This window comes from Ranitomeya imitator, chromosome 5 (genome assembly GCF_032444005.1).
Source record: "Ranitomeya imitator isolate aRanImi1 chromosome 5, aRanImi1.pri, whole genome shotgun sequence".
NCBI lineage: Eukaryota > Metazoa > Chordata > Amphibia > Anura > Dendrobatidae > Ranitomeya > Ranitomeya imitator.
The window spans coordinates 468,527,184-468,599,272 of record NC_091286.1 but is presented as its reverse complement, the minus strand read 5'-3'; positions in this window follow the sequence as shown (position 1 = coordinate 468,599,272).

The window sequence follows — 72,089 nt, the reverse complement described above, 5'->3', positions numbered from 1 at the left end:
CACTGCTGGGCAATAAGAACATAAAGGCTTGTCTCTGTATTGCCAGAAAACATCTTTAACCCCTTAGCGACCGCCGATACGCCTTTTAACAGCGGCCGCTAAGGGTACTTAAACCACAACGCCGTTAATTAATGGCGCTGTGGAAAAAGTCAATAGCGCCCCCCAGAGGCCGATTTTCTCCGGGGTCTCGGCTGCCGAGGGTAGCCGAGACCCCAGAGAACATGATTCGGGGGGTTTTTAACCCACCCCGCATTTGCGATCGCCGGTAATTAACCGTTTACCGGCGAGATCGCAAAAAAAAAAAAAAAAAAAGCGATCTCTTTTTAATTTCTCTGTCCTCCGATGTGATCGCACATCGGAGGACAGAGAAAAGGGGTCCCAGGTGGCCCCCAATACTCACCTAGCTCCCCCGATGCTCCTCGTGTCTCCCGGTGGGCGCCACCATCTTCAAAATGGCGGGCGCATGCGCAGTGCGCCCGCCGGCCGGCACCGGGAGAATCTTTGGGGTCTCGGCTGCCGGGGGTAGCCGAGACCCCAAAGAGCATGATCGGGGTCGGTATTACCGACCCCTGTTTTGCGATCGCCGGTAATTAACCCCTTTCTGCCATTAGACGTACTATTGCGTCTATGTGGGGTGGGCTTTACTTCCCAAGGACGCAATAGTACGTCATATGCGATCGGCAGCGCTCACGGGGGAAGCGCCACCGATCGCGGCCGGGTGTCAGCTGTTTATCACAGCTGACATCCGGCACTGTGTGCCAGGAGCGGTCACGGACCGCCCCGGCACATTAACCCCCGGCACACCGCGATCAAAGATGATCGTGATGTGCCGGCAGTGCAGGGAAGCACCGCGCAGGGAGGGGGCTCCCTGCGGACTTCCCTGAGACCCCTGGAGCAACGCGATGTGATCGCGTTGCTGCGAGGGTCTCACCTCCCTCCCTGCTCCCTCCAGCTCCGGATCCAAGATGGCCGCGGAATCGGGTCCTGCAGGGCGGGAGGTGGCTTCACAGAGCCTGCTCAGAGCAGGCACTGTGAAGGCTGCAGCGCTGCATGTCAGATCAGTGATCTGACAGAGTGCTGTGCAAACTGTCAGATCACTGATCTGTGATGTCCCCCCCTGGGACAAAGTAAAAAAGTAAAAAAAAAAAATTTCAAATGTGTAAAAAAAAATAAAAAAAAATATTCCAAAATAATGAAAAAAAAAATAAAAATATTATTCCCATAAATACATTTCTTTATCTAAATAAAAAAAAAAAAACAATAAAAGTACACATATTTAGTATCGCCGCGTCCGTAACGGCCCGACCTATAAAACTGGCCCACTAGTTAACCCCTTCAGTAAACACCGTAAGAAAAAAAAAAAAAAAACGAGGCAAAAAACAACGCTTTATTATCATACCGCCGAACAAAAAGTGGAATAACACGCGATCAAAAAGACAGATATAACTAACCATGGTATCGCTGAAAATGTCATCTTGCCCCGCAAAAAACGAGCCGCCATACAGCATCATCAGCAAAAAAATAAAAAAGTTATAGTCCTGAGAATAAAGCGATGCAAAAATAATTATTTTTTCTATAAAATAGTTTTTATCGTATAAAAGCGCCAAAACATAAAAAAAGATATAAATGAGGTGTCGCTGTAATCGTACTGACCCGAAGAATAAAACTGTTTCATCAATTTTACCAAACGCGGAACGGTATAAACGCCTCCCCCAAAAGAAATTCATGAATAGCTGGTTTTTGGTCATTCTGCCTCACAAAAATCGGAATAAAAAGCGATCAAAAAATGTCACGTGCCCGAAAATGTTACCAATAAAAACATCAACTCGTCCCGCAAAAAACAAGACCTCACATGACTCTGTGGACCAAAATATAGAAAAATTATAGCTCTCAAAATGTGGTAACGCAAAAAATATTTTTTGCAATAAAAAGCGTCTTTCAGTGTGTGACGGCTGCCAATCATAAAAATCCGCTAAAAACCCGCTATAAAAGTAAATCAAACCCCCCTTCATCACCCCCTTAGTTAGGGAAAAATTAAAAAAATGTATTTATTTCCATTTTCCCATTAGGGCTAGGGTTAGAGTTAGGGCTAGGGTTAGGGCTAGGGTTAGGGCTAGGGTTAGGGTTAGGGTTAGGGCTAGGGTTAGGGCTAGGGTTAGGGTTAGGGTTAGGGCTAGGGTTAGGGCTAGGGTTAGGGCTAGGGTTAGGGCTAGGGCTAGGGCTAGGGTTAGGGCTAGGGTTAGGATTAGGGTTAGGGCTAGGGTTAGGGCTAGGGCTACAGTTTGGGTTGGGGCTAAAGTTACAATTAGGGTTTAGATTACATTTACGGTTGGGAATAGGGTTGGGATTAGGGTTAGGGGTGTGTCAGGGTTAGAGGTGTGGTTAGGGTTACTGTTGGGATTAGGGTTAGGGATGTGTTTGGATTAGGGTTTCAGTTATAATTGGGGGGTTTCCACTGTTTAGGCACATCAGGGGCTCTCCAAACGCGACATGGCGTCCGATCTCAATTCCAGCCAATTCTGCGTTGAAAAAGTAAAACAGTGCTTCTTCCCTTCCGAGCTCTCCCGTGTGCCCAAACAGGGGTTTACCCCAACATATGGGGTATCAGCGTACTCAGGACAAATAGGACAACAACTTTTGGGGTCCAATTTCTCCTGCTACCTTTGGGAAAATACAAAACTCGGGGCTAAAACATATTTTTTGTGGGAAAAAAAAGGATTTTTTATTTTCACGGCTCTCCGTTATAAACTGTAGTGAAACACTTGGGGGTTCAAAGTTCTCACAACACATCTAGATTAGTTCCCTGGGGGGTCTAGTTTCCAATATGGGGTCACTTGTGGGGGGTTTCTACTGTTTAGGTACATTAGGGGTTCTGCAAACGCAATGTGACATCTGCAGACCATTCAATCTAAGTCTGCATTCCAAATGGCGCTCCTTCCCTTCCGAGCTCTGCCATGCGCTCAAACATTGGTTTCCCCCAACATACGGGGTATCAGCGTACTCAGGACAAATTGGACAACAACTTTTGGGGTCGAATTTCTCCTCTTACCCTCGGGAAAATACAAAACTGGGGGCTAAAAAATAATTTTGGGAGGAAAGATTTTTTTTTTTAATTTTCACGGCTCTGCGTTACAAACTGTAGTGAAACACTTGGGGATTCAAAGCTATCACAACACATCTAGATGAGTTCCTTAGGGGGTCTAGTTTCCAAAATGGTGTCACTTGTGGGAGGTTTCTACTGTTTAGGTACATTAGGGGCTCTGCAAATGCAATGTGACACCTGCAGACCATTCCATCTAAGTCCTCATTCCAAATGGAGCTCCTTCCCTTCCGAGCCCTCCCATGCGCCCAAACAGTGGTTCCCCCCCACATATGGGGTATCAGCGCACTCAGGACAAATTGGACAACAAATTGTGGGGTCGAATTTCTCCTGTTACCCTCGGGAAAATACAAAACTGGGGGCTAAAAAATAATTTTTGTGGGAAAAAATTTTTGTTTTATTTTTACGGCTCTCCATTATAAACTTCTGTGAAGCCCTTGGTGGGTCAAAGCGCTCAGCACACATCTAGATAAGTTCCTAAGGGGGTCTACTTTCCAAAATGGTGTCACTTGTGGGGGGTTTCTACTGTTTAGGTACATTAGGGGCTCTGCAAACGCAATGTGACACCTGCAGACCATTCCATCTAAGTCTGCATTCAAATGGCACTCCTTCCCTTCTGAGCCCTCCCATGTGCCCAAACAGTGGTTCCCCCCACATATGGTGTATCATCGCACTCAGGACAAATTGGGCAACAAATTTTGGGGTCCAATTTCTCCTGTTACCCTCAGGAAAATACAAAACTGGGGGCTAAAAAAATAATTTTTGTGGGAAAAAAATGTTGTTTTATTTTTACGGCTCTGCATAATAAACTTCTGTGAAGCACTTGGTGGGTCAAAGTGCTCACCACACCTCTAGATAAGTTCCTTAGGGGGTCTACTTTCCAAAATGGTGTCACTTGTGGGGGGTTTCAATGTTTAGGCACATCAGTGGCTCTTCAAACGCAACATGGCGTCCCATCTCAATTCCTGTCAATTTTGCTTTGAAAAGTCAAACGGCGCTCCTTCCCTTCCGAGCTCTCCCATCCACCCAAACAGTGGTTTACCCCCACATATGGGGTATGAGCGTACTCAGGACAAATTGTACAACAACTTTTGGGGTCCAATTTCTTCTCTTACCCTTGGGAAAATAAAAAATTGGGGGCAAAAAGATAATTTTTGTGAAAAAATATGATTTTTTATTTTTACGGTTCTACATTATAAACTTCTGTGAAGCACTTGGTGGGTCAAAGTGCTCACCACACCTCTAGATAAGTTCCTTAGGGGGTCTACTTTCCAAAATGGTGTCACTTGTTGGGGGTTTCAATGTTTAGCCACATCAGGGGCTCTCCAAACGAAACATGGCGTCCCATCTCAATTCCAGTCAATTTTGCATTGAAAAGTCAAATGGCACTCCTTCGCTTCCGAGCTCTGCCATGCGCCCAAACAGTGGTTTACCCCCACATGTGGGGTATTGGCATACTCAGGACAAATTGTACAACAATGTTTGGGGTCCATTTTCTCCTGTTACCCTTGGTAAAATAAAACAAATTGGAGCTGAATTAAATTTTTTGTGAAAAAAAGTTAAATGTTCATTTTTATTTAAACATTCAAAAAATTCCTGTGAAGCACCAGAAGGGTTAATAAACTTCTTGAATATGGTTTTGAGCACCTTGAGGGGTGTAGTTTTTAGAATGGTGTCACACTTGGGTATTTTCTATCATATAGACCCCTCAAAATGACTTCAAATGAGATGTGGTCCCTAAAATAAAATGGTGTTGTAGAAATGAGAAATTGCTGGTCAACTTTTAACCCTTATAACTCCCTAACAAAAAAAAATTTTGGTTCCAAAATTGTGCTGATGTAAAGTAGACATGTGGGAAATGTTACTTATTAAGTATTTTGTGTGACATATCTCTGTGATTTAATTGCATAAAAATTCAAAGTTGGAAAATTGCGAAATTTTCATAATTTTCGCCAAATTTCCGTTTTTTTCACAAATAAACGCAGGTACTATCAAATAATTTTTACCATTGTCATGAAGTACAATATGTCATGAGAAAACAATGTCAGAATCACCAGGATCCATTGAAGCGTTCCAGAGTTATAACCTCATAAAGGGACAGTGGTCAGAATTGTAAAAATTGGCCCGGTCATTAACGTGCAAACCACCGTTGGGGGTAAAGGGGTTAACTGCTTACCGGCGACCGCAAAAAAAAAAAAAAAAAAAAGGAAAGTGTAATTCTCTGTCCTCTGATGTGATCGCACATCAGAGGACAGAGAAATAGGGGGATTCGGGGACCCTCGCATGCTCACCTAGGTCCCTGGATCCTCTTGCTGCTCCTCCTGGCCGCCGGCAAAAGAACATGGCGGACGCATGCCCAGTGCGCCCGCCATCTGTCTCCATCTGCCGGCCGGCAGGAGAACAGCAGTTAGGGGTAGGGTTAGGGTTAGGGGTAGGGTTAGGGGTAGGGTTAGGGGTAGGGTTAGGGTTACGGGTAGGGTTTGGGTTAGGGTTAAAGGTAGGGTTAGTGTTAGGGGTAGGGTTAGGGGTAGGGTTAGGGTTAGGGGTAGGGGTAGGGTTAGGAATAGGGTTAGGGGTAGGGTTAGGGGTAGGGTTAGGGGTAGGGCTAGGGTTAGGGGTAGGGTTAGGGGTAGGGTTAGGGCTAGGGTTAGGGTTAGGGTTAGGGCTAGGGTTGGGGCTAAATTTAGGGTTAGGGCTTGGGCTAAATTTAGGGTTAGGGTTGGGGCTAAATTTAGGGTTAGGCTTCTTTCACACTTACGTCGGTACGGGGCCGTCGCAATGCGTCGGCCTGACATACCGACGCACGTTGTGAAAATTGTGCACAACGTGGGCAGCAGCTGTAGTTTTTCAACGCATCCGCTGCCAAATCTATGTCCTGGGGAGGAGGGGGCGGAGTTACGGCCACGCATGCGCGGTCAGAAATGGCGGATGCGACGTACAAAAAAACGTTTCATTGAACTTTTTTTGTGCCGACGCTCCGCCAAAACACAACTGATCCAGTGCACGACGGACGCGACGTGTGGCCATCCGTCACGATCCATCGGCAATACAAGTCTATGGGCAAAAAACGCATCCTGCGGGCACATTTGCAGGATCCGTTTCTTGTCCAAAACGACGGATTGTGACGGAATGCCAAACGACGCAAGTGTGAAAGTAGCCTTAGGGCTAGGGTTAGGGTTGGGGCTAAAGTTAGGGCTAGGGTTGGGGCTAAAGTTAGGGTTAGAGCTGGGATTAGGGTTAGGGTTTGGATTAGGATTGGTATTAGGGTTAGGGTTGGCATTAGGGTTACGCTTGGGATTAGGGTTAGGTTTGGGATTAGGGTTAAGGTTAGGTTTGTGATTAGGGGTGTATTGGGATTAGGATTAGGTTTGAGGTTAGGGTTGAGATTAGGATTAGGGGTGTGTTGGATTTAGGGTTTTGATTAGGGTTATGGTTAGGGTTGACATTAGGGTTGTTTTGGGGTAAGGGTTGTGATTATGGTTAGGGTTAGTGATTAGGATTATGGATCAGGTTGGGATTAGGGTTAGGGGTGTGTTGGGGTTAGGGTTGGAGCTAGAATTGGGGGGTTTCCACTGTTTAGGTACATCAGGGGGTCTTCAAACACGACAGCCAATTTTGCGCTCAAAAAGTCAAATGGTGCTCCCTCCCTTCTGAGCTCTGCCGTGCGCCCAAACAGTGGGTTACCCCCACATATGGGGCATCAGCGTACTCGGGATAAATTGAACAACAACTTCTGGGGTCCAATTTCTCTTGTTACCCTTGTGAAAATAAAAACTTGGGGGCTACAAAATCTTGTGGGGGGTTACTACAGTTTAGGTATATCAGGGGCTCTGCAATCGCAACGTAATGCCCACAGACCATTCTATCAAAGTCTGCATTCCAAAAAGGCGCTCCTTCCCTTCCGAGCTCTGCCGTGCGCCCAAACAGTGGTTTACCCCCACATATGGCGCATCAGCGTACTCGGGATAAATTGGACAACAACTATTGCAGTCCAATTTCTCCTGTTACCCTTGTGAAAATAAAAACTTGGGGGCTACAATATCTTTTTTGTGGAAAAAATAATATTTTTTATTTTCACGACTCTGCATTCTAAACTTCTGTGAAGCACTTGGGCATTCAAAGTTCTCACCACACATCTATATAAGTTCCTTGGGGGTCTAGTTTCCAAAATGGGGTCACTTGAGGGGGGTTACTACAGTTTAGGTATATCAGGGGCTCTGCAATCGCAACATAATGCCCACAGACCATTCTATCAAAGTCTGCATTCCAAAAAGGCACTCCTTCCCTTCCGAGCTCTGCCGTGCGCCCAAACAGTGGTTTACCCCCACATATGGCGCATCAGCGTACTCGGGATAAATTGACAACAACTATTGCAGTCCAATTTCTCCTGTTACCCTTGTGAAAATAAAAACTTGGGGGCTACAATATCTTTTTTGTGGAAAAAAAAATATTTTTTATTTTCATGACTCTGCATTCTAAACTTCTGTGAAGCACTTGGGCATTCAAAGTTCTCACCACACATCTAGATAAGTTCCTTGGGGGGTCTAGTTTCCAAAATGGGGTCACTTGTGGAGGGTTTCTACTGGTTAGGTACATCAGGGGCTCTGCAAACGCAACATAATACCCGCAGACCATTCTATCAAAGTCTGCATTCCAAAACGGCGCTCCTTCCTTCCGAGCTCTGCCGTGCGCCCAAACAGTGGTTTACCCCCACATATGGGGTACCAGAATACTCAGGACAAATTGGACAACAACTTTTGGGGTCCAATTTCTCTTGTTACCCTTGTGAAAATAAAAACTTGGGGGCTAAAAAATCTTTTTTGTGGAAAAAAAAATATTTTTTATTTTCACGGCTCTGCATTATAAACTTCTGTGAAGCACTTGGGCATTCAAGGTTCTCACCACACATCTAGATAAGTTCCATGGGGGGTCTAGTTTCCAAAATGGGGTCACTTGTGGGGGATTTCTACTGTTTAGGCACATCAGGGGCTCTCCAAACGCGACATGGCGTCCGATCTCAATTCCAGCCAATTCTACATTGAAAAAGTAAAACGGCACTCTTTCTCTTCCAAGCTCTGCGGTGCGCCCAACCAGTGGTTTACCCCCACATATTGGGTATCGACGTACTCAGGAGAAATTGCACAACAACTTTAGTGGTCTAATTTCTCCTGTTACCCTTGTGAAAATAAAAATTTGTGGGCAAAAAGATCATTTTTGTAGAAAAAATGCAATTTTTTTTTTCACGGCTCTTCGTTATAAACTTCTGTGAAGCACATGGGGGTTCAAAGTGCTCGCCACACATCTAGATAAGTTCCTTAAGGGGTCTAGTTTCCAAAATGGTGTCACTTGTGGGAGGTTTCCACTGTTTAGGCACATCAGGGGCTCTCCAAACGCAACACGGCGTCCAATCTCAATTCCAGCCAATTCTACATTGAAAGAGAAAAACGTCGCTCCTTCACTTCCAAGCTCTGCGGTGCGCCCAAACAGTGGTTTACCCTCACATATGGGGTATCGACGTATTCAGGAGAAATCGCACAACAACTTTTGTGGTCTAATTTCTCCTGTTACCCTTGTGAAAATAAGAATTTGTGGGCGAAAAGATCATTTTTGTGTAAACAAAAGCGATTTTTTATTTTCACGGCTCTACGTTATAAACTTCTGTGAAGCACTTGGGGGTTCAAAGTGCTCACCACACATCTAGATAAGTTCCTTAACGGGTCTAGTTTCCAAAATGGTGTCACTTGTGGGGAGTTTCCACTGTTTAGGCACATCAGGGGCTCTCTAAACGTGACATGGCGTCCGATCTCAATTCCAGCCAATTCTGCATTGAAAAAGTCAAACGGCGCTCCTTCACTTCTAAGTTCTGCGGTGCGTCCTAACAGTGGTTTACCCCCACATATGGGGTATTGGCGTATTCAGGAGAAATTGCATAACAAAATTTATGGTTACATTTCTGTTTTTACACTTGTGAAAATAAAAAAAATGGTTCTGAATTAAGATGTTTGCAAAAAAAAGTTAAATGTTCATTTTTTCCTTCCACATTGTTTCAGTTCCTGTGAAGCACGTAAAGGGTTAATAAACTTCGTGAATGTGGTTTTGAGAACCTTGAGGGGTGTAGTTTTTAGAATCGTGTCACACTTCATTATTTTCTATCATATAGACCCCTCAAAATGACTTCAAATGTGATGTGGTCCCTAAAAAAAATGGTGTTGTAAAAATGAGAAATTGCTGGTCAACTTTTAACCCTTATAACTCCCTAACAAAAAAAAATTTTGTTTCCAAAATTGTGCTGATGTAAAGTAGACATGTGGGAAATGTTATTTATTAACTATTTTTCGTGACATATCTCTCTAATTTAAGGGCATAAAAATACAAAGTTTGAATATTGCAAAATTTTAAAAATTTTCGCCATATTTCCGTTTTTTTCATAAATAATCGCAAGTAATATCGAAGAAATGTTACCACTAACATGAAGTACAATATGTCTTGGAAAAACAATCTCAGAATCAGCGGGATCCGTTGAAGCGTTCCAGAGTTATAACCTCATAAATAGTGTTGAGCATTCCGATACCGCAAGTATCGGGTATCGGCCGATACTTGCGGTATCGGAATTCCGATACCGAGATCCGATATTTTTGTGATATCGGGTATCGGTATCGGAAGTGTAAAATAAAGAATTAAAATAAAAAATATTGTTATATTCACCTCTCCGGCGGCCCCTGGACATCAGCGGGAGGATCCGGCGTCCGGCACGGCTTCTTTCTTCAAAATGCGCGCCTTCAGGACCTGTGGAATGACGTCCCGGCTTCTGATTGGTCGCGTGCCGCCCATGTGACCGCCACGCGACCAATCAGAAGCCGCGACGTCATTCCTCAGCTAAAGTCCTAGAATGAGCGCCTTCTAGGACCTGAGGAATGACGTCGCGGCTTCTGATTGGTCGCGTGGCGGTCACATGGGCGGCACGCGACCAATCAGAAGCCGGGACGTCATTCCACAGGTCCTGAAGGCGCGCATTTTGAAGAAAGAAGCCGTGCCGGACGCCGGATCCTCCCGCTGATGTCCAGGGGCCGCCGGAGAGGTGAATATAACAATATTTTTTATTTTAATTCTTTATTTTACACTTTAATATGGATCCCAGGGCCTGAAGGAGAGTTTCCTCTCCTTCAGACCCTGGGATCCATGAGGATACATTCCGATACTTGATGTCCCATTGACTTGTATTGGTATCGGATATCGGTATCGGCGATATCCGATATTTTTCGGGTATCGGCCGATACTATCCGATACCGATACTTTCAAGTATCGGACGGTATCGCTCAACACTACTCATAAAGTGACAGTGGTCAGAATTGCAAAAATTGGCCTGGTCATTAAGTACCAAATTGACTCTGTCACTAAGGGGTTAATGATCCCCAAATGTTTGGAAGAATACACTGTAAACTAATGAGAAAAAAGTTTAACTTTTTGGAAGATGTATGTCCCATTACATCTGGTGTAGAAGTAAAACAACATTTAAGAAAAGGAACATCATGCCAACAATAAATTATGGTGGTGGTGGTACTGTATAATGGTCTAGAGCTGTTTGCTACTTCAGTACCTGAAAGACTTGCTGTGATAAATTAAACCATAAATTCTGTTGTTTTCTAAAAAATACTGAAAGAGAATGTCTGGTCATCTGTTCATGGCCTCAAGCTGAAGCACATTTGGGTTATGCAGCGGGACAATGATCCAAAACACACCAGCATGTCCACCTCTAAATGGCTTAAGAAAAATAAAGTTAAGACTAAGTCCTGACATTAATCTGATTGACGAGCTCTAGAATGACCTTAAAATGGCTGTTCATGCTCGGAAATGCTTCAATAAGGCTGAATTAAAACAATTCTGGAAAGATGAGTTGGCCAAAATTTCTCCACCAAAATTAGTAACATAGTAACATAGTTAGTAAGGCCGAAAAAAGACATTTGTCCATCCAGTTCAGCCTATAATTCCTATAAATTCCTCCAGAGTATTGTAAAAGATTCATTTGCAGTTATCGCAAATGCTTGATTGCGGTTGTTGCTGCTAATGGTAGCCCCACCAGTTATTATTGACAACCGCTTTTTTACACAGGGCTAGGTTTGGATTATTTTTCCCTTAATAATAAACATCTTCATTTAAAAATAGCATTTTATGTTTACTTGTGTTATCTTTTTTGTATTATTTAAATTTGTTTAAGTGTGACAAACATGCAAACCAAGAGGAAATCAGGAAGAAGGCAAACACTTTTTCACACAACTATATATCAAACTGATCAGCATTGGCTTCTCTTTATCATCCCGCCTGCAGATCAGATACCATTTTTATCATGACAGATTCCCTTTAGACCATTCTTCAGTGTCAGAGGAGAGCAGTGCTCTGCCAAGCATGTTTGCTCTATTGTTTTACCTATTATGAAGGTCTTATCGCCTAACCTCTTAATGCTTAAAATTCTTACTTGTCTCTATGACATGAATTTTTTTTTAAATGGCAGCTATAATTTCAGTGTATAACTGTTATTACCATATTTTCTGTATTTCTTTAAAAAATACTTGCATTTTCAGGAAAGTCAGCTAATCATTTTGCTTTGATAGATGTGGGGTTACTGACATACTGCCTCTGAGTACTTTACATTGGAATCAAAGTTAAATCTGCAAACACCATTTATGCTGTTGAAGGCTCGCACCAACTCTTCATCTTGTACTGTTACACTGTCTTGAATACTGTAATAAAGATATACCTTCTTAGACTTGAAAGTAACAGTATTTCTGGATATTGCATATATTGAATCGGATCCATCCAAAGCTGATTGGGTATGCCCAGCAAATATAATATTCTCTATTTTACTTGCAATGTGGACTGTTAAATCTAGTAGTTTTATGTTTTCCGTTCATAAATCCATTATAGTTTGTGTCTGTGAGTGCAATATTCATTGTAAACTGAAATAATAGGAAACATTGTAGAACCAGGTACATACCCACATAGGCTGTTCAAGGTACAGTGATAAAAAATAGTATATAGTCAGCGACCAATTGTGCAAGTTCTCCCACTTAAAAAGATGAGAGAGGCCTGTAATTGACATCATAAGTAGACCCCAACTATGAGAGTCAAATTGAGAAAACAAATCCAGAAAATCACCTTGTCTGATTTGGCAAGATTTATTTTGTAAATTATGGAAGAAAATAAGTATTTTGTCAGTAACAAAAGTTCATCTCAATATTTTGCTATATAGCCTTTGTTGGCAATGACAGTGCTCAAACGTTTTCTGTAAGTCTTCACAAGGTTGGCACACACTATTGGTGGTATGTTGGCTCATTCCTCCATGCAGATCTCCTCTAGAGCAGTGATGTTTTGGGCTTGTCGCTGGGCAACACAGACTTTCAACTATCTCCAAAGGTTTTCTATGGGGTTGAGATCTGAAGATGGGCTAGGCCACTCTGGGACCTTCATATACTTCTTAAAAGCCAATACTTCATTGGCCTCATGGTGTACTTGGGATCATTATCATGCTGAAAGACCCAAATTTCATCTTCAATGCCCTTGCTGATGGAAGGAGGTTTGCACTCAAAATCTCATGATACATGGCCCCATTCATTCTTTCATATAGACTGATCAGTTGTCCTGGTCTTTTTGCAGAGAAACAGCCCCAAAGCATGATGTTGAAACCCCCATGCTTCGCAGTAGGTATGGTGTTCTTTGGATGCAACTCAGCCTTCTGTCTCCTCCAAACACAACGAGTTTTGTTTCTACCAAACAGTTGTACTTTGGTTTCATCAGTCAATACGACTATCTCCCAATACTCTTCTGGATAATCCAAATGTTCTCTAGCAAACTTCAGATGGGCCTGGATATGTGCTGGCTAAAGCAGGGGGACACGTCTGGCACTGCAGGATTGGAGTCCCTGGCTGTGTTGTGTATTACTGATGGTAGCATTTGTTATGGTGGTCACATCTCTATGCAGGTCATTCACTAGGTCCCCCGTATGGATCTGGGATTTTTGCTCACCATTCTTGTGATCATTTTGAACCCACGAAGTGAGATCTTGGGTGGAGCCTCAGATCGAGGGAGATTATCAATGGTCTTGTATGTCTTCCATTTTCTTATTATTGCTCCCACAGTTGATTTCATCACACCAAGCTGTATGCCTATTGCAGATTCAGTCTTCCCAGCCTAATGCAGGCCTACAATTTTGTTTCTGTTGTCCTTCAACAGCTTTTTGGTCTTTACCATAGTGGAGTTTGGAGTGTGACTATTTGAGGTTGTGGACAGGTGTCTTTTATAATGATAATAAGTTCAAACAGGTACTGAATGGAGGACAGAGGAGCCTCTTAAAGAGAAGTTACAGGTCTGTGAGAGCCAGAAATATTCCATGTTTTTAGGAGACCAAATACTTATTTTCCTCCATAATTTGCAAAATAAATCTTGCCAAATCAGACAAGGTGATTTACTGAATTTGTTTTTTCATTTTGACTCTCATAGTTGTGGTCTACCTATGATGTCAATTACAGGCCTCTCTCATCTTTTTATGTTTGAGAACTTGCACAAATGGTCGCTGACTAAATACTTTTTTCCCAACTGTACAGTGGCTGTTGTGAATTCTGCTCTTGGGTTCCCTCCGGTGGTTATGAGTGGTAGTGCTGCGGTAGTTGGATCGCAGCATTTATCAGGTGTATCCATGTTTTGCAATTTGGGCTGGGCTATTTAAGTCCTGCTTTATCCTTTAGTCAGTGCCAGTTGTCCATTGTTTTTGGAGGATTCACATCCATACCTGGTCTCTCCTAGTCTGCTGTTCATTTCTTCAAAGATAAGTTCTGGCCTTGTTTTTGCTGTCCACCTGCTGTGGACCTTATAGTCTGTGCATTTTCTTGTTTTGTTTTGTCCAGCTTTGTCTGTGAAGGATTTTTTGCAGCCTTCCTGTGTCTGGGGAGATGCAGATATACCCTCCATGTCTTTAGTCAGATGTGGTGTTTTGTATTTTCTGTGGTGGATATTTTCCAGTGTTTTAATACTGACCGCATAGTACTCTGTCCTATTCTTCCTTTTTAGCTAGTATGGCCTCCTATGCTAAATCCTGATTTCATGTCTGAGTATGTTATTTCCCTCTCCTTTCACAGTCAATATTTGTGGGGGGCTGTCTATCCTTTGGGGATTTTCTCTGAGGCAAGATAGTTTTCCTGTTTCTGTCTTTAGGGGTAGTTAGTTCTTAGGCTGTGTCGAGGGGTCTAGGGAGTGTTAGGTACCCCCCACGGCTACTTCTAGTTGCGCTGCTAGTTCAGGGTTTGCGGTCAGTAAAGGTACCACCTTCTCCAGAGTATGTCTCATGCTGCTCCTAGGCCACCAGATCATAACAAGTGGCATATCCAGGGGGCAGCCGGGGCATGTGCCTGGGCACAGCCAACAGGGGGGCACCAGCGGGCCGCCTGAAGATGCGGTGGTCCAAGGAGGCTCCTCGGCGGCGGCATTCTGCCACCCCCAAACTGAGATAGTCCCGTTCTCTGATCCGGCTGTCAAATTGACAGCCGGCTCAGAGAAAGTGCTGCGCGTCGAAATTCAAGTGTCAGCGGCGTAACTACCATGGTCGCAGAGGACGCAGCTGCAATGGGGCCCAGAGTGCTTAGGGGCTGGCCCAGTCCAGCAGAGGCTGGGCGGACCCATAAGCACTCTGAGCTACAAAATGGGCCGACTGCCCTTTAAATCTTCTGTACACGCCCTGGTGCGCGTGCACTTTCTCAGTGCGTGCGCGATCACGGGTGGGACTGCACTTGTCCCACAGCAGAGCCCCTCCACCGCAGAGAGCTGCACTCCACAGCTATTGCTGCCGCTGCTCTGTGCACACAGGACCTGCGATGAGGTCACAGGAGGGGAGGAGTCAGGAGTCACATGATCAAGGACCTCCGTGTAGTGCAGGACTCTGCTGGTTGTCATGGTGCTGGACGAGGGTAAGCTTTTGTGTGGGGTCAGGAGTGGTTTGTGTGGAAGTAGCAGAGCCGGGTGTGTACGCGATGCAGAGCGCGTAAGCCGTGTGTGAAAGGTGTATGGAGCGGAGCTGGGTGTGTACGGAGTGGAGCCATGTGTGTACGAGGTGTACAGAGCGGAACTGGGTGTGTGCAAGGTGTATGGAGCTGAGCCGTGTGTGTACGAAGTGTACAGAGCGGAGCCGTGTGCGTACGAGGTGTACAGAGCGGAGCTGTGTGTGTACGAGGTGTACAGAGCAGAGCCATGTGTGTATGAGGTGTACGGAGCGGAGCTGGGTGTGTACAAGGTGTAAGAAGTAGAGCCGTGTGTGCAAGGTGTATGGAGCGGAATCGTGTGTGTCTATGAGGTGTATGAAGCGGAGCCACGTGTGTACAAAGTGTATGAAGCAGAGCTGCATGTGTACGAGGGGTACAGAGCAGAGCCACGTGTGTACGAGGTGTGCGGAGCGGAAGCCGTGTGTGCAAGGTGTATGGAGCGGAGCTGGGTGTGTACGGAGCGGAGGCATGTGTGCACGAGGTGTACAGAGCGGAGCCGTGTGTGTATGAGGTGTACGGAGCAGAGCTGGGTTTGTACGAGGTGTAAGGAGTAGAGCCGTGTGTGCAAGGTGTATGGAGCAGAGTCGTGTGTGTCTATGAGGTGTATGAAGCGGAGCCGCATGTGTATGAAGTGTATGAAGTGGAGCCGCGTGTGTACGAGGGTTACAGAGCAGAGCCACGTGTGTATGAGGTGTACGGAGCAGAGCTGTGTGTGTACAAGCTGTACGGAGCAGAGCCGCGTGAGTACAAGGTGTATGGAGTGGAGCCACGTGTGTACGAGGTGTATGGAGAGGAGCCGTGTGTAGGAGTAACTAGGTGTGGCCATTATATTGTACGCAATATGTGTGTGTGTTTGTGCGTGCATGCGTAGCGCTGCGGGTGAATGTGCAGAGACGTAAATGGTTTTGTGTGTGTGTGTACAGGGAGGAGAGGTGAGGGCAATGATGGGGCTGACAGGGAGAGGGCAATAATTGGGATGGAGGGGGAGGAGGAAATGATGGAGGTGGTGGAATAAATAAATAAATAAAATAAATAAATGGGCAATGATGGGGGTGGGGGGAGGCAATGATGGAGGTGGAAATTGGAATGGGCAAAGATGGTGGGGAGAGAATGCAATGATGGTAGGGAGGAGGAAATCATGGAGGTGGTGGAAAGGACAGTAATGAGGGGGAGAAGAAATGATGGAGGTGGTAGAATGGACAAGGATGGTGGTGGTGGAAAGCACACTGATAATATTGGAGGGGAGAAAATGATGGAGGTGGTGGAATGGGCAAATATGGTGATGGAGGCGGAAAGGACAATGATGGTGGTGGAGAGGGCAATAATGGGGATGGTGGAAGAAGAGAAAATGATGGATATGGTGGAAAAGGCAAAGGAGGAAATGATGGAGGTTGTGGAATGGGAAATTATGGTGTGGTGGGGGAGAAAGCAATTATAGTGGTGGTGGAGAAGGCAAAGATGGAGGTGGTGAAGAGAGCAATGATGGGGTAAGGGTAGAGGAAAATAATGGGCATATATGAGGATATGAGGAAACAGTACAGGAGAAGCATATCTGAGGAAACAGTATGGGGGATGGGTGCAGACAGTATGAGGATCGAACGGGGGAATGTATGTGGATACAGTATGAGTAGCGATGTGAAAAATGTATGTGGATAGAGTATGGGGAGTGAGGGTGATGGGATTTATGCAGACACAATGGGAAGTCAGGTGAGCAGGCAGTATAGAAAGTGAGAGGGTAAATATATATGAGGAGACAGTATGGTGAACAGGAGGGATGTGAGAGGAGACAGTATGAGGAGGGAGGGGAATAGTGTGAGGAGACAGTATGTGGGGAGAAAAGTGAGTGGGCACAGAATAGAAACTGAGTAGTGGGGGCGTAGCATGGAGGGACAGTGTAAGGGCACAGCAGGAGGGGACAGTATACCAAGGAGGGGGAGTGTGATGAGAGAGTACAGTATAAATACTGGGCCCTATGGGGGGACACAGTATGAGAGGACAGTGTGAAGAGGGGACCGGTATGGAAAGGAGAGGTCAGAATGAAGAGCATGTACCATAAGAGGGACAGTGTGAGGGTCATGTTTTGTGCAGACAATATAGTGAGGTGCAATATTTTATTCAGGACCATTATAATGACACTTGTATCTTTAAGGGCATCATGTGGAGATTTTCTGCAAAACAGCGGAGAAGGGGGAAGTCCACAGAGACGGCTGTGGATGAGAAAACTCATCATGGGGTCTGGACAAGATGAAGAAAAGGAGAATGACTCCAGAGACGACGTTATCTATAAGGTACCTGGATGTAAATGTTATTTGTAATAATGACTAATTCTCATGTTTTATTTATGTTAGGAGAATTAACCCCTCAGCGACCGCCGATACGCCTTTTAACGGCGGCCGCTAAGGGTACTTAAACCACAGCGCCGTTAATTAACGGCGCTGTGGAAAAAGTAAATAGCGCCCCCCAGAGTCGGATTTTCTCCGGGGTCTCGGCTGTCGGGGGTAGCCGAGAACCCAGAGAACATGATTCGGGGTTTTTTTTACCGACCCCGCATTTGCGATCGTCGGTAATTAACCGTTTACCGGCGATCGCAAAAAAAAAACCGCGATTTCTTTTTAATTTCTCTGTCCTCCGATGTGATCACACATCAGAGGACAGAGAAAAGGGGTCCCCAATCGCCCCCCGATACTCACCTGTCTCCCCCGGAGCTCCTCGTGGCTCCCGATGGGCGCCGCCATCTTCAAAATGGCGGGCGCATTCGCAGTGCGCCCGCCGGCCGGCCCCGGGAGAATCTTTGGGGTCTCGGCTGCTGAGGGTAGCCGAGACCCCAAAGAGCATGATCGGGGGTCAGTTTTACCGACCCCTGTTTTGCGATCGCCGGTAATTAACTGTTTACTGGCGACAGCAAAAAAAAAAAAAAGCAAAGTGTAATTCTCTGTCCTCTGATGTGATCGCACATCAGAGGACAGAGAAATAGGGGGATTCGGGGACCCTATTATACTCACCGGTGTCCCTGGGTCCTCCTGCTGCTCCTCCTGGCCGCCGGGAAAAAGAAAATGGCGGGCGCATGCGCAGTGCGCCCGCCATCTGTCTCCATCTGCCGGCCGGCAGGAGAAGAGCAGTTGGGGCTAAAATTAGGGTTAGGGTTAGGGTTAGGGCTCGGGTTAGGGCTAGGGTTAGGGTTAGGATTAGGGCTAGGGTTAGGGCTAGGGTTAGGGCTAGGGTTAGGGCTAGGGTTAGGGTTAGGGTTAGGGCTAGGGTTAGGGTTAGGGCTAGGGTTAGGGTTAGGGCTAGGGTTAGGGCTAGGATTAGGGTTAGGGCTAGGATTAGGGTTAGGGCTAAATTTAGGTTTAGGGTTGGGGCTAAATTTTGGGTTAGGGTTGGGGCTAAATTTAGGGTTAGGGTTGGCGCTAAATTTAGGGTTAGGCTTCTTTCACACTTACGTCGGTACGGGGCCGTCGCAATGCATCGACCCGACATACCGACGCACGTTGTGAAAATTGTGCACAACGTGGGCAGCGGATGTAGTTTTTCAATGCATCCGCTGCCCAATCTATGTCCTGGGGAGGAGGGGGCGGAGTTATGGCCACGCATGCGCGGTCAGAAATGGCGGATGCGACGTACAAAAAAACATTACATTGAACGTTTTTTGTGCTGATGGTCCGCCAAAACACTGATCCAGTGCACGACGGACACGACGTGTGGCCATCCGTCACGATCCGTCGGCAATACAAGTCTATGGACAAAAAACGCATCCTGCAGGTATATTTGCAGGATCCGATTCTTGTCCAAAACGACAGATTGCGACGGATGCCAAACGACGCAAGTGTGAAAGTAGCCTTAGGGCTAGGGTTAGGGTTGGGGCTAAAGTTAGGGCTAGGGTTGGGGCTAAAGTTAGGGTTAGAGTTGGGATTAGGGTTAGGGTTTGGATAAGGGTTAGAATTGGCATTAGGGTTACGCTTGGGATTAGGGTTAGGTTTGGGATTAGGGTTAAGGTTAGGGTTGTGATTAGGGGTGTATTGGGATTAGGGTTAGGTTTGAGGTTAGGGTTGAGATTAGGATTAGGGGTGTGTTGGATTTAGGGTTTTGATTAGGGTTATGTTTAGGGTTGACATTAGGTTTGTTTTGGGGTAAGGGTTGTGATTATCGTTATGGTTAGTGATTAGGATTATGGATTGGGTTGGGATTAGGGTTAGGGGTGTGTTGAGGTTAGGGTTGGAGCTAGAATTGGGGGTTTCCACTGTTTAGGTACATCAGGGGGTCTCCAAACACGACAGCCAATTTTGCACTCAAAAAGTCAAATGGTGCTCCCTCCCTTCTGAGCTCTGCTGTGCGCCCAAACAGTGGGTTACCCCCACATATGGGGCATCAGCGTACTCGGGATAAATTGGACAACAACTTCTGGGGTCCAATTTCTCCTGTTACCCTTGTGAAAATAAAAACTTGGGGGCTACAAAATCTTTTTTGTGGAAAAAAAAATATTTTTTATATTTATGACTCTGCATTATAAACTTCTGTGAAGTACTTGGGCATTCAAAGTTCTCACCACACATCTATACAAGTTCCTTTGGGGGTCTAGTTTCTAAAACGGGGTCACTTGTGGGGGGTTACTACTGTTTAGGCACATCAGGGGCTCTGCAAACGCAACATAACGCCCACAGGCCATTCTATCTAAGTCTGCATTCCAAAACGGCGCTCCTTCCCTTCCGAGCTCTGCCGTGCGCCCAAACAGTGGTTTACCCCCACATATAGGGTACCAGCATACTCAGGACAAATTGGTCAACAACTTTTGGGGTCCAATTTCTCTTGTTACCCTTGTGAAAATAAAAACTTGGGGGCTACAATATCTTTTTTGTGGAAAAAAAAATATTATTTATTTTCACGACTCTGCATTCTAAACTTCTGTGAAGCACTTGGGCATTCAAAGGTCTCACCACACATCTAGATAAGTTCCTTTGGGGGTCTAGTTTCCAAAATGGGGTCACTTGTGGAGGGTTTCTACTGGTTAGGTACATCAGGGGCTCTGCAAACGCAACATAATGCCCTCTGACCATTCTATCAAAGTCTGCATTCAAAAACGGTGCTCCTTCATTCCGAGCTCTGCCGTGCGCCCAAACAGTGGTTTACCCCCACATATAGGGTACCAGCATACTCAGGACAAATTGGACAACAACTTTTGGGGTCCAATTTCTCTTGTTACCCTTGTGAAAATAAAAACTTGGGGGCTAAAAAATCTTTTTTGTGGAAAAAAAATATTTTTTATTTTCACGACTCTGCATTCTAAACTTCTGTAAAGCACTTGGGCATTCAAGGTTCTCACCACACATCTAGATAAGTTCCATGGGGGGTCTAGTTTCCAAAATGGGGTCACTTGAGGGGGATTTCTACTGTTTAGGCACATCAGGGGCTCTCCAAACGCGACATGGCGTCCGATCTCAATTCCAGACAATTCTACATTGAAAAAGTAAAACGGCACTCCTTCTCTTCCAAGCTCTGCGGTGCGCCCAAACAGTGGTTTACCCCCACATATTGGGTATCACCGTACTCAGGAGAAATTGCACAACAACTTTTGTGGTCTAATTTCTCCTGTTACCCTTGTGAAAATAAAAATTTGGGGGCAAAAAAATCATTTTTGTAGAAAAAATTTGATTTTTTTTTTCACGGCTCTACGTTATAAACGTCTGTGAAGCACATGGGGGTTCAAAGTGCTCACCACACATCTAGATAAGTTCCTTAAGGGGTCTAGTTTCCAAAATGGTGTCACTTGTGGGGGGTTTCCACTGTTTAGGCACATCAGGGGCTCTCCAAACGCGACAAGGCGTCCGATCTCAATTCCAGCCAATTTTACATTGAAAAAGTAAAACGGCACTCCTTCTCTTCCAAGCTCTGCGATGCGCCCAAACAGTGGTTTTACCCCCACAAATTGGGTATCGACGTACTCAGGAGAAATAGCACAACAACTTCTATGGTCTAATTTCTCCTGTTACCCTTGTGAAAATAAGAATTTGTGGGCGAAAATATCATTTTTGTGTAAACAAAAGCGATTTTTTATTTTCACGGCTCTACGTTATAAACTTCTGTGAAGCACTTGGGGGTTCAAAGTGCTCACCACACATCTAGATAAGTTCCGTAAGGGGTCTAGTTTCCAAAATGGTGTCACTTGTGGGGGGTTTCCACTGTTTAGGCACATCAGGGGCTCTCCAAACGCGACATGGCGTCCAATCTCAATTCCTGCCAATTCTACATTGAAAAAGTAAAACGGCACTCCTTCTCTTCCAAGCTCTGCGGTGCGCCCAAAGAGTGGTTTACCCCCACATATGGGGTATTGGCGTATTCAGGAGAAATTGCATAACAACATTTATGGTTACATTTCTGTTTCTACACGTGTGAAAATAAAAAAAATGGTTCTGAATTAAGATGTTTGCAAAAAAAAGTTAAATGTTCATTTTTTCTTCCACATTGTTTCAGTTCCTGTGAAGCACGTAAAGGGTTAATAAACTTCTTGAATGTGGTTTTGAGAACCTTGAGGGGTGTAGTTTTTAGAATGGTGTCACACTTTGTTATTTTCTATCATATAGACCCCTCAAAATGACTTCAAATGTGATGTGGTCCCTAAAAAAAAATGGTGTTGTAAAAATGAGAAATTGCTGGTCAACTTTTAACCCTTATAACTCCCTAACAAAAAAAATGTTGTTTCCAAAATTGTGCTGATGTAAAGTAGACATGTGGGAAATGTTATTTATTAACTATTTTTCGTGACATATCTCTATGATTTAAGGGCATAAAAATACAAATTTTGAAAATTGCAAAATTTTAAAAATATTCGCCATATTTCCGTTTTTTTTCATAAATAATCGCAAGTAATATCGAAGAAATATTACCACTAACATGAAGTACAATATGTCACGAAAAAACAATCTCAGAATCAGCGGGATCCGTTGAAGCGTTCCAGAGTTATAACCTCATAAAGTGACAGTGGTCAGAATTGTAAAAATTGGCTCAGTCATTAAGTACCAAATTGGCTCTGTCACTAAGGGGTTAAAGGGGATGTCCAGGTTTGTAATGAGTTTGCAGTCATTCTTTGTGACTGCAGACTTCTGACTTCTCATGGTGTGCCCTGCACACTGTCAGGATTCTCTCGTGCTGGTGACTTACATACATGCGGTCACGTGCTGACTAAATATGTGTGGCCTCAGTCAATAAAAATGAACTGAGAGAGTCTAGTCGGAATGTGGTCAGAAGTATACAAATCACATACTTGTGCTGACATGACTGTCCACTGTCAAGGGAGAATCCTAAAAGTGTGCAGTGCATACGTTGTGAGAATTCAGAAGCTGTGATGCCAGGATTCAGCTCTGCAGATTCCAGTAGTCGTCACATGGACACTTCACTCATATGCGATTTTCACACTTATGGTCCTGTGACAACGAGCTTCTCTTCTGCTTCTCTCAGTTTTTCACTGAATATTGATTAGGGAGAGCAGATCGTGGGTACATGACTAAGTGTCCAAATCGCATATTTCCTGGGGGGCGCCAAAATGTATTGTTGCCCCGGTTGCCAGAAACCCTAGATACGCCTCTGCCACTGTGTATTATATAACATCAGAAAACTACAATTATTTACAATGCAATGCTTTCTTTTAGGGATAATGATAACACCTTTGCATTTGGTACATTTATTATGATTTTCCTGTGGTTTTACAAAGGACTTCATGATGTAGATCATCATTTTGTATATACTAAAGATATATATTCTGAATGTATTATATTCTTTGCATAGAGAGCATAAACTTTAAATGATTTCATTTATTTCATTTTCTCTGGATTATGTACTTTAGTTGAATGATTGATGTGCTATAGCAGTGTTCCCCAAGTCCAGTCCTCAAGAGCCACCAACAGATCGTGTTTTCAGGATTTCCTTAGTATTGCACAGGTGATTGAATGCGTGCCTGTCCAGGTGATGCAATTATCACCTGTGCAATACTAAGGAAATCCTGAAAACATGACCTGTTGGTGGCTCTTGAGAACCGGACTTGGAGAACACAGTGCTATAGACTAAAGCTTTATTTGTATATTTAACTTGGCAATTGTTGTTGATCATTGTGGCTTTATTCCACACCATCCTAAAAACCTTACTATCTTATAATAGGATTTGCCTTTGTTTCTGCATGGCTTACACTGCTATTGCTGTCAAATCTGAAAGAATTGTTGAAAAGGTTCTTATTAGAGATGGCCAAATCTTTCAACAGAAAGTGAAATTTCCTCGAATTATAAAATTTATATTCTCCAGAAAATTCTTTTTTTTATATTTTGCTCTACATGAATTCTGCCAAAGACAATAAACAAAAAGGGTTAGTTTGGCACCATGAAAAATAACACATATGGAAGAAGTAAACAGAAAAGAATGTGTAAATGTATACTTGGAAGAAAAAGAAGATACAACACATTTAAGATAAAAAAGATAAAAGTTTAATTTTTGGATGTGCCAGAATTTGGTGGTTCATCTGCTTTGTCTTTGACTTCCAATTCTGCAAAATGGCTGGCAACTGACAGCCATTTTTCTCAACCATAGAGGTCGGGCAAAAAATTAAAAAAAAAATTCACAATTTTCAATCTTCCAATTTTTCTATCCTTAAATCAGGCAGTGGTGTCACACAAAATAGTTAATAAATAACATTTTCCACATATCAGCTTTACATCAGAACAATTTTGGAAACATCATTTTATTTTGTTAGGACATTATAAGGGTTAAAAGTTGACCATCGATTTATATTTTTTCCAATGTAATTTACATAACCATTTCTTTTAGGGACCACCTCCCATTTGAAGTGAGCTTGGGGGGTCAATATAACAGAAAATACCCAAAAGTGATACCATTCAAAAAACTGCCCCCCTGAAGGTGCGCAAAACCACATTCAAGAACTTTATTAAACTTTTAGGTGCTTTACAAGATCTAAAGCAATGTGGAAGGAAAAAATACTTTACTTTTTTCACAAAAAAATGTACTTTGGAAGCATGCACCATATGTGGAGGAAAGCCACTGTTTGTGTGCACGTCGGGGCTCGGAAGGGAGGGAGCACTGTTTGACATTTTGAACACAAAATTGGCTGGAATCAATGGTGGGCGTCATGTTGCGTTTGGAGTCCCCCTGATGTACCTAAACAGTGGAACCTCCCCAATTCTAACTCCAACCCTAATCCCAACACAGCCCTAACTCTAATCCCAACCCTAACCATAATCCCAACCACAACCATAACCCTAATAACAACCCTAACTCCAACACAAACCTAATCCCAAACGTACACCTAACCTTGACCCCACCCTAACCCTAGCCCCAACCCTAACCCTAGCCCCAACCCTAACCTAGCCCCAACTCTAACCCTAGCCCAACCCTAACCCTAGCCCCAACCCTAACCCTAGCCCCAACTCTAACACTAGCCCATCCATAACCCTAGCCCAACCTAACCCTATCCCAATGCTAACCCTAGCTCTAGCCGCAACGCTAACCCTAGCCCCAAGCCTATCCCTAATGGAAAAATGGAAATAAATACATTTTTTATAATTTTATCATTTTCACCTAAGGGGTTGATAAAGGAGGTTTGGTTTACTATATTTTTTTATTTAGATAACTGTGATAGGGTTTATCACAGTAATCAAAATGAACCAATAGGAAAAATTTCCTATTGTTGCCGGGTGCCGGCCAGCAGATCTCAGCTGGCACACTGCGCATACACCAGCCATTTTATTATGAAGATGCTGATAGCCGGGGGGACAGGACTGGGGAAGGCAGGAGGGTACAGGAACACCGAAGGTACCATGGGGGGGGGCTCAGGGGACCACATTTATCTCTCCTCTGATTTGCTAGATGATATCAGAGGAGAAAAAATTAAATGGGGAATCAGACTTTTTTTTCTGCGGTTGCCATAATTCCATGAATAACAGTGATCGCAACACTGGGGTCAGTAAAAAACAACCTGAATCATGCTCTGTGGGGTCTCAGCTACCCCTGGTAGCTGTGATCCCAGAGAATTTCCTAATTTGTGGGGGCGCTATAACCTTATTTCTCAGTGACATTAAAAAGTGGTGCTGAGGAATAAGAGTCCTTAACTGCCGCCGTTAAAAGGCTTATCAGAAATCTTAAGGGGTGAAAGAAGCATCATTTATTGATTATCTTTTTAAAAATAATAGAGGGAAGTAAAATAGAAACACTTGGTCCACACGTTTCAAGCAATAAGGCTCTTAAGCAGAGGCTTAGTGCTTGAAACACATAGGAAGATTCTATTCCCCTCTATTATTTTTAAAAAGTTAATCCAAAAATTATGTGGTTAGAATATTTTTCACTGCGGTTACTAGAACTCATTTTCTACATACGTGTTCTTTTCTGAGAAATCATCTATGGTTTCTGTCAATACATCGCTCCCTACGAGATTGCCTTATTATCAGTATCTGGCTAGGTGATGGGATTTTGGATTTTTTCTTGTTCATGTTTACTTTTTCTTACCTCCACGGTGCACCAAAACCCTGTGCCTCTTCAATCTAAGCAGGGACTTCCAAACATGACCATGGGGGATTGCACATGCACATCAGTAAATCTCAACATTATTGAGTTCATGCACAGGGATGTTCTGTTTCTGGTCATAACAAGAAGTCTAATTTCCCATTAAAATAAAATTTCCCAGTAAAATGTGCTTGACTAAACTAATTTGAATGTCATCAGAGCCACTCATCTCTAGTAGTAATGTATATGTGAGTAGAAGGAAAAAGGCATGCTGGGTTAAGACTCTCTTTGTATGCATAACCACAGAAAGTTAAAACCACATATTTTTCTGCATTTTTAATGGTGTACTGTTTGGTTGATTTTGAATGATGATTTGTTGGTGTTCTTGCTTCTCACTTATGTTTTTTTGTGAAGTTTTAAAAATAAACCTATTCAGAAAAATGCAAGGAAAAGGCTGTACCAAAATCATAATATATTGTAATAAAAATATCACTAACCCTAAAATTGCTACTAAAATCTTGCACAAAATGCTGTGTTTGTAGGCACATTACAATATTTTGACTGGAGCTTTTTTTAGTTTTGCATTTTTGTTTTTAGGTCCATTCATTCCCAGAGCTATACCTTTTATAGCTATACCTTTTATATTTTCCCATCAATATGGCCATGTGAGGGCTTATTTTTTGCAGGATGAGTTGTGCTTTTGAAAGACACCATTGGTATTACTATGTCATGTACTAGCAAATGGGAAAAAAATTCCAAGTTTTTTGTTTGGCTTTTTTGCTAAGTTTAATAAATGCTAAAACTGACCTGCTATTATGATTCTCCAGATCAGTACGAGTTCATAGACACAAAACATGTCTAGGTTTATTTTTTATCTAAGTGGTGAAAAAAAAATTCCAAACTTTGCTAAAAAAAAATAATTGTGCAATATTCTGATACCTGTAGCGTCTTACTTTTTTGTGATCTCGGGCTGGGTGAGGGCTTATTTTTTGCGTACCATGCTAACGTTTTTAATGATACCATTTTGGTGCAGATGTGTTCTTTTGATCGCCCATTATTGCATTTTAATTCAAGTAGCGCCGACCAAAAAAACGTAATTCTGGCGTTTTGAATTTTTTTCTCGCTACACTGTTTAGCGATCATAATAATCCTTTTTTTATTGATAGATCAGGATATACAGTACAGACCAAAAGTTTGGACACACCTTCTCATTTAAAGATTTTCTGTATTTTCATTACTATGAAAATTGTACATTCACTCTGAAGGCATCAAAACTATGAATGAACACATGTAGAATTATATACTTAACAAAAAAGTGTGAAACAACTGAAAATATGTCTTATATTCTAGGTTCTTCGAAGTAGTCACCTTTTGCTTTGATGACTGCTTTGCACACTCTTAGCATTCTCTTGATGAGCTTCAAGAGGTAGTCACCGGAAATGGTTTTCACTTCACAGGTGTGCCCTGACAGGTTTAATAAGTGGGATTTCTTGCCTTATAAATGGGGTTGGGACGATCAGTTGTGTTGAGCAGAAGTCTGGTGGATACACAGCTGATAGTCCTACTGAATAGACTGTTAGAATTTGTATTATGGCAAGAAAAAAGCAGCTAAGTAAAGAAAAACGAGTGGTCATCATTACTTTAAGAAATGAAGGTCAGTCAGTCCAAAAAAGTGGGAAAACTTTGAAAGTGTCCCCAAGTGCAGTTGCAAAAACCATCAAGCGCCACAAAGAAACTGGCTCACATGAGGACCGCCCCAGGAAAGGAAGACCAAGAGTCACCTCTGCTTCTGAGGATAAGTTTATCCAAGTCACCAGCCTCACAAATCGCAGGTTGACAGCAGCTCAGATTAGAGACCAGGTTAAAGACACACAAAGTTCTAGCAGCAGACACATCTCTGCAACAATTGTTAAGAGGAGCCTTTATGCAGCAGACCTTCATGGTAAAATAGCTGCTAGAAAAAAACTGCTAAGGACAGGCAACAAGCAGAAAAGACTTGTTTGGGCTAAACAACACAAAGAATGGACACGAGACCAGTGGAAATCTGTGCTTTGGTCTGATGAGTCTAAATTTGAGGATCTGTGGTTCCAACCACGGTGTCTTTGTGCGATGCAGAAAAGGTGTACGGATGGATTCTACATGCCTGGTTCCCACCATGAAGCATGGAGAAGGAGGTGTGATGGTGTGAGGGTGCTTTGCTGGTGACACTGTTGGGGATTTATTCAAAATTGAAGGCATACTGAACCAGCATAGCTACCACAGCATCTTGCAGCGGCATGCTATTCCATCCGGTTTGCGTTTAGTTGGACCATCATTTATTTTTCAACAGGACAATGACCCCAAACACACCTCCAGGCTGTGTAAGGGCTATTTGACCAAGAAGTAGAGAGATGGGGTGCTACGCCAGATAACCTGGCCTCCACAGTCAGCAGACCTGAACCCAATTGAGATGGTTTTGGATGAGCTGGACCGCAGAGTGAAGGCAAAAGGGCCAACAAGTGCTAAGCATCTCTGGGAACTCCTTCAAGATTGTTGGAAGACCATTTCCGGTGACTACCTCTTGAAGCTCATCAAGAGAATGCCAAGAGTGTGCAAAGCAGTCATCAAAGCAAAAGGTGGCTACTTTGAAGAACCTAGAATATAAGACATATTTTCAGTTGTTTCACAAACTTTTGTTTAGTATATAATTCCACATGTGTTAATTCATAGTTTTGATGCCTTCTGTGTGAATTTACAATTTTCATAGTCAAGAAAATACAGAATGTAATTATGTAAATATGTTTATATACCACAGTTAAAACTACACAACCATGAAAACCACATGCCTCTCCCTTTTAGTCAGTGTGAACAGCTTCTGCTCTCTTGGATGAGTAAATAGGATCACTCTGTTTGTTCTTGGCCATGATAGTTGTAAATACAAATTATATGGGACATTCTCTGACCAGAAATATGCTAACTGCATGAAGTTGTAAAAATATCTCCAGGTGTAGAAGTGTAATGTCAAGGGCCAGATACATGCAAAGCCGGCATTGGGAAGCTGAGCAATTGCACAGGGCCCACACTCTCCCAGGACCACCAGTCTCAATCAACAGCAGAAATTGCATTATCAATGTAATTTCCAATGTTGAGACAGCTTAAGGACCTTTGGTGATATCACAGTCACATGATGTCATCACAGGTCCTACACTGTGTGGGAGTTTAGAGACCTGAAGAAGAGGAGTCTGGTAAGTATTCTATAGTATGTATATATATGTTTATATATATATATATATATATATATATATATATATATGTAAGCTTGTCTCTGTATGTAGGTGCTCCGTTGCTCCATGTATGCATGTGTGTGTGTGTATGCTGATGATCTGTATACATGTATCTGTATAAACATGCATATGTGTATGTGCTCATTGTATATATGTGTCCGTATGCAGGTGCGCCATGTATGCATGCGTCTGTATGTACGTGCTCCATGTATGCATATTTATGTGGGTGCTCTGAGTATGCATGCAACATGCATCTGTATGCATGCCCTCTGTGTGTGTGTATATATATATATATATATATATATATATATATATATATACACAGTCAAGGCCAAAAGTATTGACACCCCTGCAATTCTGTCAGGTAATACTCAGTTTCTTCGTGACGATGATTGCAATCACAAATTCTTTGGTATTATTATCTTCATTTAATTTGTCTTAAATAGTGTTGAGCGATACCTTCCGATATCGGAAAGTATCGGTATCGGTTTGGATCGGCCGATATTCAAAAAATATCGGATATCGCCGATACCGATACCCGATCCCAATGCAAGTCAATGGGACCAAAATATCGGAATTAAAATAAACCCTTTCTTTCCTTGTAGGTTCATTCTACCTGAAGGAAAACAACTAAGAATAATGTAGGATGTATGGGGGAGGTGGCGGAGACATTAAAGGCAATGAGGATTAGTCCAATCAAATAGAATAGCATTTTTTTTTTTTTTTTTTAAAGAAGTTCGGATTGAAAAAGATATTGAGTATGTAAATTTTTTTTATTTTGTCAGATATTGATGTTTCACTATTCCACGCCCTTCCCCTTCTTTTTTTTCTTTTTTTTTTTTTTCTTTTCCCACACTTTCATCTTCATCATCATCAGCATCCTTGACATCAACTTCTTCACCTTATTCATCTTCTTCTTCATCTTCTACCTATTTTTTTTTTTATTACATTCTTCATATTCATTTTCTTCAACTATTATTATTCTTCCTATTCTACATATTCTTTTTATTCCACTGTTATTATTCTTCCTATTCTACTTCTTCATCATATTCTCATTTGTGACAGGCATTCCCGTAGTTGTTATCTATAAAAGTTGGAAGATTACACCTTCCGTTCTGCCAGTCACAAAAGTTACATTTGTCCGCGTTCAGTTTGGCCTGCAGCATCAGGCTTTATCCAGGGGCACCACGAGGAGGAACGGACTCACCCCCATACACTGCTTAGTCTTCTTCTGCATATAATTTAGATAATATCTTTTGCTCTGATATTAAGTCTTATGCTTAATGTTCTTCTGCTCTTTGTTCTGCAGCCTCTTGTTCTTCTGCTTCTCGGTCTTCCATGTTGTCGTCTCCAGGGTCTTCGTCTCCAGTGTCGTCATCTCCGCCGTCGTCGTCTCAGCCGTCGTCGTCTCCGCCGTCGTCGTCGTCGTCGTCATCGGGGTGGTCTTCCGGGTCGTCGTCATCGGGGTGGTCTTCCGGGTTGTCGACGTTAGGGTCTTCAACTTGGAAATGTAGCAGAAGGTACAAGAAGGCTGAGAAAATGCCAAGAACCAGCTGATGGAACTGGAACTCGGATGGCTACCCGAAGGTTCAAGAGCCTATGGAACTACCGAGGACCAGCTGACGTTACTGGAACCCGGTTACTAAGCAGGAGGTACCCGTGCTAAAAAGCACTACCAAGGACCGCCTGACGTTGGCGGAACTCGGATACCCAGAAGGAGGCACCTAAGCCAAAGGCTCTGCCCGGAACCAGATGACGTTACTGGAACCAGGATGGGGAGCAGAAGGTACAAGAGCAAAAGACACTGCCGAGAACCAGCTGACGGTACTGGAACCCGGATGGGTAGCCGAATGTCCAAGAGCCAATGGAACTACCAAGGACCAGCTGACGTTACTGGAACCCGGTTACTAAGCAGGAGGTACCCGTGCCTGAAAGCACTACCAAGGACCACCTGACATTGGTGGAACTTGGATACCCAGAAGGAGGCACCTAAGCCAAAGGCTCTGCCCGGAACCAGCTGACGGTACTGGAACCAGGATGGGGAGCAGAAGGTACAAGAGCAAAAGACACTGCCGAGAACCAGCTGACGGTGCTGGAACCAGGTGGTGGACCCGAAGGCCCACAGGAGAGGAGAGAACAGCTAGGCCGCGAGGCAGCCGCAGTTACCGAACCCCAACAGTCCTACAGGGGGAGCTGGGCCTACTGGCACTACAGAACCAGCCTTGACTACCAGTTCACGCAGCCCACATAGGAAGCTCCTAAACTGGAGGCACCCTGGAGTTGGCTAACTCGACCGCCCCACGACGGGGCAAGCATAGGCGTCTCAGTGAAGTTGACACAACCCGGAAACAGCTGACGGTGCTGAAACCAGGCTTGGCACGAGGGAGTACCTGTGACAAGAACACTGCCGAGAACCAGCTGGCGGTGCTGGAACTCGGATGCGTTGCCCCAGTGTGCAAGAGCCAATGGCACGACCGAGGACCAGCTGACGGTGCTGGAACCCGGTTACTAAGCTGTAGGTGCCCGCGCTTAAAAGCACTACCAAGGACCGCCTGGCGTTGGCGGAACTCGGATACCCAGGAGGAGGCACCTTAGCCAAAGGCTCGGCCCGGAACCAGCTGACGGTGCTGGAACCAGGTGGTGGACCCCAAGGCCCACAGGAGAGGAGAGAACAGCTAGGCCGCGAGGCAGCCGCAGTTACCGAACCCCAACAGTCCTACAGGGGGAGCTGGGCCTACTGGCACTACAGAACCAGCCTTGACTACCAGTTCACGCAGCCCACATAGGAAGCTCCTAAACTGGAGGCACCCTGGAGTTGGCTAACTCGACCGCCCCACGACGGGGCAAGCATAGGCGTCTCAGTGAAGTTGACACAACCCGGAAACAGCTGACGGTGCTGAAACCAGGCTTGGCACGAGGGAGTACCTGTGACAAGAACACTGCCGAGAACCAGCTGGCGGTGCTGGAACTCGGATGCGTTGCCCCAGTGTGCAAGAGCCAATGGCACGACCGAGGACCAGCTGACGGTGCTGGAACCCGGTTACTAAGCTGTAGGTGCCCGCGCTTAAAAGCACTACCAAGGACCGCCTGGCGTTGGCGGAACTCGGATACCCAGGAGGAGGCACCTTAGCCAAAGGCTCGGCCCGGAACCAGCTGACGGTGCTGGAACCAGGTGGTGGACCCCAAGGCCCACAGGAGAGGAGAGAACAGCTAGGCCGCGAGGCAGCCGCAGTTACCGAACCCCAACAGTCCTACAGGGGGAGCTGGGCCTACTGGCACTACAGAACCAGCCTTGACTACCAGTTCACGCAGCCCACATAGGAAGCTCCTAAACTGGAGGCACCCTGGAGTTGGCTAACTCGACCGCCCCACGACGGGGCAAGCATAGGCGTCTCAGTGAAGTTGACACAACCCGGAAACAGCTGACGGTGCTGAAACCAGGCTTGGCACGAGGGAGTACCTGTGACAAGAACACTGCCGAGAACCAGCTGGCGGTGCTGGAACTCGGATGCGTTGCCCCAGTGTGCAAGAGCCAATGGCACGACCGAGGACCAGCTGACGGTGCTGGAACCCGGTTACTAAGCTGTAGGTGCCCGCGCTTAAAAGCACTACCAAGGACCGCCTGGCGTTGGCGGAACTCGGATACCCAGGAGGAGGCACCTTAGCCAAAGGCTCGGCCCGGAACCAGCTGACGGTGCTGGAACCAGGTGGTGGACCCCAAGGCCCACAGGAGAGGAGAGAACAGCTAGGCCGCGAGGCAGCCGCAGTTACCGAACCCCAACAGTCCTACAGGGGGAGCTGGGCCTACTGGCACTACAGAACCAGCCTTGACTACCAGTTCACGCAGCCCACATAGGAAGCTCCTAAACTGGAGGCACCCTGGAGTTGGCTAACTCGACCGCCCCACGACGGGGCAAGCATAGGCGTCTCAGTGAAGTTGACACAACCCGGAAACAGCTGACGGTGCTGAAACCAGGCTTGGCACGAGGGAGTACCTGTGACAAGAACACTGCCGAGAACCAGCTGGCGGTGCTGGAACTCGGATGCGTTGCCCCAGTGTGCAAGAGCCAATGGCACGACCGAGGACCAGCTGACGGTGCTGGAACCCGGTTACTAAGCTGTAGGTGCCCGCGCTTAAAAGCACTACCAAGGACCGCCTGGCGTTGGCGGAACTCGGATACCCAGGAGGAGGCACCTTAGCCAAAGGCTCGGCCCGGAACCAGCTGACGGTGCTGGAACCAGGTGGTGGACCCCAAGGCCCACAGGAGAGGAGAGAACAGCTAGGCCGCGAGGCAGCCGCAGTTACCGAACCCCAACAGTCCTACAGGGGGAGCTGGGCCTACTGGCACTACAGAACCAGCCTTGACTACCAGTTCACGCAGCCCACATAGGAAGCTCCTAAACTGGAGGCACCCTGGAGTTGGCTAACTCGACCGCCCCACGACGGGGCAAGCATAGGCGTCTCAGTGAAGTTGACACAACCCGGAAACAGCTGACGGTGCTGAAACCAGGCTTGGCACGAGGGAGTACCTGTGACAAGAACACTGCCGAGAACCAGCTGGCGGTGCTGGAACTCGGATGCGTTGCCCCAGTGTGCAAGAGCCAATGGCACGACCGAGGACCAGCTGACGGTGCTGGAACCCGGTTACTAAGCTGTAGGTGCCCGCGCTTAAAAGCACTACCAAGGACCGCCTGGCGTTGGCGGAACTCGGATACCCAGGAGGAGGCACCTTAGCCAAAGGCTCGGCCCGGAACCAGCTGACGGTGCTGGAACCAGGTGGTGGACCCCAAGGCCCACAGGAGAGGAGAGAACAGCTAGGCCGCGAGGCAGCCGCAGTTACCGAACCCCAACAGTCCTACAGGGGGAGCTGGGCCTACTGGCACTACAGAACCAGCCTTGACTACCAGTTCACGCAGCCCACATAGGAAGCTCCTAAACTGGAGGCATCCTGGAGTTGGCTAACTCGACCGCCCCACGACGGGGCAAGCATAGGCGTCTCAGTGAAGTTGACACAACCCGGAAACAGCTGACGGTGCTGAAACCAGGCTTGGCACGAGGGAGTACCTGTGACAAGAACACTGCCGAGAACCAGCTGGCGGTGCTGGAACTCGGATGCGTTGCCCCAGTGTGCAAGAGCCAATGGCACGACCGAGGACCAGCTGACGGTGCTGGAACCCGGTTACTAAGCTGTAGGTGCCCGCGCTTAAAAGCACTACCAAGGACCGCCTGGCGTTGGCGGAACTCGGATACCCAGGAGGAGGCACCTTAGCCAAAGGCTCGGCCCGGAACCAGCTGACGGTGCTGGAACCAGGTGGTGGACCCCAAGGCCCACAGGAGAGGAGAGAACAGCTAGGCCGCGAGGCAGCCGCAGTTACCGAACCCCAACAGTCCTACAGGGGGAGCTGGGCCTACTGGCACTACAGAACCAGCCTTGACTACCAGTTCACGCAGCCCACATAGGAAGCTCCTAAACTGGAGGCACCCTGGAGTTGGCTAACTCGACCGCCCCACGACGGGGCAAGCATAGGCGTCTCAGTGAAGTTGACACAACCCGGAAACAGCTGACGGTGCTGAAACCAGGCTTGGCACGAGGGAGTACCTGTGACAAGAACACTGCCGAGAACCAGCTGGCGGTGCTGGAACTCGGATGCGTTGCCCCAGTGTGCAAGAGCCAATGGCACGACCGAGGACCAGCTGACGGTGCTGGAACCCGGTTACTAAGCTGTAGGTGCCCGCGCTTAAAAGCACTACCAAGGACCGCCTGGCGTTGGCGGAACTCGGATACCCAGGAGGAGGCACCTTAGCCAAAGGCTCGGCCCGGAACCAGCTGACGGTGCTGGAACCAGGTGGTGGACCCCAAGGCCCACAGGAGAGGAGAGAACAGCTAGGCCGCGAGGCAGCCGCAGTTACCGAACCCCAACAGTCCTACAGGGGGAGCTGGGCCTACTGGCACTACAGAACCAGCCTTGACTACCAGTTCACGCAGCCCACATAGGAAGCTCCTAAACTGGAGGCACCCTGGAGTTGGCTAACTCGACCGCCCCACGACGGGGCAAGCATAGGCGTCTCAGTGAAGTTGACACAACCCGGAAACAGCTGACGGTGCTGAAACCAGGCTTGGCACGAGGGAGTACCTGTGACAAGAACACTGCCGAGAACCAGCTGGCGGTGCTGGAACTCGGATGCGTTGCCCCAGTGTGCAAGAGCCAATGGCACGACCGAGGACCAGCTGACGGTGCTGGAACCCGGTTACTAAGCTGTAGGTGCCCGCGCTTAAAAGCACTACCAAGGACCGCCTGGCGTTGGCGGAACTCGGATACCCAGGAGGAGGCACCTTAGCCAAAGGCTCGGCCCGGAACCAGCTGACGGTGCTGGAACCAGGTGGTGGACCCCAAGGCCCACAGGAGAGGAGAGAACAGCTAGGCCGCGAGGCAGCCGCAGTTACCGAACCCCAACAGTCCTACAGGGGGAGCTGGGCCTACTGGCACTACAGAACCAGCCTTGACTACCAGTTCACGCAGCCCACATAGGAAGCTCCTAAACTGGAGGCACCCTGGAGTTGGCTAACTCGACCGCCCCACGACGGGGCAAGCATAGGCGTCTCAGTGAAGTTGACACAACCCGGAAACAGCTGACGGTGCTGAAACCAGGCTTGGCACGAGGGAGTACCTGTGACAAGAACACTGCCGAGAACCAGCTGGCGGTGCTGGAACCCGGATGCGTTGCCTTGCCTATTAAAGATTGTCTTCCTAGAGCCCCAACTAGCGGTGTTGGAGCAAAGGGTAAGCAGGGGGAGATGAGTGTAGGCCGAAGCCTGCACTGGAGGCAGCTTTGTGTCTGCGTTGCGTTTGCAGGACACTTTGCCGGCTACACACTGGGGGAACAGCTGGCGTTGCTGAACCCCACTAACACAATGGCGTGTGTTTTTATCTGTGCAGCTAGCACTTGCGGGCAAAAACTTGCGATGTTAGAGCCCGTGTTGAAGCAGGAGGAGGAGGAGAGGAGCAGAGTGTAGGCCGAAGCCTAGTTGAACCAATTTCAAAGGAAACCTTTAACCCCCCCCTCAGGTGTTACAAAGTACAAGAGACACACCTTGTGCAGTATTAATGCTGCACAAGTGAAAGGTTGCTCTATTAATTTGTCTACTTGCACACGCTGAATGAAAGACATACACAATTTACCCCATTCTACAGTAAAACTGTAGTGGATGCGTGACTTGGTTTTTTGATGAGACGCAGCACAGGTGTCCAAAATAACGCCTTGGTGCTTGGCGCAGCTTCCTGAGCGTTGTTATTTGCTGTACAGGAGTCTGCGCTCTTGTGTTATCCCTTGGCAATGCCCTGTTAGCGCTGCCCATCTTATGACCTCATTTCATGTTGGCCGGTGCGGTTAACGATGGCCATAAATCCCAGACCCACAGTGTCTTTTCATAAAGCCACACTGCGGTGCTGGGATTCGTGGCCTTGAGCAGTAAATATTTTGGCCGCTCACACACGTCCTTACACCTGCTTCAGACTGGGCGGCCTCTGCTGATCCCTTCTCGCATGCCGCGGCCATGAGGCTGCACAGTCTGAAGAAGGCGGAAGGAGATGAGTTAAGACAGGCGAAGATATGCACTGCTCGTGCCCATCAATCACACCCTCGCAGTCAAAATAATTAAGACAACGAGGAGCATTTTATTCAGGCAGGGCGGACGAACAGGCGCAAGTAGCCAACCAATGATGTCAGAAGACGGGAAGCGCTACCAAGGGGGGTGCTGCGTATCATTAGAAAGGAAAGTCACACCTCAGGGACAGTGGAATGGTCTCAAAGAGACACATTTTGTACGTGTTGAGTTCCACGTGGGCAAGGAGAAAACGTCAGCCACCTTGTACAAATGCAGCAGTACTGCTGTACAAGGTGGCTGTTATACATAGAAACACCTGGGGGTGGTGGCCAGGCTCCCTTCAATTTCAGTTCATGTGCCTGCGTGGCGTTTGCAGGTCACGTTGCAAGCTACACAGCAGGGGCACAGCTGGCGTTGCTGAACCCCACTGACACATTGACTGGTGTTTTTCTCTGTGCAGCTAGCATGTCCGGGCAGAAACTGGCGTTGTTTGAGCCCAGGGTCAGCAGGAGGAGGAGAGGAGCAAAGTGTAGGCCGAAGCCTGCACTGGTGGCAGCTTTTGTTCTGTTGTGCCAGCGTGGCTTGTGCTGGACACGTTGCCGACTACACAGCAGGGGAACAGCTGGCGGTGCTGAACCCCACTAACACATTGGCTGGTGTTTTTCTCTGTGCAGCTAGCATTTCCGGGCAAAAACTAGCGGTGTTTGAGCCCAGGGTCAGCAGGAGGAGTAGAGGAGCAGAGTGTAGGCCGAAGCCTAGTTGAACCAATTTCAAAGGTTACCTTTAACCCCCCCCTCAGGTGTTGCAAGGTACAAGAGCCACACCTTGAACAGCATTAATGATGCACAAGTCAAAGGTTGCTCTATTTAATTTTGCTCCTTGCACACGCTGAATTAAACACGTACACTATTTAGCCCATTATACTGTCAAACAGTTGTGGAGGCGTGACTTGTCTTTTTAACGAGACGCAGCACAGGTGTCAAAATTTGCACCTAGGTACTGGGCGCAGATTCCTGAGCGTTGTTATTTGCTGTACAGGAGTCTGCGCTCTTGTGTTATCCCTTGGCAATACCCTGTTAGTGCAGGCCGTCTCATGACCTCATTTCATGTTGGCCGGTGCGGTTAACGATGGCCATAAATCCCAGACCCACAGTGGCTTTTCCTAAAGTCACACTGCGGTGCTGGGATTCGTGGCCTTGTGCAGTAAATATGTTCGCCGCTCACACATGTCCTTACACCTGCTTCAGACTGGGCGGCCTCAGCTGATCCCTTATCGCATGCCGCGGCCATGAGGCCGCACAGTCAGAAGAAGGCGGAAGGAGGGGAGTGAAAACAGGGGAACATATGCACTGCTCGTGCCCATCAATTACACCCTCGCAGTCAAAATATATGAGACAACGGGGGGCGTTGTGTCGGGCAGGGGGGACGCACAGGCACAGCCAGCCAACCAATGATGTCAGGAGACGGGCAGCGCTAACAATGGGGGTGCTGCGTGTCATTACAAAGGAAAGTCACACCTCAGGGACATTGTAATGGTCTCTAATGAGACACATTTTGTACGTGTTGAGTTCCACGTGGGCAAGGAGAAAAAGTCAGCCACCTCGTACAAATGCAGCAGTACTGCTGTACAAGGTGGCTGATATACATAGAAACACCTGTGGGTGGGGGGCAGGCTCCCTTCAATTTCAGTTCATGTGCCTGCGTGGCGTTTGCAGGTCACGTTGCAAGCTACACAGCAGGGGAACAGCTGGCGTTGCTGAACCCCACTAACACATTGGCTGGTGTTTTTCTCTGTGCAGCTAGCATGTCCGGGCAGAAACTGGCGTTGTTTGAGCCCAGGGTCAGCAGGAGGAGGAGAGGAGCAAAGTGTAGGCCGAAGCCTGCACTGGTGGCAGCTTTTGGTCGGTTGTGCCAGCGTGGCTTGTGCTGGACACGATGCCGGCTACACAGCGGGGGAACAGCAGGCGGTGCTGAACCCCACTAACACATTGGCTGGTGTTTTTCTCTGTGCAGCTAGCATGTCCGGGCAGAAACTGGCGTTGTTTGAGCCCAGGGTCAGCAGGAGGAGGAGAGGAGCAAAGTGTAGGCCGAAGCCTGCACTGGTGGCAGCTTTTGGTCGGTTGTGCCAGCGTGGCTTGTGCTGGACACGTTGCCGACTACACAGCAGGGGAACAGCTGGCGGTGCTGAACCCCACTAACACATTGGCTGGTGTTTTTCTCTGTGCAGCTAGCATTTCCGGGCAAAAACTAGCGGTGTTTGAGCCCAGGGTCAGCAGGAGGAGTAGAGGAGCAGAGTGTAGGCCGAAGCCTAGTTGAACCAATTTCAAAGGTTACCTTTAACCCCCCCCTCAGGTGTTGCAAGGTACAAGAGCCACACCTTGTGCAGCATTAATGCTGCACAAGTAAAAGGTTGCTCTATTTGTTTTGCTCCTTGCACACGCTGACTAAAACACGTACACTATTTAGCCCATTATACTGTCAAACAGTTGTGGAGGCGTGACTTGTCTTTTTAACGAGACGCAGCACAGGTGTCAAAATTTGCACCTAGGTACTGGGCGCAGATTCCTGAGCGTTGTTATTTGCTGTACAGGAGTCTGCGCTATTGTGATCCCTTGGCCATGCGCTGTGAGCGCTTCCTGTCTTCTGACCTCATTTCATGTCGGCCGTTGCGGTTAGCGATGGACATGAATCCCAGACCCACAGTGTGTTTTTAAAAAATCACACTGCGGTGCTGGGATTCGTGCCCTGGTGCACTAAATATGTTTGCCGCTCACACATGTCCTTACACCTGCTTCAGACTGGGCGGCCTCATCTGATCCCTTATCGCCTGCCGCGGCCATGAGGACACCCAGTCTGAAGAAGGCGGAAGGAGATGAGTGAACACAGGCAAACATATGCACTGCACATGCCCATCAATCACACCCTCGCTGTCCAAAAAAATAAGACACCGAGGGCCGTTGTTTCGAGCAGGGGAGATGCACAGGCGCAGCCAGCTAACCAATGATGTCAAAAGACGGGCAGCGCTAACAAGGGTGGTGCTGCGTGTCATTACAAAGGAAAGTCACACCTCAGGGACATTGTAATGGTCTCTAATGAGACACATTTTGTACGTGTTGAGTTCCACGTGGGCAAGGAGAAAAAGTCAGCCACCTCGTACAAATGCAGCAGTACTGCTGTACAAGGTGGCTGATATACATAGAAACACCTGTGGGTGGGGGGCAGGCTCCCTTCAATTTCAGTTCATGTGCCTGCGTGGCGTTTGCAGGTCACGTTGCAAGCTACACAGCAGGGGAACAGCTGGCGTTGCTGAACCCCACTAACACATTGGCTGGTGTTTTTCTCTGTGCAGCTAGCATGTCTGGGCAGAAACTGGCGTTGTTTGAGCCCAGGGTCAGCAGGAGGAGGAGAGGAGCAAAGTGTAGGCCGAAGCCTGCACTGGTGGCAGCTTTTGGTCGGTTGTGCCAGCGTGGCTTGTGCTGGACACGATGCCGGCTACACAGCGGGGGAACAGCAGGCGGTGCTGAACCCCACTAACACATTGGCTGGTGTTTTTCTCTGTGCAGCTAGCATGTCCGGGCAGAAACTGGCGTTGTTTGAGCCCAGGGTCAGCAGGAGGAGGAGAGGAGCAAAGTGTAGGCCGAAGCCTGCACTGGTGGCAGCTTTTGGTCGGTTGTGCCAGCGTGGCTTGTGCTGGACACGTTGCCGACTACACAGCAGGGGAACAGCTGGCGGTGCTGAACCCCACTAACACATTGGCTGGTGTTTTTCTCTGTGCAGCTAGCATTTCCGGGCAAAAACTAGCGGTGTTTGAGCCCAGGGTCAGCAGGAGGAGTAGAGGAGCAGAGTGTAGGCCGAAGCCTAGTTGAACCAATTTCAAAGGTTACCTTTAACCCCCCCCTCAGGTGTTGCAAGGTACAAGAGCCACACCTTGTGCAGCATTAATGCTGCACAAGTAAAAGGTTGCTCTATTTGTTTTGCTCCTTGCACACGCTGACTAAAACACGTACACTATTTAGCCCATTATACTGTCAAACAGTTGTGGAGGCGTGACTTGTCTTTTTAACGAGACGCAGCACAGGTGTCAAAATTTGCACCTAGGTACTGGGCGCAGATTCCTGAGCGTTGTTATTTGCTGTACAGGAGTCTGCGCTATTGTGATCCCTTGGCCATGCGCTGTGAGCGCTTCCTGTCTTCTGACCTCATTTCATGTCGGCCGTTGCGGTTAGCGATGGACATGAATCCCAGACCCACAGTGTGTTTTCAAAAAATCACACTGCGTGGCTGGGATTCGTGGCCTTGTGCAGTAAATAGGTTTGCCGCTTACACATGTCCTTACACCTGCTCCAGACTGGGCGGCCTCAGCTGATCCCTTATCGCCTACCACGGCCAGGAGGCCGCACAGTCTGAAGAAGGCGGAAGGAGATGAGTTAAGACAGGCGAACATATGCACTGCTCGTGCCCATAAACCACACCCTCGCTGACAAAATAAATATGACAACGAGGGGCGTTGTTTCTAGCAGGGCGGATGCACAGGCGCAGCCAGCTAACCATGATGACAAAAGACGGGAAACGCTACCAAGGGGGGTGCTGCGTATCATTACAAAGGAAAGTCACACCTCAGGGACAGTGGAATGGTCTCAATGAGACACATTTTGTACGTGTTGAGTTCCACGTGGGCAAGGAGAAAAAGTCAGCCACCTTGTACAAATGCAGCAGTACTGCTGTACTAGGTGGCTGTTATACATAGAAACACCTGGGGGGGTGGGGCCAGGTTCCCTTTTAATTTCAGTTCCTGTGCCTGCATGGCGTTTGCAGGTCACGTTGCCGGCTACACAGCAGGGGAACAGCTGGCGTTGCTGAACCCCACTAACACATTGGCTGGTGTTTTTCTCTGTGCAGCTAGCACTTCCGGGCAAAAACTAGCGGTGTTTGAGCCCAGGGTCAGCAGGAGGAGGAGAGGAGCAGAGTGTAGGCCGAAGCCTGCACTGGTGGCAGCTTTTGTTCTGTTGTGCCAGCGTGGCTTGTGCTGGACACGTTGCCGACTACACAGCAGGGGAACAGCTGGCGGTGCTGAACCCCACTGACACATCACCTAGTGTTTTTTTCTGTGTAGACAACACTTCCAGGTGGCAACTGACAGTGTTGAAACCCAGGGAATCAAAGAGGAGCAGAGTGTAGGCCGAAGCCTGCAGTGGAGCAAGTTGAAAGGGAACCTTTAACCCCCCCCCCCAGGCATTTGTTGCTGAAAGAGCCATCTTGTACAGCAGTAATACTGCACATGGAAAATGGTGGCTCCGAAAATTATGCTCCTTGCAAACGCTGAAGTACACACTCATATAATGTGTCCCCTCACACCGTCAAACCATCCCGGAAGTGGGACTTTCCTTTGTAATGTGACACAGCACAGCCGTCATTCCAACCCCCTTGGTGCCGGGCACCACCTCCTCAACGTTGTTTGGTTCTGTCACGGAGCCCGCACTGTAATGTTATCCCTTGGCCATGCACAGTTAGCGGTGCCCGTCTTCTGACATCATGTAGGTGTCAGGCTGGCAGTGCCTGTGCGTCCAAGCGGCCCGAGATCCAACCTTGCAGTGTCATCTAATGTAGTCCCACTGCGGGCCAGGGATCCATGGGCATGCGCAGTGCATATCATCGCCTCTCACTCACCTCCTTCCTGCTTCTTCAGACTGTGCGGCGTCACGGCCGTGGCATGCTATTAGGGATCAGCTGACGCCGCCTAGTCTGAAGAAGCGTGAAGAAGGGGAGTGAGAGGCTAGTATATGCACTGCGCATGGCCATGGATACCAGGCCCACTGTGGGATCACATTAGACGACACTGCGAGGTGTGATTTCGGGCAGCGTGGACGCACAGGCGCAGCCAGGACGACAACAAATGATGTCAGAGGACGGGCAGCGCAAACTGTGCATGGCCAAGGGATAACATAACAGCGCAGGGTCCATGACGGAATCAAACAACGCTAAGGAGGCAGCGCACGGTGCCAAGGGGGTAGCAATGACGGCTGTGCTGCGTCACATTACAAAGGAAAGTCCCACCTCCAGGACGGTTGGACGGTGTGAGGGGACACATTACATGAGTGTGTAGTTCAGCGTTTGCAAGGAGCATAATTTCAAGAGCGACCTTTCCCTTGTGCAGTATTAGTGCTGCACATGGTGGCTCTTTCAGTAACAAACGCCTAGGGGGGGGGGGGGGACAGGTCCCCTTACATTTTAGTTGTGCCAGCGTGGCGGTCGCATGACACGTTGCCGGATACACAGCTGGGGATCAGCTGACGTTACTGAACCCCAATAACAGAGGAGCGACTGTTGACTGTGCACACAGCACTTCCAGGCACCAACTGGCGGTGTTAGAGCCCAGGGACAGCAGGAGGAGCAGATTGGAGGTATTGCCGCACACACAGCTGGGGATCAGCTGACGTTACTGAACCCCAATAACAGAGGAGCGACTGTTGAAAAAATGTGTCCCTTTATACCGTTAAACCGTTCCGGAGGTGCGAATTTCCTTCGTAATGGGACACAGCACAGCTGTCATTCCTATCCCCTTGATGCCGTGCGCTGCCTCCTCAGCGTTGTTTTAAGCTGCCACGGAGCCTGCGCTGTTCTGTTAGCCCTTGGCCATGCCCAATTAGCGCTGCCTGTCTTCTGACATAATTTGGTGTCAGGCTGTCAGTGCCTGTGCGTCCACGCTGCTCCAGATCCCACCTCGCAGTCTCATCTAACGTAATCCCACTGCGGGCCTTGGAACCATGGGCATGCACAGTGCATAACCTCGACTCTCACTCCCCTCCTTCCCTCTTCTTCAGACTGTGCGGTGTCACGGCCGTGGCATGCTAGGGATCAGCTGACGGCGCACAGTCTAAAGAAGGCGGAGGGAAATGAGCGAGAGCCCGAGGGGAAGATATGCACTGCGCATGCCCATGGATCCCAGGCCCGCAGTGTGACTCAATCAGAAGACACTGCGAGGCGGGATCTCGGGCACCGCGGCCGCACAGGCGCAGCCAGCCTGACACCAAATTATGTCAGAAGACAGGCAGCGCAAATAGGGCATGCCCAAGGGATAACAGAACAGCGCAGGCTCCGTGACAGCTTAAAACAACGCTGAGGAGGCAGCGCATGGCACCAAGGGGGTAGGAATGACGGCTGTGCTGCGTCACATTACGAAGGAAAGTCCCAGCTCCGGGACGGTATAACGGTATCAGTGAACACATTTTATAAGTGTTAAGTTCTGCGTGTGCAAAGAGCTAAAAAAAAAGAGCTACCTTTTCCTTGTGCAGCATTACTGCTGCACAAGATGGCTCTTTCAGTAACAAACGACGGGGGGGGGGGGGGGGGGACAGGTTCCCTTACATTTAGGTTGTTGTGCCAGCGTGGCGGTCGCAGGACACATTGCCGGCTACACAGCTGGGGATCAGCTGACGTTACTGAAACCCAATAACACTGGGTCGTATGTTTTTACTGTGCAGCCTGCACTTCTGAGCCGCAACTGGCGGTGTTGGAGCCCAGGAATAGCAGTTCAGGTGGTAGAAAGATGAACACAGCAGGAGACCTGGATGACACCCAATTACTTAATCAGGCAGAGGAGTGGCAAATTCCTGCGAGATCCAGGCCTGGTTCATTTTCAGGAAAGTAAGCCGGTCAACGTTATCGGAGGATAGTCGCATGCGACGGTCTGTTAGTACACCACCTGCGGCACTAAAGACACGTTCCGATAAGACACTAGCCGCAGGGCAAGCCAGCACCTCCAATGCATACTGGCTTAGCTCTGGCCATGTATCCAGCTTAGAGACCCAAAACTTGAACGGGGAAGAGCCGTCTGGGAGTACAGTAAGAGGGCAAGCCATGTAGTCTGTCACCATCTGACGGAACCGTTGCCTCCTGCTGACTGGAGCCGCCGGTGATGGTGTAGACATTTGGGGCGGGCACACAAAAGTGTGCCAGAGTTGTGCCATACTGGGCTTGCCTTGGGCAGAGGCACTGCTTCTGCTCCCTCTTTGGGCAGAGCCTCCCCCACTGCCTCGACGCACTGAGCTGCTTTGTAAAGCACTAGCAGCACTCCTCTCAGTTGGACAGGAGAAGATGATGGAATTCACCAGTGTGTCGTGGTACTCCCGCAATTTACGCTCCCGGGTCAACGCAGGGATGAGGTTTTGGACGTTGTCCCGGTAGCGAGGATCGAGGAGGGTGAACACCCAATAATCAGGCATGTTGAGAATGTGGTCGATGCGGCGGTCGTTTCTCAGGCACTGCAGCATGAAATCCACCATGTGCTGCAGAGTGCCAACCGGCCCAGAAACGCTGTCCCCTGCTTGAGACATGATCTCTGCCCGCTCGTCATCACCCCACCCTCGCTGTACACACTGACCACTGGACAATTGTGTCGCTCCCTCCTCTGGACGGAGCTCTTCCTCCTCCATTGACTCCTCCTCATCCTCCTCACAAATTGGCCCCTGCGTACCCCTTTGTGAGGAACCACGTGGCGCTGACTCTCCAGAAGCTGATGGAAAAGGTGACTCCTCATCCTCCACCTCTTCCACCACATCATCCCTTAACCCTTGCAAAGTTTGCTGAAGCAGGCAGATAAGGGGGACAGTCATGCTGACTAGTGCATCATCTGCACTTGCCATCCGCGTGGAATAATCAAAAGGACGCAAAACCTGGCAGACGTCCTTCATAGTGGCCCACTCTGTGGTTGTGAAGTCTGATCGGCGCTGACTGCGACTTCTTTGCGCCTGATGCAGCTGGTACTCCATAACTGCTTGCTGCTGCTCACACAACCGCTCCAACATATGTAACGTGGAATTCCACCGGGTAGGTAGGTCACATATGATGCGGTGTTCCGGAAGGCGGAATCGGCGCTGCAGAGCAGCAATGCGGGATCTGGCCAAGCTGGAACGCCGCAAGTGAGCACACTCTAGGCGGACCTTGTGCAGCAGGGCATCAAGATCCGGATAGTCCCTCAGAAAACTCTGCACAACCAAATTGAGCACATGTGCCAGACATGGGATGTGAGTGAGGTTGCCAAGGGCCAAAGCTGCCACCAGATTTCGGCCATTGTCACACACTACCATGCCTGGCTGGAGATTCGCTGGCAGTAACCACACATCGCTCTCCTGCTTTATAGCATTCCAGAGCTCCTGCGCTGTGTGGCTTCGATGCCCCAATGAAACTAGTTTCAAGACGGCCTGCTGACGTTTGGCCACGGCTGTGCTCATGTCGGTCATAGGTAAACGTTCACGGGTCCATGTGGGGGTGGACTGTGACGGATCCTGCAGAGAGGAATCAGAGGAACTGGTGTAAGAGGAGGAGTCGATGCGTACAGACTGGATTCCTGCAATCCTTGGAGTGGGCAGGACACGTCCTGCGCCACTCGCACGATCTGTACCTGGCTCAACAACATTAACCCAATGGGCAGTGAGGGAAACATATCGCCCCTGTCCATGCTGACTGGTCCACGCATCGGTGGTGAGGTGGACCTTGCTACTGACGGCGTTCAGTAGCGCATGTTTTATGTTTGCCTCAACATGCCTGTGCAGGGCAGGGACAGCCTGCCTGCTGAAGTAAAAGCGGCTGGGCACCTTGTACTGTGGGACTGCCAATGCCATCAAGTCACGGAAGCTGTCAGTCTCCACCAGCCTGAACGAGAGCATTTCCAGGGACAACAGTTTGGCAATGCCTGCATTCAGAGCCTGTGCTCGGGGGTGGTTGGCCGAGAATGCCCGCCTTTTCTCCCATGCCTGTACTACCGATGGCTGTAGAGTAGACTGGGAGTGTGAGGATGACTGGGAAGGTGGTGCTGTGGGTGGAATTACACAAGGTCTCTGGGAGGAAGCCAAACCAGCTGTGCGTGAGCTGGAGGAAGAGGCAACACGAGCTGAAGAGGTGGTAGCTGCCGCTGTTGGTTGGCCTACATCTTCAGTGTGTTTCTGTAACTCCACCGCGTGCCTGGTCCGCACATGTTTCCACATATTTGTGGTATTGAGGTTGCTGACATTTTTCCCTCTTTTTACTTTATGATGACACAGCTTGCATTTGACAAAACAAATGTCATCTGCAACTGTGTCAAAAAAGGACCAGGCACTGCAAGTCTTGGGAGCGCCCTTTTTGGCTTTGGAAAGAGACAGGCTCCTAACGGGTGCCAAAGTGGAGGCTACAGGCTCCGCAGTCTTCCCCCTCCCTCTCCCTCTTTGGCCCGTAAGAGGAAGCTCTTCCTCTGAGCTGCTCCCACCACCTTCCTGTTCCTCACGCCACGATGGGTCAAGGACCTCATCATCTCCACTACCCTCTGCCACCAACTGCTCCTCCTGGGTAGTCTCAGCAGCACAGTACGCACGAGAAAGCGGCACCTGAGTTTCATCATCAGATGCGTACTGCGCTGTGGTCACCGGAGGCACTGGCCCACCTGCCTCTTCAGAGTCAGAGAGAAAAAGGTGTTGGGCATCACTGCACACTGCCTCTTCTTCCATTTCTCCAATGCTGCTTGGCTGGCCCCCTGTTTCCAAGCCAAGAGATTCAGAGAACAGAAGTAGAGACGGCTCCTGTCCTGGGCTCTCTGACTGCCTGGCCAATTTGGCAGGTGGTGAAGAGACAGATGGCTGCTCTCCAGTGCTCTGTGCCTGAGAGGATGTGGCACTAACTGAAGTCGATGCCGAGGCGTTAGCTGCCATCCACCCGACAACGGCTTCAATTTGGTCTTCACGCAGCAGCGGTGCACGGCGCTCTCCGACAAAGCTGCGCATGAAGGACTGTTCCCTGCTGAAACTGAGTGACGACGAGTCACCGGCGCCCGCAGCAGGCACAGAATCACCACGTCCTCTCCCTGCTCCTCTCCCTGCTCCGCGCCCACGCCCACGTGCCTTACTCCCTGCCCTCTTCATCTTGGTTGACAGATAAAGATAAGCAGAAAAGTACTAAGGCCTTAGTGTGCTTATTCCTGTAATGCTCCTCCTAACAGGTGTAAGAAACACTAATGTTGTAAATTGTGGACTAAACTTTATTATTTTTCAAATGTGGCCTACACAAGTGTAAGTTGTGTTTGGTGAACTTAACCTTTTTTTTGGTGCAGATCGGGCTACAGAGCTAGTTTAAATCACACGGAGACCGTGCAGACAGCCGTAAACGGCGCTGCAAGGCCAAGAAACCCTCCTCTCGGTTATCCTATATAGTGTTTTTCCACTATTTAGCTGGATACGAGTGGAAAGACACTAATAGGAATTTTTTTTTTCAAATTTTAAACTGGCTGCACTATTTGAAAAAAAGGAAATTGTTTTTCAAGGTATGAGGCAGTAACGCACCCTGAGCTGAATCCAACCGGCTATGGCTGCACACAGACTACAGGGCGAGCTGCGCTCACACAGAGACCGTGCAGACAGCCGTAAACGGCGCTGCAAGGCCAAAAAACCCTCCTCTCGGTTATCCTATATAGTGTTTTTCCACTATTTAGCTGGATACGAGTGGAAAGACACTAATAGGAATTTTTTTTTTCAAATTTTAAACAGGCTGCACTATTTGAAAAAAAGGAAAATTTTTCTCAAGGTATGAGCCAGTAACGAACCCTGAGCTGAATCCAACCGGCTATGGCTGCACACAGACTACAGGGCGAGCTGGGCTCACACGGAGACCGTGCAGACAGCCGTAAACGGCGCTGCAAGGCCAAAAAACCCTCCTCTCGGTTATCCTATATAGTGTTTTTCCACTATTTAGCTGGATACGAGTGGAAAGACACTAATAGGAATTTTTTTTTTCAGATTTTAAACTGGCTGCACTATTTGAAAAAAAGGAAATTGTTTTTCAAGGTATGAGGCAGTAACGCACCCTGAGCTGAATCCAACCGGCTATGGCTGCACACAGACTACAGGGCGAGCTGCGCTCACACAGAGACCGTGCAGACAGCCGTAAACGGCGCTGCAAGGCCAAAAAACCCTCCTCTAGGTTATCCTATATAGTGTTTTTCCACTATTTAGCTGGATACGAGTGGAAAGACACTAATAGGAATTTTTTTTTTCAAATTTTAAACAGGCTGCACTATTTGAAAAAAAGGAAAATTTTTCTCAAGGTATGAGCCAGTAACGAACCCTGAGCTGAATCCAACCGGCTATGGCTGCACACAGACTACAGGGCGAGCTGGGCTCACACGGAGACCGTGCAGACAGCCGTAAACGGCGCTGCAAGGCCAAAAAACCCTCCTCTCGGTTATCCTATATAGTGTTTTTCCACTATTTAGCTGGATACGAGTGGAAAGACACTAATAGGAATTTTTTTTTTCAGATTTTAAACAGGCTGCACTATTTGAAAAAAAGGAAAATTTTTCTCAAGGTATGAGCCAGTAACGAACCCTGAGCTGAATCCAACCGGCTATGGCTGCACACAGACTACAGGGCGAGCTGGGCTCACACGGAGACCGTGCAGACAGCCGTAAACGGCGCTGCAAGGCCAAAAAACCCTCCTCTCGGTTATCCTATATAGTGTTTTTCCACTATTTAGCTGGATACGAGTGGAAAGACACTAATAGGAATTTTTTTTTTCAAATTTTAAACAGGCTGCACTATTTGAAAAAAAGGAAAATTTTTCTCAAGGTATGAGCCAGTAACGAACCCTGAGCTGAATCCAACCGGCTATGGCTGCACACAGACTACAGGGCGAGCTGGGCTCACACGGAGACCGTGCAGACAGCCGTAAACGGCGCTGCAAGGCCCAAAAACCCCCCTCTAGGTTATCCTATGTAGTGTTTTTCCACAATAGAGCTGGAGACTGGTGGAAAAACACTAATAGGAAATTTGAGAAAAAATGTGCAGCAGGCTGCACTAAGAGCAAAAAAGAACAACTGTGTGAGGCAGTGTGAACCCCCCCTGAGCTGAATACAACCGGGTATATGGCTGCACACAGACTACAGAGTGAGCTGCACACACACACACACACAGAGACCTTGCAGAACGCTGTTAAAACAGCGCTGCAAGGCAAGAGCAAGGTGAACAGTGAAGAACACACAGCGTTTTGCTAAATTAGCCTTTGGAAAGGAAAATAAAGCAATTAGCTAGCTCGACTGGCCCTCAGTTAGAACACAGCGTCCTGTCCCTAACTGAAATCACAGCAGAGTGAGCGCAAAATGGCGGCAGCGCTTTTTTATAGTGCAGAGTGACATCATTTCAGCAGCCAATCCCAGCCTTGCCAGTACTTACATGCCCACCATGCTAAACAGGATGTGCCCACACTTTCATTCATTCCTCATTGGCTGCTGCGTTCAATTTGAATTCTGGGAACTTCCGATTCCGGTATCCGATACGCGGGAAGTATCGGAATTCAGTATCGGAATTCCGATACCGCAAATATCGGCCGATACCCGATACTTGCGGTATCGGAATGCTCAACACTAGTCTTAAATGAAAAAACACAATAGAGAATGAAGCAAAAAGCAAAACATTGATCATTTCACACAAAACTCCAAAAGTGGGCCAGACAAAAGTATTGGCACCCTCAACCTAATACTTGGTTGCACAACCTTTAGCCAAAATAACTGCGACCAACCACTTCCGGTAACCATCAATGAGTTTCTTACAATGCTCTGCTGGAATTTTAGATCATTCTTCTTTGGCAAACTGCTCCAGGTCCCTGATATTTGAAAGGTGCCTTCTCCAAACTGCCATTTTTAGATTTCTCCACAGGTGTTTTATGGGATTCAGGTCTGGACTCATTGCTGGCCACCTTAGAAGTCTCCAGTGCTTTCTCTCAAACCATTTTCTAGTGCTTTTTGAAGTGTGTTTTGGGTCATTGTCCTGCTGGAAGAACCATGACCTCTGAGGGAGACCCAGCTTTCTCACACTGGGCCCTACATTATGCTGCAAAATTTGTTGGTAGTCTTCAGACTTCATAATGCCATGCACATGGTCAAGCAGTCCAGTGCCAGAGGCAGCAAAGCAACCCCAAAACATCAGGGAACCTCCACCATGTTTGACTGTAGGGACCGTGTTCTTTTCTTTGAATGCCTCTTTTTTTCTCCTGTAAACTCTATGTTGATGCATTTGCCCAAAAAGCTCTACTTTTGTCTCATCTGACCAGAGAACATTCTTCCAAAACGTTTTAGACTTTTTCAGGTAAGTTTTGGCAAACTCCAGCCTGGCTTTTTTATGTCTCTGGGTAAGAAGTGGGGTCTTCCTGGGTCTCCTACCATACAGTGCCTTTTCATTCAGATGCCACTGAATGAATGATTGACACTGTTGTACCCTCGGAGTGCAGGGCAGCTTGAACTTGTTTGGATGTTAGTCGAGGTTCCTTATCCAACATCCGCAGAATCTTGCATTGAAAGAGGTTAGCCACAGTGCCATGGGCTTTAAACTTCTTGATGACACAGCGCACGGTAGACAGAGGAACATTCAGGTCTTTGGAGATGGACTTGTAGCCTTGAGATTGCTCATGCTTCCTCACAATTTGGTTTCTCAAGTCCTCAGACAGTTCTTTAGTCTTCTTTCTTTTCTCCATGCTCAATGTGGTACACACAAGGACACAGGACAGAGGTTGAGCCAACTTTAATCCATGTCAACTGGCTGCAAGTGTGATTTAGTTATTGCCAACACCTGTTAGGTGCCGCAGGTAAGTTACAGGTGCTGTCAATTACACAAATTAGAGAAGCATCACATGATTTTTTGAACAGTGCCAATACTTTTGTCCACCCCCTTTTTTATGTTTGGTGTGGAATTATATCCAATTTGGCTTTAGGACAATTCCTTTTGTGTTTTTTCATTTAAGACAAATTAAATGAAGATAATAATACCAAATAATTTGTGTTTGCAATCATTTTCAGGAAGAAAATGAGTATTATCTGACAGAATTGCAGGGCATGACTGTATATAGTTGAACTCAAACGTTTACATACCCTGGCAGAATGTTCGCTTTCTTGGCCTTTTTTTCAGATAATATGAATGCTAACACCAAAACTTTTTCTCCACTCATGGTTAGTGGTTGGGTGAAGCCACTTATTGTCAAACTGCTGTGTTTTCTCTTTTTAAATCATAATGACAACCCAAAACATCCAAATTGCCCTGATCAAAAGTTTACATACCCTGGTGATTTTGGCCTGATAACATGCACAGAAGTTGACACAAATGGGTTTGAATGGCTACTAAAGGTAGCATCCTCACCTGTGACCTGTTTGCTTGTAACCAGTGCGTGTGCATAAAAGCTGAGTGAGTTTCTCGGATCCAGACAGACTCTTGCATCTTTCATGCAGCCACTGCTGGATTATGAGTCATGGGGAAAGCAAAAGAATTATCAACAGATCTATGGGAAAATGTAATGAACTGTTTAAAACAGGAAAGGGATGCAAAAAGATATCCAAGGAATTGATAATGCCAACAAGCAGCATTCAAACTGCGATTAACAAATGGAAAATCGGGGGCTCTGTAAAAACAAAACCATGGTCTGCTGAGTACTATACCCTGTTACCTGTCACAGGGATGGAAGCACTTGGATTGTGCTCACTGTGCATCTAAACTGTGTAAATCGCACACAAGAATGAAGCAGATGCTGAGCCAAAGGAAGAACTCATGTGACGCTAAGGGCATGTGCACACGTTGCAGATTCTCTGCGGATCCGCAGCATTTTTTGAGGTGCAGAAACGCTGCAGATCCGCAATTGATTTACAGTACAATGTAAATCAATGAGAAAAAAAAATGCTGTGCACACTTTGCGGAAAATCCGCTGCGGAAACGCTGCAGTTTAAAAGAAGCAGCATGTCACTTCTATTTTGTGAATCTGCAGCGTTTTTGTACTCATTCCATTATAGAAAACCGCAGGGGTAAAAAACGCAGCAAATCCGCAAGAAAACCGCAGCAAAAATGCACAAAAACGCAACAAATCCGCAGGTGCGTTTTCTGCCAGGAGAGGCAGAATCCGCACCAGAAATTCCTAAGGCTAATCCACAACATGTGCACATAGCCTTAGTGCAAAGCCAGTAGCATAGCTACTGGGGGGGGGCAGAGGGGGCCATTGCCCCGGGCCCGAGTCTGGGGTGTCAGGGAGAGAGCAGCACAATGCCGGCTGCAGAGCCTCCCTCCGTGCAGAGTGCAATGTGGTCTCAACCGAGGAATCTCTTCCTGGCTGGAAGCACCTGCAGTTACTTTCTGGCTGTGCAGTGTGTGCACGCTTGGTTTGGCTGAGGCACGCTGGGTCCTAGTGCCCTCCTTGCACATATCTGGACACTTCCTGGTTCTCCTCACTGCCTGAAAACTTCATCAGTAAGTGGGGATGGAATTTATTAGAGTAATTCGATTTATCATGGTCACTGTGGGGGTGAATGTGAGAGGATTGTGGTATTGTAGGGGCTGAAGTGGGAGAGGAGGACAGGGCACTGTGGGTTAAATGTGAAACAATGGGGGTTATTGTGGGTGTGCAGGGGGACAGGGCACTGTGAGGGTGAATGAGAGAGGATGTTGGTATTGTGGGAGGTGGACAGGGTACTGGGGGTGAATGGGAGAGTTTGAGGGTATTGTGAAGGCTGACATGGGTGAGGGGGCACTGGGGCGCTGATTATTATATTGTTTAATGTTATGAGATATTCACTCCATCATATGTAAGGGTATGTGTCCTCGAGGTGTATTGGCAGCGCTTTGGACGCAGCAGATACCCCGCTCCGCCCAAATCGCTGCCCCCTGTGGTACACGCGGTGATTCCACATATATTCATTGAACACAGGTGGAATCACCGCATCCTATTCATAGACTGTTTTATTTATCTTGTGGAGACGGAGCATCTCCACAAGATAAATAGACATGCTGCTGTCTAGAAAGACGCACCACATGTCCGGTTACGCAGGTCTACCACCTGCGTCTATGTACGCATAGTGGAGATGGGATTTCATAAAATCCCCTCCACTATACTGTAATATCTGGAAGCTGCGGTTTAGATGCACACAGCGTCCAATCCCCAGCAAAAACCCAAGCAATACACCCCTTGGAAACATACCCTAATAGTTGCTGTCCTGGGGCAGGAGATGGGGAGGTTGGGGGCTTTTTATTATTGTGAGCTGTGTCTTTTATAAGTATTAGTAAAACAAGCATAGCAAAGAAGGTTAATATTACTATAACACGGATAAGTATTAACATAAGGGCGAAGACAGACACTGTATAACTCATGCGACGATCGCATTGCAATCCTCGGACTGGCCCTGACACCTCTCCTGACATAAGCTTGACAGTGTGATAAATTACTATGCAACTGTCAGCCTCAGGTCAGGAGAGCCGATGGTCAGTCCGAGGATTGTGATGCAATCCTCACATGAGAAATACGTCCATCTGTCTGCCCCCTAACAAGTATAACAATACAGTAACCACGGGCTGCATTCCATGTTATAAGAATAAATTGCTTATAATTAAATTATTAAAGGGAACCTGTCACCCCCCAGGGCCTATTAAGGTAATAGAGCCAGCAACCTTCAGCAGCACTAAGGCTGCATTCTGTGAAGTGAAGGTGGCTCTTATGTTTTTGATCCCTAATAACGCTGAAATATTCACTTTTATAATTTGCGTGCCATACCTGTATTGAGTCTGGGGGGTACGTCTTTTGTCCCCGGACACAACTGCCTCCCAGCCATCCATCATCCGGGCGCCGATGCCTTGGCTAGGCTCTCATTTTTCGGGCATACGCCGTGTGCGCTGCCCTGGAACTCACATCTGCTGATGTACTGATATCGCGCCTGCGTGTAGCGGAGGCTTGAGATCCCGCCCCGCAGTGTGTTATAATTTATTCACACTGCGGGGCTGGGAATCTGGCTCTGTGTGCAGGTGCGATCTACTTACATCACTTGATATAAGTTCCAGGGGAGCGCGCACTGCGCATGACCAAGAAATAATTGCAGAGCGCCGGTGACGGCACAAGACAGAGAGGCGGTGCTCGGTGGAATGATGGACGGCTGAGTCAGGGGGAGAAAACGTACCCCCCGGACTCAATACAGGTATGGCGCACAATTTATAAAAGTGAATATTTCAGCATTATTAGGGATAAAAAACATAAGAGCCACCTTCACAGAATGCCGCCTTAGTGCTGAAGAAGGTAGCTCTTTTACCTTAATAGGCCCTGGGGGGTGACATGTTCCCTTTAAGTTATTAAAGGCTTGGGATAATTGTCTGCAGTCACTCTACAGACTGCCAAATCATGATGGGGTGCACCTGCCGTCATGAGACCCCAAGACCACTGGTGTGATCAGGCGGTCATGCGACCACGTTTGCTATTTGCACGTGTTGACTAGACAAGTTTGACTTCTCTCAATAGAAGAAAATCGTCACATGATCTCCTGCTCTCATCAGCGATGCTGGGGCCATTATTACTGTACATAGGGAGACTCCTAAATATTAAGTAGGCACTTACGAAGCATTGAAGCCTAACTACTGGGTGGCAGATAGTGCTGTACCGGCTGTCAGTCAGTCACGGGGCATCAGTCACAGCCGCCTCTCTCTATACACAGAGCGGTGACAGAAAAATGCTGAAGTAATAGTATAGACAGTTTGTCAGTCTGGGCCAGGTGGAAAAGATGGGAAAAGTGAATGGCTTAACCGGAAAGAAAGTCCTCTGTAAGTCACCATCTATAACTGTACTGTGATCTCTCTATGTCATGCAGGACTGGTATCTACCACTATATGGTATTACCGCATGGTGGTAATATCAGTGCTGGTTATTGTATAGAGATTTATTTTCAATAACAGTGTGGTCATCTCCTGAGGTTCCCCTATACCCACCGTAGTTACAATCATGGTTACCTGGTTAAGGGCCACAGGTGGACACAGACAGAAAAGGGCTTATGTGCAAGAACAATATATGGGCCCTTTCAGGGCTGGACTGGGACTAAAATACAGCCCTGGCATTTGAAGTTACACAGGCCCACTTGTCACATGGTGACTGTATGATATCTTTGTACACTTGTAGGCAGGGCCGGTTTTAGGCAAAGTGGGGCCCTAGGCAAAGTTTAAAATGTTAACATATTGCACATCACACAGAAGCATTTCGGTTGTATTTACTAGCATTGAGTTCAGGCTGCTAAATGAGTTTGATCGCCAATACTGAAGTTGTTCAACGCTTGTTTCCCAGCCTCTTTTCACCAGCTGAGCAATAATGATGGGAACAATCTCTGATAGATCACTAACAGATCACCATACAGTATCATGTTATCAGCAGCACATCTACAGTTTACACCAGCAATGTGCTGCTGAGAACAATGATTTTTGTTCCGGCAAAAACAATCTGAATATGCAGCATTTTACTTGTTTAGTAAAATAGACCCCATAGTCCTCCATATATTATAATGTGCACCACAGTCCTCCATATAGTATAATACACTCCCTATTGTCCTCCATATATTAAAATACACTGCTCAGTCCTCCACATAGTGTAATACACTCCTCATAGTCCTCCATATAGCATAATACACTCCTCATAGTGCTCCATATAGTATAATGCACCACCATAGTCATCCATGTAATACAATTCACTTCCCATAGTATAATGCACCCCATAGTTCTTCATATAGTATAACATATTCCCCATAGTCCTCAATACAGTATAATGCAGCCCACATATAGTATAATGCAGCCATCACCCCACAGAGTATAATGCAGCCACCCCAGAGTATAATGCAGTCACCCCACAGATTATAATGCAGCCACCCCAGAGTATAATGCAGCCACCCCACAGAGTATAATGCAGCCACCCCAGAGTATAATGTAACCCCCATAGAATATAATACAGTCCACCTCCCCATAATATTTAATGTAGCCTCCCACAGATTATAATGCAGCCCCCCATAGTATATAACACAGCCTCCCCCATAGAATATAGTATACCCCCACAATAGTATACAACACAGCAACATAGTACATAACATGGCCTCCCCCATAGAATATAACATACTCCCCATAGTATATAGCAAAGCCCGCATAGTATATAGCACAACCCGCATAGTATATAGCACAGCCTGCATAATATAGCACAACCTGCGTAGTAGATAACACAGCCCACACAGTAGTATACAGCCCAGCCCGCGCAGTAGTATACAGCGCAGTCCGCGTAGTAGTATACAGCACAGCCCGTGTAGTAGTATACAGCACAGCCTGCATAGTAGTATACAGCACAGCCCACACAGTATATACAGCATAGCACACACAGTAGTATATACGGCACAGCCCACACAGTACTATATACAGCACAGCTTACACAGTACTATATACAGCACAGCCCACAGAGTACTATATACAGCACAGCTCACAGAGTACCATATACAGCACAGCCCACACAGTACTATATGCAGCACAGCCCACACAGTACTATATACAGTACAGCCCACAGAGTACTAAATACAGCAAAGCCCACAGAGTACTATATACAGCACAGCCCACAAGTTACTATATACAGCAAAGCCCACAGAGTACTATATGCCTGAACTAAACAAAGAAAAAGAATGGACTACAGAAAGGCTCGCACAACCATATATAATATGAAAATACAAAAACGTTTATTCAAAACACCACAACACAACAAATAAAAACATTTAAAAACACACAATATCCTGTATAAATCACCCACATGTAATATATATACCTATAGGAAATAAATCCAAATAACTGTATCACACATATCACATGCAATGGACTAAGTTAGGCACCGGGCATAATACCTCAAATATCGTAACGACTGAAACAAGAGCCCACATAAATATAATAATTCACAGTAACTCCGCTATAGAAAGAAAGCCCCCTAATAGAGTCTGGATGGACAAATAAATGATGATAGGGTTTAAACCTATACAGACCTAGAGGGTGACATAGCGCCAAATGTCAATCAGTTCAGCTAAATAGCGAAGGAGCTGAGCCGTCACCCGCACCTCAACCAACCATGAGATCCTACACAGGAGTCCAAGCCTAAATGTCCAGCAGGTGGATACAAAGAAATAGGGTGAGAGGAAGACGCCCCACGCGTATCGCCGCCGCAGCGGCTTCGTCAGGGGAAGTGAGCGTAGTGGTGATGAAAACCTATATTTATACTAACCGATAATCATCCGGAGTGTACTCAGCTGGATAACCGCCATACGGGAGGCGGAAGTGAGGAGGCGCACGCTGACCGCACAGAAGGAGGGATAAAACCGGAAGTGTACAGGGTCTCCATGGAGATAAGCGGCGTCTGCGCAAAGCCGACTCAGTACTGAGTCGCATTGCGCAAGCGTCAGAGGGAACATACCCGGACACAGCGAGATGGGCCGAGCGTAGCAAAGACAGGGGAGGAAGAGAAAGGAGGAGAAAGAAGGGGACGGAAAAAGGGGGAGAAGAGCCGTAACATCTAAATAAGAGATGTAAGGGGAGACAATCTGGCTGTGAAGCCAATGGGGTACCTAAGGAATAAAGGAAGGTTATTCAGGAAATACATCCTAAACAAAAAAAATATATATATATACATTTGTGGAAATGGCAATAACAAGCGCACATATGGATATGAGAAGTAGTCATACAGTCTGTACAGTAAATAAGGCCCCTGAAAAGGGAGAAGGTGGAAGTAAAAACAACCAGGCACAGCATAAGGACAAACCCACGGCCACATAGAATGCCCATAAAGAGAGTGTATGAATATGAATGGACCAGCCTGGCATATCCTGAATGTGCATATTTCTGCCCCCATATCCATAGTACAACTAAAAATTAATGATATGTTTTATTTTCGTGTTCCCCCGCTAGAAATAATCCAAAATATTGCCAAAATAGTCCATAGGCACTGTCCCAAAAGAAGGTTCTTCATCAAGTAGTTCATAATCCACAATGACACCAGAAAAAAGTCCAAGGCACATAGTCCAAGCCAACCAGGTCATGTACATGAAGGAAGTGTCCATCCCGATTCCACACGTATGCCATCCTGATGGAAAGATTAGATTCCCGTCATATAGTGAGGAGATGGCTTATCACATATCTCGCGGTACTTCCTGCAATTCCAGGATCACAATCCAATGACAGTCCATCCAATACCCAAGTGGTAAAGGAGTAGATGACAAAACTATATGAGCAAATCGCACCATCCTAAAAGTAAAGTGTAAAAAGATATCACAGATAAGTCATATACTTCTCACCAAGGGCAGAGGGTAATAAAGGAAAAACCACAAATCAACAGCCTAGGAATCCCGTGAAGAGAAGCTCTTTGTTCAATCCAAGAGGGGCCACAGTTTGTAATAAGAAAATTCACCTGGATTCTACTTGCAAGAGATTCCTACGCTTGTCCCCTCCCCTTTCATTACGGGTAATCTTTTGTAAGCCCACCACCTGCAGATTCGCAGAGGAACCGCTGTGATGTGCCAAAAAGTGTTCAGACACTGGAGTGAGGACCTTTCCTTTCCTTGAGTCCGAAGCCGCTAGATGTATCGTTGAGATATGCTTCTGGACCCGTTTCCTGAGCTCTTGCGACGTCTGTCCGACGTATACCATTTTGCAGGGACAAATGAGGGCGTAAATTACATCCCGGGACTTGCAATTGATATATGCCTTCAGGGGATGCCTACTGGAGCGAGTAGGGTGGATAAAGAAGTCCCGCGTTACCGCCATGTGAGGACAGATGTTACAGTCCCCGCATGGAAACGAGCCCCTGAGGATGATACCCCTATTCAGTCTCGTCGTAGGTCTATTGAAGTGACTCCTAGTGAGTAAATCCCTTAAATTTGGAGCCCGCCTTGCCGTCATAAGGGGTCGCTCACTAGTGATTTCCGCTGTTTGCAAGTCTACTCGTAGAATCTGCCAGTGTTTGGATAGGATATTACTGACCTGTGTCCAGCTGCTGTTAAAGTCAGTGATGAATCTGGTTTGTGTCTCCTGACACCGTTGCCTGGGGGCCAGGAGAGATCTCTGATCCTGACTTCTTGCTCTTTGATAGGCCGTAGATATAACACGTTTCGGATAACCCCTCTGCTGAAAACGATCCGTTAGATCCCGAGCCTGGATCGAAAAATCAGAGTCGCGAGTACAGTTACGCCTAACACGTAAAAACTGTCCTGTGGGAACACCCACCTTGGTATGCCAGGGATGGAAGCTTGTAAATGCCAATAATGAGTTCGTTGCCGTTGGCTTGCGATAAAGGCTCGTCGCCAAACCATTCCCCTGAGGAAAGATCTTCAAATCCGAAAAGGTGATCTCACTGGCAGAGAAGAAATGTGTGAGGTAGATGTTATAGGGATTAGAATTTAAATGGTTAAAGAAATCAACAAATCCTCTACAGTGCCCTTCCACAGGATGAAAACATCATCTATAAAGCGAAACCAGGCGTGTACGTGGGACGCGAATGCTGGTGATGAATAAACAAAAATCTCTTCCCACCAGCCCAAAAAGATGTTCGCATAGGCTGGTGCACATTTCGCGCCCATATCCTATCCATAGAGCTGTTCTTATTTAAGAAGTATGCAACCGCCTCCGTCCCCTCTTTATGTCCAATGTTAGAGTAGAGCGACTCTACATCGCATGTAACTAGTAGACAGTTCTCAGGGAGATCAATCTGTCCACATATGTCAATAAAGTGCGAGGAGTCACGGACAAAAGAAGGAAGGGACGAGGCGATAGGTTGAAGGAAGAAGTCCAGATACTCACACGCCTTTTCACACATGCTGCCCATACTGGAGACAATAGGTCTACCAGGAGGTCTATTCCTATCCTTATGGATTTTCGGCAACATGTAGAAAGTTGCCGTGACCGGGTTGGCCACCCAGAGGTACTGTTTCTCCTGTTGAGTGATGATAGAGAACTGTAGAGCCCTGCAGAGAAGCTGTTCGTATTTGGAGAGAAAAAGAGACGTGGGGTCAGACGGGAGTCTTTGGTAATATTGGGTGTTATTGAGCTGTCTTTTGGCCTCAGCCTCATAGAGTTGCACAGACCATAACACCACATTGCCCCCTTTGTCTGCCTCCTTGATAGTAAAATCTCTATTTTCTCGTAGAGCTGTTAAAGCTCGCCTCTCCTCCATGTTCAAATTAGACGGACCACTTACCCGGGTAGGCATAGAAAGGATGTCTCGCTTGACCACTTCAAAGAATATCTTTATGGCCGGCACCAGGGAAAAAGACGGTGTTTTAAGCGATTTGTTCCTATGTGGAAATCTTCTATTCAAACCAGATTCATTCTCTTCCAACAATTCCAGCAGATCCTGGAAAGTACGACGTTCATCCATCGGCATAGTTTGTAGGACATCGGGCCTTCTGTACATGAGCTGGAAGGTAAGTTTTCTGCAAAATAAATAAAGGTCTTTAATGAAAGTAAATTTGTCCGCTGAATGTGTAGGAACAAAGGAAAGACCTCTCTGAAGGACCGATAATTCGATCGGTGTGGGATTATAATCAGAAAGATTGATTACCTGTAATGCCATGGAGCTGGTGTCCTGAGCCGAAGTTCCTTGATAAGAAGCCCCCAAATCCTCTATTTCCGCCTGGTTGGATAATTGTGTCGGAAGGGAGATGTATGGCCTCTGTGCCATGTCAATTTTCTCCTTGCGTTGCTTACGCTTCCTCCCTCGTCGGGTCCGTGGTCCACTTCGCTCCCGGTGGACGACAAAAAATCGCTAGAATAGCCATCTCCATGCAAAGAGGCAGTAGCCAAACGTGGAATATGGTCCCTGGGAACCCTGGGGTGACGGGCATTGCCCACATGTCTCCATTTATAGGCCATCTTCTGCTCGAAATTCTTGCATTTACGTTGAGTCACCTCAATTTCATATTTGTCTATAGTATCCTTGAGTTTATTTTTGAAAATCAAAACTTGCCCTTCGTCAAAAGTGGCCAGTTTTGTTTCTAATTCTTTAATATTAGTTTTTGTAGACGTAAATAATGACCTATCATGGTCCAATAATAAATTCATCAGGATGGTCGAGCAACGTGTTAAGCCCTGTTCCCATAATTGTTGGAAGGCACCAGACGGTTCCCAAGCCGGGAAAATAGATATGCGGAGCCCCCTAGGTACATAGCCCGACTTGATGTATTCATCCAGACTCCTTATATTCCACCATAGTCTAACACAAGTTTTGTGGGCTCTCGTTAAATCCGAACACAATGTGGAGAAACCATTATCCACAAGAGCTGTAGAAACCACAGTAGCTCCAAACATACTAGTTGATTTAGCCATCAAAGCCGCCTCCCTAGCCTCCCAATCCATGGCGGCCACCAACAGAAAACACCCCAGAAAAAATGTATAATAATACTGTAAAAATCAACGGCACCACCAAAATAGATGTGTGCAACCCTACGGAAAAATGCCCTGGGACACAGGGCTAGAGACTTAATAATATAATGAAAAGAAGGGTGCACTCGAGCCGTATATAGAAAATGGTCTAAGGTGTGCAGAGCCAAGTCCAGTAATGTAATACCTGAACTAAACAAAGAAAAAGAATGGACTACAGAAAGGCTCGCACAACCATATAAAATATGAAAATACAAAAACGTTTATTCAAAACACCACAACACAACAAATAAAAACATTTAAAAACACACAATATCCTGTATAAATCACCCACATGTAATATATATACCTATAGGAAATAAATCCAAATAACTGAATCACACATATCACATGCAATGGACTAAGTTAGGCACCGGGTATAATACCTCAAATATCGTAACGACTGAAACAAGAGCCCACATAAATATAATAATTCACAGTAACTCCGCTATAGAAAGAAAGCCCCCTAATAGAGTCTGGATAGACAAATAAATGATGATAGGGTGTAAACCTATACAGACCTAGAGGGTGACATAGCGCCAAATGTCAATCAGTTCAGCTAAATAGGGAAGGAGCTGAGCCGTCACCCGCACCTCAACCAACCATGAGATCCTACACAGGAGTCCAAGCCTAAATGTCCAGCAGGTGGATACAAAGAAATAGGGTGAGAGGAAGACGCCCCATGCGTATCGCCGCCGCAGCGGCTTCGTCAGGGGAAGTGAGCGTAGTGGTGATGAAAACCTATATTTATACTAACCGATAATCATCCGGAGTGTACTCAGCTGGATAACCGCCATACGGGAGGCGGAAGTGAGGAGGCGTGCGCTGACCGCACAGAAGGAGGGATAAAACCGGAAGTGTACAGGGTCTCCATGGAGATAAGCGGCGTATGCGCAAAGCCGACTCAGTACTGAGTCGCATTGCGCAAGCATCAGAGGGAACATACCCGGACACAGCGAGATGGGCCGAGCGTAGCAAAGACAGGGGAGGAGGAGAAAGGACGAGAAAGAAGGGGACGGAAAAAGGGGGAGAAGAGCCGTAACATCTAAATAAGAGATGTAAGGGGAGACAATCTGGCTGTGAAGCCAATGGGGTACCTAAGGAATAAAGAAAGGTTATTCAGGAAATACATCCTAAACAAAAAAATATATATATATACATTTGTGGAATGTACTGTACAGTACTGAGTCGGCTTTGCGCAGACGCCGCTTATCTCCATGGAGACCCTGTACACTTCCGGTTTTATCCCTCCTTCTGTGCGGTCAGCGCCCAGATTGTCTCCCGTTACATCTCTTATTTAGATGTTACGGCTCTTCTCCCCCTTTTTCCGTCCCCTTCTTTCTCCTCCTTTCTCCTCCTCCCCTGTCTTTGCTACGCTCGGCCCATCTCGCTGTGTCCGGGTATGTTCCCTCTGACGCTTGCGCAATGCGACTCAGTACTGAGTCGGCTTTGCGCAGACGCCGCTTATCTCCATGGAGACCCTGTACACTTCCGGTTTTATCCCTCCTTCTGTGCGGTCAGCGTGCGCCTCCTCACTTCCGCCTCCCGTATGGCGGTTATCCAGCTGAGTACACTCCGGATGATTATCTGTTAGTATAAATATAGGTTTTCATCACCACTACGCTCACTTCCCCTGACGAAGCCGCTGCGGCGGCGATACGCGTGGGGAGTCTTCCTCTCACCCTATTTCTTTGTATCCACCTGCTGGACATTTAGGCTTGGACTCCTGTGTAGGATCTCATGGTTGGTTGAGGTGCGGGTGACGGCTCAGCTCCTTCGCTATTTAGCTGAACTGATTGACATTTGGCGCTATGTCACCCTCTAGGTCTGTATAGGTTTACACCCTATCATCATTTATTTGTCCATCCAGACTCTATTAGGGGGCTTTCTTTCTATAGCGGAGTTACTGTGAATTATTATATTTATGTGGGCTCTTGTTTCAGTCGTTACGATATTTGAGGTATTATGCCCGGTGCCTAACTTAGTCCATTGCATGTGATATGTGTGATACAGTTATTTGGATTTATTTCCTATAGGTATATATATTACATGTGGGTGATTTATACAGGATATTGTGTGTTTTTAAATGTTTTTATTTGTTGTGTTGTGGTGTTTTGAATAAACGTTTTTGTATTTTCATATTATATATGGTTGTGCGAGCCTTTCTGTAGTCCATTCTTTTTCTTTGTTTAGTTCAGGTATTACATTACTGGACTTGGCTCTGCACACCTTAGACCATTTTCTATATACGGCTCGAGTGCACCCTTCTTTTCATTATATTATTAAGTCTCTAGCCCTGTGTCCCAGGGCATTTTTCCGTAGGGTTGCACACATCTATTTTGGTGGTGCCGTTGATTTTTACAGTATTATTATACATTTTTTCTGGGGTGTTTTCTGTTGGTGGCCGCCATGGATTGGGAGGCTAGGGAGGCGGCTTTGATGGCCAAATCAACTAGTATGTTTGGAGCTACTGTGGTTTCTACAGCTCTTGCGGATAATGGTTTCTCCACATTGTGTTCAGATTTAACGAGGGCCCACAAAACTTGTGTTAGACTATGGTGGAATATAAGGAGTCTGGATGAATACATCAAGTCGGGCTATGTACCTAGGGGGCTCCGCATATCTATTTTCCCGGCTTGGGAACCGTCTGGTGCCTTCCAACAATTATGGGAACATGGCTTAACACTAGGGTTGAGCGAAACGGGTCGAACATTTTCAAAAGTCGCCGACTTTTGGCGAAGTCGAGTTTCATGAAACCCGATCCGACCCCTGTGCGTGGTCGGCCATGCGGTACGCGACTTTCGCGCCAAAGTCGCGTTTCAATGACGCGAAAAGCGCCATTTCTCAGCCAATGAAGGTAAACGCAGAGTGTGGGCAGCGTGATGACATAGGTCCTGGTCCCCACCATCTTAGAGAAGGGCATTGCAGTGATTGGCTTGCTGTCTGCGGCGTCACAGGGGCTATAAAGGGGAGTTCCCGCCGACCGCCATGTTACTGCTGCTGATCTGAGCTTAGGGAGAGGTTGCTGCCGCTTCGTCAGAAGCAGGGATAGCGTTAGGCAGGGTCCATTAACCACAAAACCGCTTGTGCTGTAGCGATTTCCACTGCCCAACACCACCTTCGGTGTGCAGGGACAGTGGAAGCTACATTTTTTTTTTTTTCCTCAGCGCTGTAGCTCATTGGGCTGCCCTAGAAGGCTCCCTGATAGCTGCATTGCTGTGTGTACGCCGCTGTGCAAACCAACTGCTTTTTTCAAAGCACAAATCCTCTTGCTCCTTCCTTTCTGCACAGCTATCTTGTTTGTTTGTCCACACTTTTTATTTAATTTGTGCATCAGTCCACTCCTTATTGCTGCCTGCCATACCTGGCTGAGATTACTGCAGGGAGATAGTAATTGAAGGACAGTTCCTTTTTTTTTTTTTTTTTTTTTTTGTGGGAGATTAAGATTGACATTTCTGCTAGAGTGCCATCTCTGTCTGTGTCATCTCTCACTCAGTGGGCCATAGAAAGCCTATTTATTTTTTTGCTTGATTTGGGTTCCAAAATCTACCAGAAAAAAATCACAACATCAATCAGTGGGAGAAAAATATTGGCCTCAGGGCTTGTGTGCCACTCCTTACTCCTGTGTGTGCCATCTCTCACTCAGTGGGCCATAGAAAGCCTATTAATTTTTTTGCTTGATTTGGGTTCTAAATTCTACCTGAAAAAATCAATAAATCAATCAGTGGGAGATTAATATTGGCCTTTGGGCTTGTGTGCCAGTCCTAAGCGTGCCATCTCTCTCTCTCTCAGATAGTGGGCCATAGAAAGCCTATTTTTTTATTATTTTATTGGGTTTATAAATTTTCCCTGGAAAAAAAAAAAAGTGGGAGATTAATATTGGCCTCTGGGCTTGTGTGCCAGTCCTGAGCGTGCCATCTCTCTCACAAATAGTGGGCCATAGAAAGCCTATTTTTTTTTTTGGTTGATTTGGGTTCATAATTCTACCTGAAAAAATCAATCAATCAATCAGTGGGAGATTAATATTGGCCTTTGGGCTTGTGTGCCAGTCCTAAGCGTGCCATCTCTCTCTCTCAGATAGTGAGCCATAGAAAGCCTATTTATTATTATTTTTTTTATTGGGTTTATAAATTTTCCCTGGAAAAAAAAAAAGTGGGAGATTAATATTGGCCTCTGGGCTTGTGTGCCAGTCCTGAGCGTGCCATCTCTCTCACAAATAGTGGCCCATAGAAAGCCTACTTATTTTTTGGGTTGATTTGGGTTCCTAATTCTACCTGAAAAAATCAATCAATCAATCAGTGGGAGAAAAATATTGGCCTCAGGGCTTGTGTGCCACTCCTTACTCCTGTGTGTGCCATCTCTCCATCAGTGGGCCATAGAAAGCCTATTAATTTTTTTGCTTGATTTGGGTTCTAAATTCTACCTGAAAAAATCATTAAATCAATCAGTGGGAGATTAATATTGGGCTTTGGGCTTGTGTGCCAGTCCTAAGCGTGCCATCTCTCTCTCTCAGATAGTGGGCCATAGAAAGCCTATTTATTATTATTTTTTTTATTGGGTTTATAAATTTTCCCTGGAAAAAAAAAAAATGGGAGATTAATATTGGCCTCTGGGCTTGTGTGCCAGTCCTGAGCGTGCCATCTCTCTCACAAATAGTGGGCCATAGAAAGCCTATTAATTTTTTTGCTTGATTTGGGTTCCAAAATCTACCTGAAAAAAATCACTAAATCAATCAGTGGGAGATTAATATTGGCCTCTGGGCTTGTGTGCCACTCCTGACTCCTGTGTGCGTCATCTGTCACTCAGTGGGCCCTAGAAAGCCTATTTTTTGTTTTATTTGTTTTCTAAATTCTCCCTGAAACAATCATTTTATTTTCTTTGGTTTCTAAATTATTCCTGAAAAAAATCATTTTTTTTGTATTTTTTTTTCTCTCAAGTCTCCCTGAAAAAAAAAAAAAAAATCTGTGGGAGATTCATATTGCCCCTTCTGCTTGTGTGCCAGTCTTGACTCCTGGGTGTGCCATCTCTCTCTCTCTCCCCAATTGTGGGCCATAGAAAGCCTATTAATTTTTTTGCTTGATTTGGGTTCCAAAATCTACCAAAAAAAATCACTAAATCAATCAGTGGGAGATTAATATTGGCCTCTGGGCTTGTGTGCCACTCCTGACTCCTGTGTGCGTCATCTGTCACTCAGTGGGCCCTAGAAAGCCTTTTTTTTGTTTTATTTGTTTTCTAAATTCTCCCTGAAACAATCATTTTATTTTCTTTGGTTTCTAAATTATTCCTGAAAAAAATCATTTTTTTTGTATTTTTTTTTCTCTCAAGTCTCCCTGAAAAAAAAAAAAAAAAAAAAATCTGTGGGAGATTCATATTGCCCCTTCTGCTTGTGTGCCAGTCTTGACTCCTGGGTGTGCCATCTCTCTCTCTCTCCCCAATTGTGGGCCATAGAAAGCCTATTAATTTTTTTGCTTGATTTGGGTTCCAAAATCTACCTGAAAAAAATCACTAAATCAATCAGTGGGAGATTAATATTGGCCTCTGGGCTTGTGTGCCACTCCTGACTCCTGTGTGCGTCATCTGTCACTCAGTGGGCCCTAGAAAGCCTTTTTTTTTTGTTTTATTTGTTTTCTAAATTCTCCCTGAAACAATCATTTTATTTTCTTTGGTTTCTAAATTATTCCTGAAAAAAATCATTTTTTTTGTATTTTTTTTTCTCTCAAGTCTCCCTGAAAAAAAAAAAAAAAATCTGTGGGAGATTCATATTGCCCCTTCTGCTTGTGTGCCAGTCTTGACTCCTGGGTGTGCCATCTCTCTCTCTCTCCCCAATTGTGGGCCATAGAAAGCCTATTAATTTTTTTGCTTGATTTGGGTTCCAAAATCTACCAAAAAAAATCACTAAATCAATCAGTGGGAGATTAATATTGGCCTCTGGGCTTGTGTGCCACTCCTGACTCCTGTGTGCGTCCTCTCTCACTCAGTGGGCCCTACAAAGCCTTTTTTTTTTTTTTTCCTAAATTCTCCCTGAAACAATCATTTCATTTTATTTGTTTTATAAATTCTTCTGTAAAAAATAATTTTTTTTTAATTTTTTTTTTTCTGAAGTCTCCCTTTTAAAAAAAACAAACACAAATCAGTGGGAGATAAATATTTACATTTGCGCTTCAGTGACAGTCCTGCGTGTGTGCCATCTCATTTGTTGCCAACAACAACAGAGTGTGGAACATTGTGTCTGATTTTCGTTGTGGTCTCACCCACCTGTAAAGGGGTAGCTAAATCATACTGAAGTTATAGCTCACCGTGTAAGTTGTGTGACAGCAACAAATACCGTTCGTTTAGTAACGTTTTTAAAACAATGAGGAAGTCTGGTGGAAGAGGTCGTGGCCGGGGGCGTTCATTGTCAGCTGGTAATGAGGGTAGTGGTAGTGGTGGAGCATCAGCTGGTCGTGGGAAAAAAAATATTGCACCTAAGTCTGGAGCTGTGGAGCCAGGTTCGTCGTCTGGCTACACAAGGCCTCGAACGCTCCCTTTTCTGGGAGTAGGAAAACCGCTTTTAAAGCCGGAGCAGCAAGAGCAAGTTTTGGCTTATCTTGCTGACTCAGCCTCTAGCTCTTTTGCCTCCTCTCGTGAAACTGGTAAATGTCAAAGCAGCGCGTCGTTAGTGGATGTTCACGGTCAGGGACAAGTCGCTTCCTTGTCCTCTTCAGCAAAAACAACAACAGAGAAGAATGCAGCAGGCGACACAACGGGTTACTCCATGGAGCTCTTTACACATACCGTCCCTGGCTTAGAAAGTGAAGCAGTTAACAGTCCATGCCCATTACAAGTTGAATCTGACATGGAGTGCACTGATGCACAGCCACAGCCAGACTACTATCCTGGTCCTTTGACTCAGACCACAACATTGCCATCGCAGGGTGCTGATCAAGAATCAGACCCTGATGAGACTATGTTGCCCCATCACGAACGCTATACCACCGACCGACACGGTGACACAGACGAAGTTGCACACGAGCTACAAGAAGAGGTAATAGATGACCCAGTTCTTGACCCCGATTGGCAGCCATTGGGGGAACAGGGTGCAGGCGGCAGCAGTTCTGAAGCGGAGGAGGAGGGGCCGCAGCAGGCATCAACATTGCAACAGGTTCCATCTGCCGGGCCCATATCTTGCCCAAAACGCGTGGCAAAGCTAAAACCTGTTGGAGGACAGCGTGGCCATCCGGTTAAAGCTCAGTCTGCAATGCCTGAAAAGGTATCCGATGCTAGAAAGAGTGCAGTCTGGCATTTTTTTAAACAACATCCAATTGATCAGCGCAAAGTCATCTGTCAAAAATGTTCAACTACCTTAAGCAGAGGACAGAATCTGAAAAGTCTCAATACAAGTTGCATGCATAGACATTTAACGACCATGCATTTGCAAGCCTGGACTAACTACCAAACGTCCCTTAAGGTTGTAGCACCCTCGGCCAATGAAGCTAGTCAGCAACGCAACATCCCTTCCGGCAGTGTAGGGCCACCATTTTCCGCACCACCTGCAGTATCTGTGCAGGTTTCTTTGCCAGGCCAAAGCCGTCAGGGTCAGGGAATCACCAGTTTCGTAGTAGGAAACACTGCATCTAGGGCACCGGTGGCAACAATACCATCTCCCACCGTCTCTCAGTCTGCCATGTCCACCGGCACCCCCGCTAGTTCCACGATCTCCAGCTCTCCAGTCCAGCTCACCCTACATGAGACTATGGTTAGAAAAAGGAAGTACTTAGCCTCGCATCCGCGTACACAGGGTTTGAACGCACACATAGCTAGACTAATCTCGTTAGAGATGATGCCCTACCGGTTAGTTGAAAGCGAAGCTTTCAAAGCCCTGATGGACTACGCTGTACCACGCTACGAGCTACCCAGTCGACACTTTTTTTCCAGAAAAGCCATCCCAGCCCTCCACCAGCATGTTAAAGAGCGCATCGTCCATGCACTCAGGCAATCTGTGAGCACAAAGGTGCACCTGACAACAGATGCATGGACCAGTAGGCATGGCCAGGGACGTTACGTGTCCATCACGGCACACTGGGTAAATGTGGTGGATGCAGGGTCCACAGGGGACAGCAAGTTTGGGACAGTTCTGCCTAGCCCACGGTCTAGGAAACAATTGGCTGTAGCCGTTCGCACCCCCTCCTCCTCCTCTTCGTCCTCCTGCAGAAGCGAGAGCTCGTCCACAGACCGCAGTCGCACAACCACTCCATCCGCAGCTGCCACTGTTGCACACCAGGTCTCCCATTATGGGGCAGCTACTGGCAAACGTCAGCAGGCTGTATTGGCTATGAAGTGTTTGGGCGACAACAGACACACCGCGGAAGTTCTGTCCGAGTTCTTGCAGAAAGAAACGCAGTCGTGGCTGGGCACTGTAGATCTTGAGGCAGGCAAGGTAGTGAGTGATAACGGAAGGAATTTCATGGCTGCCATCTCCCTTTCCCAACTGAAACACATTCCTTGCCTGGCTCACACCTTAAACCTGGTGGTGCAGTGCTTCCTGAAAAGTTATCCGGGGTTATCCGACCTGCTCCTCAAAGTGCGTGGACTTTGCTCACATATCTGCCGTTCGCCCGTACACTCCAGCCGTATGCAGACCTATCAGCGTTCTTTGAACCTTCCCCAGCATCGCCTAATCATAGACGTTGCAACAAGGTGGAACTCAACACTGCACATGCTTCAGAGACTGTGTGAACAGAGGCGGGCTGTTATGTTTTTGTGGGAGGATACACATACACGGGCAGGCAGTAGGATGGCAGACATGGAGTTGTCAGGTGTGCAGTGGTCGAAGATTCAAGACATGTGTCAAGTCCTCCAGTGTTTTGAGGAATGCACACGGCTGGTTAGTGCAGACAACGCCATAATAAGCATGAGCATCCCCCTAATGCGTCTGCTGATGCAAAGTTTGACGCACATAAAGGATCAGGCGTCTGCAGCTGAGGAAGAGGAAAGCCTTGATGACAGTCAGCCATTGTCTGGCCAGGGCAGTGTACAGGACGAGGTAGCGGGCGAAGAGGAGGAGGAGGACGAGGAGGATGATGGGGATGATTATATTTTTAATGAGGAAGCTTTTCCGGGGCCACTGGAAATTGGTGGCGCGGCAAGGCCGGGTTCTGGTTTTTTGAGGGACACAAGTGACGTGGATTTGCCTGAAACTGCCCCTCAACCAAGCACAACCGCAGATTTGAGAACTGGAACTTTGGCCCACATGGCGGATTATGCCTTACGTATCCTCAAAAGGGACACACGCATAACTAAAATGATGAATGATGACGATTACTGGTTGGCCTGCCTCCTTGATCCTCGCTATAAAGGCAAATTGCAAAATATAATGCCACATGAGAACTTGGAACTAATATTAGCAACCAAACAATCAACTCTTGTTGACCGTTTGCTTCTGGCATTCCCTGCACACAGCGCCCGTGATCGTTCTCACACGAGCTGCAGGGGCCAGCAGACCAGAGGAGTTAGAGGGGCAGAAATCAGAAGTGGCGTTGGCCAGAGGGGTTTTCTGACCAAGTTGTGGAGTGATTTTGCTATGACCGCAGACAGGACAGGTACTGCAGCATCAATTCAAAGTGACAGGAGACAACATTTGTCCAGTATGGTTACAAACTATTTTTCATCCCTTATTGATGTTCTCCCTCAACCGTCATTCCCATTTGATTACTGGGCATCAAAATTAGACACCTGGCCAGAATTGGCAGAATATGCATTGCAGGAGCTTGCTTGCCCGGCAGCTAGTGTCCTATCAGAAAGAGTATTCAGTGCTGCAGGTTCAATACTAACAGAAAAAAGGACTCGTCTGGCTACCCAAAATGTAGATGATCTAACCTTCATTAAAATGAACCACAACTGGATTTCGAAATCTTTTGCCCCACCTTGCCCGGCTGACACCTAGCTTTCCTATGAAAAGGTCTTGCCTGTGGACTATTCTGAATGCCTTTTCCAATCTCGTAATTTTCAGCACCTGATTGTCCAGCATACGACATGTTTACACCTCACTAAATGGCCAAACTCCCCACACGGGGCCGTGGTATCGACACTTGGCGACAGCACCCGTGAGAGTGCAGTTTGTCTGAAGAGGTGGGTGAGCCCGCTTTTGGTCGACGGCACTGCCACTGGGTCCCTCCTAGTACAATAAAGTGTCTCTGGCGGTGGTGGTGCGCACCCAACGTCAGACACACCGTTGTAATATGAGGGGCCCTGGGCCTGTACCGCCGGCCACAAGACAGTTTCCCCCCACCCCAGCTCAAACAGTGCTCTACCACTTGCAAAATTATCTCACAGCTCCACCAATGTTTAGTCTATGCGCTGACATCCTTCAATGCCTGCCACTGACAATACCATTG